Source organism: Fringilla coelebs, assembly GCF_963513975.1.
Source record: "Fringilla coelebs genome assembly, chromosome: 4".
NCBI classification, from domain to species: Eukaryota; Metazoa; Chordata; class Aves; order Passeriformes; family Fringillidae; genus Fringilla; species Fringilla coelebs.
The window spans coordinates 70,419,480-70,491,568 of NC_140032.1; the positions used below are offsets into that span (position 1 = coordinate 70,419,480).

General features: G+C 45.4%; 1 protein-coding gene across 1 annotated transcript; it reads left to right on the forward strand.

Moving 5' to 3' along the window:
* Positions 1–1,787: 1,787 nt before the first annotated feature.
* Positions 1,788–52,034, forward strand: LOC311153138 (bifunctional heparan sulfate N-deacetylase/N-sulfotransferase 4; the record flags this gene model as incomplete). Its single annotated transcript, XM_084204747.1, has 13 exons — positions 1,788–2,768; positions 21,772–21,859; positions 26,146–26,300; positions 32,151–32,336; positions 33,250–33,378; positions 44,082–44,264; positions 45,162–45,258; positions 45,360–45,483; positions 46,358–46,532; positions 47,457–47,627; positions 48,684–48,793; positions 51,573–51,675; positions 51,915–52,034. The coding sequence occupies 13 exons, from the start codon at positions 1,788–1,790 to the stop codon at positions 52,032–52,034; spliced, it is 2,622 nt and encodes an 873-aa protein (XP_084060873.1).
* Positions 52,035–72,089: the final 20,055 nt, after the last annotated feature.

Sequence of the window (72,089 nt, forward strand, 5' to 3'; positions counted from 1 at the left end):
CTTAATTGGAGGTTTAAAAAGAGGTGAAATCCCAGCAAGCAGACAATTGTAGAACAAGGGAAGCACCAAAGCAGAGCAAATACTCTTAAGATTATCAGGATGACTTCAATTTCCTGGTGGTAGCTGCGATTTCTCTAACATTTGTTCTGTCACATGAGAAATGAGTAAATGCAGATGAGGTTTCCTATTTCTGTCCCTACCTCGCTTCCCTCTTGGCCAGTTGTGTGACACAGCAGACTCATTATTGCAACAGCCCACAATCCAGGGGTATCAATATCTCCTTCCAAGCTTCCAACTGAGGAAAGCAAATCAGAGAAGAGCTTGAACCTGCCAGAGTCACAAATGGTCTCAGAAAACAACTCGTTCTTTCTAAATGCTTTTTACAAGCATTTTCCACTTTTAGGTGCAAACCTTAAGATGAAAGAATAGTTTTCAGAACACAAGTCAAAAGTGTAATCTGAGTTAATGGAAGAGGACACGTCAACTGGGAAGGATCTGCCTGGAAAAAGCCTTTCTTCCCTGCAGTTCCAAAATCATTCATTGTTTACTGTCTCACATTGTTCCAATAGACAAACAATATCAATAATTCACAAAGATGTTAATTCCTGCTTAAGTCCATAGAGCAGCACGGGCTATTTATTTACTTAGCTTTGACTGTCTCTGAATCATAGGGTTTACTGTTATCAATGGCAATTTCTCCTGAACTCAGGCAGAACTGCCAGGAATTGCACAAGGGCTTCAGAGCAGTGAGGTTTAAGCACCTCGTACTTCATCCATACAGGGGCAGAGCAGAGGCGAGGGCTTCAGCCAGAGGTGTCATGGACCAGCACACACACCATCTACTTGCCCACCTAGCACTAAAACAGCTTCCTTGAAGTGCTTCTCCTTCTACACAGCACCTGCCATTGATCCCTGATGGAGGCAGAGCCAAGCACAGCAGCACTCTGGCGTTGCAGCAGCCTGCTCATTGACTTGGAAAATCCCCACAGAATCTTTATTGTTCCTAAACTGGACCATGAACTCTGATCACTCCAAGTGCAGAATGGAAACTGGAGAGAAAGCTCTACAAATCACTCCTCAAACTCCTGTCGTGTGTCTCACTTTGGTCACATGAGTTTTCCAACCCAACAGAGAATTTAACCCTTATGCAGTTTGAATTTGATGTAGAATATGGTCCCAGATTTATCAAAGATTCACTTTGTCCAATTTTTGCCCCTACAATCTTCCATTGCTCCCAGCTGCAATAGCAACGACGCATCTTAGATCCGAAAAGCAGATAAGGAGATGCACATCCTCAACAAGTTTTCTTCAGAGTTCATTTCTGTATCCTAAGAACACGGGGGAGCTGTTTAATGCAGCTTATCTTAATGCACCAAGAAAGCAAGTGACACTGAGTGCTCCTTGAACTACTCAGAAACTTCCCTCTTTACTCACATTACCAGTACCAATCACCAGCCTTATTAATGTGTGGTTTTAATTGCTTTATGGATTTTGTTTTACTTACTGTTCTTTTACTTCTTGTTGCAGATAATGTTAAGAGTCCTCTTCATTGATTATTGGCAGCTGCTGCTTTCTGAGAAAACCTCTTCCAATTTGTCTCTCCGGATCCTTTGACTTCCCGCTCCGACAGCCTTACAGCCTCCCCGAACGCCTCATAAATGCACTGCAATGGTCACATGAACACCTTGGAAGGGGAACCTCTGCAACTCCTCATTCCCATGGCACATTAGGAGGAGCACCTGGAAGAGTCCAGCTAAGTCCAGCAGGAGCTGGAAGCCCCGCCAAAGATGAATCTCATCGGGAAGCTCCGCAGGAGCTTCCGAACGCTGGTCATTCTCCTGGCCACCTTCTGCTTGGCAAGTATTGTCATCTCTGCCTATTTCCTCTACACTGGCTACAAGCAGGAAATGGCCCTCGTGGAAAGCACAGGGCAAGCAGAGTGCGAGGACCTCAAACTTCTGCCCTACAGGTCTGCGGAGCTGAGAACGCCTAAGCCGATTGATCCCTCTAGGACTGATCCCACTGTGCTCCTGTTTGTGGAAAGCCAGTACTCCCAGCTGGGGCAAGAAATCATTGCCATCCTCGAGTCCAGCAAGTTTCAGTACCACATGGTCATTGCACCGGCCAAGGGGGACATTCCCCCTCTCACAGACAACGGGAGAGGGAAGTACACCATCGTTATATACGAGAACATTTTAAAGTACGTGTCCATGGACTCGTGGAATAGAGAGCTTCTGGAAAAATACTGTGTGGAATACAGTGTTAGCATAATTGGTTTTCATAAAGCCAACGAGAACAGCTCCCCCAGCAGCAGACTGAAAGGGCTGCCGTTGCAGCTGTACAACAACGTGGCCCTCCGAGACTGCGTGGTGAACCCTCGCTCGCCCCTGCTGCGCATCACCAAAGCGCCCAGGGTGGAGCAGGGCCCCTTGCCCGGCCAGGACTGGACAGTGTTCCAGTTCAACCACTCCACCTACCAGCCCGTGCTGCTGAGCGAGCTGCAGCCCGCCAGGCCCACCCCCGCCACGCTGCCCCGCGCTGCTCTCTATGCAACCGTCATCCAGGACCTGGGCCTGCACGACGGCATCCAGAGAGTCCTCTTTGGGAACAACCTGACCTTCTGGCTCCACAAGCTCATCTTCATCGACGCCATCTCCTTCCTGTCGGGAAAGAAGCTGACGCTCTCCTTGGAGAGGTACATCCTGGTGGACATCGACGACATCTTCGTGGGGAAGGAGGGCACGAGGATGAACGTCAACGATGTGAAGGTAAGGCAAGAACTGGGGGATACCATTGCAGACATGTGCGTGTGCTAGTGGGTGTTTAAAAGCACACAAAGCTTGAAAAAGCTGCGCGGCTCTTTTTCCTGGTAAGGGCTGGAAGTGCGCAAGTGCAGCCAGCAGATACATAAACCACAACCTGAGATTAAAAGCTATTTTCCTCACATACATGCAGAGATGCACTTATGGATGTGTGTATGTAGGGGCATACACATGTATGTTGCACATATATAGTATCTTCTAGAGGCCCGTTCTCTAGTATTTCTCTCACTATTGCTGTAAAGTAGTAGCCAGAACAGTACAAGACAGTTGCCTTTTTAAACCTCACCATCACTGAATTTTAAAAAGTCCAAAAAGAGCAAAAGGAAAAAAAGAGCCTGAAGAAGTCACAGCCCCAGCATGACTTCTAAGAGTTAGCAAGATAATTTTCATTACTAGACTAGCAGGTAAGCATTTAAAGTTACCAGTTACAGGGTGGAAGCACAGCATGCACTTGAGCAAGTGACATAGCCATCTGACAGAGTGAAAGGCCCACAGACTACTCACTGGGGGCTCTTCTACACTTATTTTCCTGATTTGTTGTATCCAGGGACACCATTAAATTTGTTCAGAGTAATTCTCAAAGATGTGTGCGACTTGGAAAGAATAGACAGAGCTCAACGGCATGACAGTTATTTCTTGTCATTTTTCACATGTGGGAATCATAGTCAGAGATTAATTGAATCCCTGAGCATGCAATATCACATTCTCCAGCCTTTATTCTGGAGGGTTTTTCCTGTAAATACCCAATGCTTTCAGGAACAATAAGCAAGCCTTTTGTTTTTAAAAGCAGATTTCTATTTAATTTCTAAACCCTTATTTCCATTTCTACAATTTCTATATTCATCTGCCTCCTCTCCAGACAACTGGGGTATCCAAATACCCAGCAAGAGCAGTAGTCTCACATACAATTGAAACAATTTTGCACATCAGAACACTTGGGCTAATTCCATTAGCCAGACCAGGTGTATGAATGCTCATCAGGGCTGATTCTGAGCACCGAGCACTTGGAGTGCCTGGTGCCTTTGAGATCCGAGCACTGCACACAAGCCCAGCAATCAAGTGCTCTCTCTGGAAATACGTGGGGAAATGCTCTGAGCAAGGGCTCGTATACAAGGGGAAATTCACTCCAAAAGCACTTGTGAAACAAGTTTTTCAGCAATAGCTTCCTGCCTGCACCTTTTTGAGAGTGTCTTTCTGACATGGTTTGCTGCACTTAGGAAGCCTGTTACTGTTCCACAGTTTTTAAAGAGCCCACACTGCCAGCAGAGCAGTGTCCACACAGGGACACTTGGAGATTCAGAGCTGAGCTCTCACTGTAATCACCTCATTATGCAGGAAAAAGCCCAAGTCACCCCCATTACTATCCAGCAGTCAACAACAGTGCCAGTCAAACCTTTCTAGCTGTGCTTGGCACAGCAGCCATGCTTCTGTGCTCATTATAGGAGACACAGCAGAGAACTCCACATCCAGGGGCTGCAGTAAGAGCTGGATGCTGTTAAAAACATTCAGAATTATATTTATGTGCTGCTTGTCTTTATCCATCTGAAAACCAACCAGTCCACACTGCTGAATATCTAGACAATAACAAGAAAAAACATCTCCTGGTATTCAGACCTTTTTAATTCTTTTTTTTTTTCAAGCAATGCATGGTGAGCCTTCTTCCATTCATTATGTTTAAGTCAGGGTACAAAGGGAAGCTCTCCTTTTTCCCACATTTCTCCGGTGCCAAATTAGCAGCCCACTTTCCTCACAAAAACACCAGAAGTGCCACTCACAGGATAAATCCCCTCCTCACCTCACACAAGTCATCACACCACAAACACCAACCACAGGGAGAAATCTTCTGCAGGCACTGGCTCTGAACCAGCCTTCCCCTCAAGCTCTCTTTTGGGGACAATGAAAAGTTTATCTCCCCTTTTTAGGTGAATGTTTCACACATAAATCCACCCTGCAACTTGAGCACCCACAGACACTCTGCCCTCAGCATTATGGATTTCATTTCAAACCTGGCAGAGATTTGTTCCTCAAGGTGTCTCACAAACGCTTGCTACACAAATCAATCTGTTCCTACAGACTGGACATTCCCAGCATACATTAACCCACAGAACAGAATCCTATTAATGAGCATAACACTGAAAGCAGAGTGCACTTTGGTTAGTTTACAGAAAAGGGTAATTACAGCCAGTTAGAGAACAATCTCCCAAGTCACTGGGGAAGGAGGCAATTAAGAACCAGCAGACCTGCCTTCACCCTGCACTGCACAGCAGCTTTGCTTGAGAGGCAAAAATAACTACTTAGGAGGCTGATATTTCAGTGATGGCAAAGCCTTGCCCTGCCTTTGGGAGGAGGAGCTGCGGCTGCTCACAGAGAGCAGAGATTTAGGGACTCTCTGCTAGGCTCTCTAAAGGTGCCATGCCCACCCAAATCCCTCAGGAATGCTTTAATGGCCAGCCAGTCTCCTGATAACAATATTGGCATGTAGCAGTAATCAAACAAGTCAACCTGTGTCTGTGTAATTACTTCCTGCAACCCAAATGTTCTTATTCCCTCACAAAGCCATTTCTCAATTAGCTGCCTCAGGGAGAGAGATAGATATATATAGACACACACACTCACTTTTACAAAAGGTGGCATCAGCTACAGAAACAGAGATTAGAGAACAGGGTTATTATGGGCTCTGTTTACCACAGAAGATTTCCTAGTCCCTGGTGTTGAAGAAGTTGTGCAAGGTCATGTCTGGCTAAGTAATTAACAGGAACTCAGCAGAGCCACAGAAAGCTGTTTTTCCCAGCTTTGTGGAGTTCTATCTTGAGCCTAGCCAGCCTCTGCAAATGAATTTCTCCCTTTCCTGCCTGCCAATATATTATCTCAGTGCTTGATTTTCAAAGGCAAAAGAATTCTTCGGTTAATTTGCAGAAACAGTGAATTTGTGTTCTTGTAAATGATACTGGTTTCTCAGCCACATGAGTCCAGTATCACTGCCATCAGTGATTAGGCAAAAAAACCCTGGAAATGTCTTTTTATCTGGGAGAGCCACACAGAAAAAACACAAAGCTTTCACCTTTAAAGTTTGTTTTTAACTGAGCACAAAGAGGTCTGCATTACCCAAACAAGGAGTAAGAACTTGCTGAAGTATTGCTGTTTTTTCTGTTGCCACAGTATGAGGCAGTACAGTATTTACTCACCCAGGAAGAGCTCCATGCAGCACCAGGGCTTTTCCAGCACCTTTCACAAATACACCTCCTATTGTTAACTCAAAAGCCCGGCAAGAGTGCTGTGAAAGCTAAGGCATTTACCCTTTAACAAAAAAAAACAAATAAAAAACTACCTCAAATGACACAAAAATCCATAGCTTTTCACTTTGTACCCTCCTCTCAGTTCTAGGATTTAGACTGCAACACAACTTCTTCTGTGTGAAGTCAGGAAGTACCTGTTCCCCTCTCTTCTCCCACTCTCCCAGCTGGAGCTGATGAGATAATCAAGGAGAAATTGCCTGTCCCAGCACCACCATATCCCAGAGCACCCTTCTCTAAAAGCTCCATTTCCCCTTTCTGTAACCCCTCTAATTGTCACTATAGGGATGGAAGGATCCTGGGACTTTCTGGGCTGCAATAAAATGATGGAGCCATGCCTGGCAATGCCCTTTGTGTTAGTGCTGACTGCAGGCCTCCCTTCTCTCCCTGCAGCCCATCTGCCTTCTCCTGCTGCCTCCCCCTCCGAGCTCCAGTCCACTTCCTTCAGTGGAAATAATAGCTTGTATCTGACACCCCCTCACTGCCACAGTCTGCACTTTGTCTTTGACCTTCACCATCATTAAAATGCCTGGAACACTTAAAGCCTGTGATTTCTGGCTCACTTTAGTGTTTTCAAGACAAAAACCATCTTGGAGTTGCATCTTTCCTGGCAATTCCAAATTAAAAAGTACTGGCACAGCAGGGAGCTGAGCTCCACCACTCCATCTCCCCAGCATATGATTATCTCTGATTTTTGTGCAAGGACAGCTGCTTTCAGGTGCAACTACTGGAAATGCCTGGGCTGCAGCACCAGGCATGGCAGAATGGTCAGTTCTGAGATAAAACAGTCACCCTCAAAACCTTTCAATAATAATAAGCCCCTTCCAGTAAAGTAACCATGGCCACGGCCAGCCCAGGGAGAAGCTGAGCACAGGAACCCAGAGCAGAGCCAAGCGTTAGTCCCTGAGGCTGCATGGCACTTCTGTCACCTTCTGAAGCACAGGAGAGTGACACTGAAGAACACAATGGAGTCTGCAGCTCCCACTTTTGGACAGTCTTAAAGTCCTTAAAAATGAATTCAAAAAGCAGCTGAGAGGCATTACATGAAAACTTTAATTTTTTTTTTTTTAATGGGAGTGCCTGCTCCATTCTGCTTCATCAGAGATGACAGTTAATTCAATATTTTCCTTGTTCAGGTCTCTTGAATCACCCAATTCTTTCTATAATAATTTGAGTGTTGAACACCGCTCAAGTGCCTTGTCAAGACACATCAGAATGTTTCATACTTCTTTTGTTTCAACAGGGCCTGTTCTTTCATTCAGAAATTCAGTAGCAGTGTAGTTAAAAACCACAATTCCCTTGCCACCAGCAGAACCTGTATTCTTCTCCTTGGCAGCCTGATGGATCGACTGTCTATCCAAGGAGCCTCCCCGAATTCTAATAGATTTGGGGTTCTCTCATCTGCCAGCTTCCCACTCAAAATTAGGTGGTCTTCACAGTGTTTTATAGAGTCTTGCCAGAAAACACATCCTGGTGGCTCAAATTTTCTACCTCTTGAATTTATTGAACAATTATCTCCCTAGCAAGATTTTCCTATGTTGGAAAACTCACTTGGTATTCTTCTGTCCCGGAGAGCACACTGGTTTTTGTCCTTCATTCTGGCTACAAGAGCTCAAGAGAACTTCTTTTTGAAAAACATTTTAAAATTTGATGTTTTAAAAAACGTCACAATACATTTTTTTATATAGATATAGCAGGTCTTCCAGGTCAAATTCAGATTTCTGGTGCTCACATCTTGTGCCTAGCTGACTTGTGTCACTGACTGGTGGCACATTCCTCTTCTACACTTGCACTGATTTCCTGGATTTGTACTTATTTCTTGAATTCTTTCTCCAAAATAATTCTGAAGTCATAGGTTATGTCAAAATGGAATATATTTCCAGGATACACGTGGTACACTCTTTAATTTAGCCTCACTTAGGGAATCCATAGGAGCCAAAAAACACATCTGCTTAATGTCAACCCCTCAAGAGACCTGCATTAACCTGAGCTTTAAAACAACACATATTAGTTAAAAAGGAGCCCCAGCAGTTGTTTCCTGCACAGAAAACAACACTCAGAAATGATGGAATGGCCCTGTAGAAGGGCCAGGCAGTGCAGACTGCAAGAGCAGTCATAATTATTGCCTTAAAAGCACTTGAAGCAGCAATAAACACATTAGCAGGAGCCCATCCGTAATGCAGCTCCTTCAGGAGCAGCGTTACTTAAGTGACTTTAAATAAGCCTTTGTCATCCAAATGGGAGCAGGAGGAACACTTAGAGCAAAAGCTCAATTTAGCCCTCTTGGCATTATTCAAATGATGTGCAAGTGGCAGTGCCCAGGAAAAGGGTGGGTACAGGGAGGGATGGACAAACTGGTGAGGAACTGAGAAAATCCCCAAGAGAAAAGGAGAAATTTGAGACTTCAATTGCTTAGCAATAATTAACCAAGCGTTTTCTGTCAACCTCTGTGTCACAATGAAGTATAATACCAAATATTTGACTATGGCTGGCTTCAAATCCTTAGACATATCCATCCACCCCTATAGCATTGTATACATATCCTCACAGAAATCACATCTTGTGGTCTTTGTCTTTTCCATGAATATGGCCAAAGATCCCTTCAGTTACTGCTTTTACTTCCAGTGTTCTACACCTCCACCTGTCTTCTTTCCATCCAGGCAGAAAAAAACCCAACGAAGTATTACTGAGTTTTTTCACCCCAGGGGAAATTCTAATATAAGACTATTTAGTAATTTAACTTTGTCATTTTGTGTCAACAAAATTCCTCATGTTAAATAGGGTAACTTATAACTTAAATAGTCGCACCCATTTTAGACATAATATCTTAAGATATTAAGTCAAGAATTCCTCTCCAGAAGTGTCAGGGAAAAAACAAAACCATTTTTATTTCATTTCATTAAGAATTTAATTTTCAATATTTGCCAGAAAATTAAAGGACAAGCTAATAACAATTTCCTACAAGCCAGTGTATTAGTTAAAACACTTCATGGCCTTCTTTAGGAAATAAAGCCATGGATCAAGTATTTTTTTCCCCTTGAGAAGCCCAAATTTTAAATGTCCTTTACCAAGCCATGACAATTTCTCTAAATGTTTGTAAGCCTTACTCTTTGCTGTGTTTCTGTTCTTTCTGCTAATTACCAGCACTCTTAGTCTGCTGTTCCCATTTTTCCTCCAGACAACACCCAAACACAAGTGGGATCTGTGGTGTGGCACACACTCCGCTCCTCTGGCACATCACATCCCTGCTATTTTTAAGATTTCTGATAGGAAAAGACTGAAACCCTTACCTCAGTGTTTAATTTTTTAATTGATGGTGTTATTTAATTGGTATTTGAGCATCCAGTTTTAAAAAACCACAAATGATACCTATTAAAACTAATACCACCTTCCTAATACTCTCTGACCAAGGTATGGAAAAACTCAGAGTGTTAGAGGTTAGGATTTTAATTTTCCTTCCATCGTACTTGTTTAGCCATTTATTCTTATACTTATAAAATGGGAGGAAAACCCTGCCAAAATGGCAAAGTGACAAGGCAGAGGAAAAGGAAGTTTATATTCCTGTTACTTGATCAACCTGGATTGCTCCACTAAAACAGCTTTCGGTGGCAAAATGTTGATTTATGAAAGGCAGAATGTTTCACTGGAATGTGATTCAAACAAAATTGTGTTCTGCCAGCTCATCTGCTCTGGCAGACTAAAGGAAAAGGGGGCAGTTTGTAGAATATTAAAAAAAATTAAATTCCAAAGATCATAATTAAATGTAGCTTTGGAATTGCTGATCTTCCAGAAATTAAAAAATGCAAGTAATTCACACTTTGCTGAGACACTCCTTTAATACAAGAATTTCCCAGGAAATGGATATTTCAGGTTTTGGCTGCCTCTTCATTACACTTAAAAGACAGAATTATTAATGTAGCTTTTACATTACATATTAAATCTAAAATACCAACTCTGAGGCAATTCATAAAAATTGTCTCAGTATTCCACTTGAACTGCTGGGATTGAATCAGACTCAATTAAAACCATGGGCTTCAGGACCTGTGTGTTTTTCACCCCAAAACATCAGCCCTTCAAGTGAAAAATGGTATAAAAAATGATGGAATTCACATTTTTGACAGTAGACTCTATTTGCCTGCCTGGCCCAAACCTCATGAAATATTGGCTCTTCAAGCTGTCAGTGATTCTTGATAGCACAAGTGCTTTTCTTGCTGGAGACCCAATTGTTTTTAGAGGGCAGCAGGTTGTACCTGGGGAAAAGCAGCCTGGTGAAGAGCAGGACAAGGGAGCCAGGCTCCGGGGATGAGGATCAAAGTGTTTTGTGCATTTTCCAGTAATATTTAATCCCTGAGGGCCACAAGACTGGAGACCTCCTTTGGAATAACATTTACTGTAGGTTTTTCAACAAATTAACACAAATGCTTGGGAATTAATTGAATATACATGCATAAATAAGCATTAATCTGTATGAATCTATAATTAATAGAAATTAAATACTCTATAATCTTATTAATTGAGGAGTTGCAGGGACAAGTGTGAACTGCTGAGGCTATGCTCTGCGTGGGTAATAGTAAGAATAATAACAACAATAATGCATTACATTTAAAAAAATAGGTTCAGCTGCAGAATGTGAATTCTTTAATAAAAAAGCTCTGCATGTCTCTTCCTAGTAACATATCCCAAGATTTATGTGCATCATAAACAAACATGTCTGTGGTACTATAAAGTGTAATTCCTCTGTATTTGTTATTAGCAAAGGGAATATGGTTTCCCATATGCTTTCCCTCTTATTTCTGCTGTAACTGGGCACAGGCTGCCAGTACATTATCAGGAAACAAAACCCACCCATCCCTGCTGTAAATATTTCAAGGTGAGTGTTAAAGACCAGGGGGAATTTTGGGCAGGAAACCTGTGCCTGGAAAAACCTGTAGGATGCTTAAAGCCACCCTTCTGCTCTTCAACTGCTCAAAGCCAGCTGAGATTCCACCTACAGAAATATTCTGGATTATTCATTTCACTGGTGACCTAACACATGCTGAGCCCCAGCAGAGCAGAGAGGGGGCAAACAAGGGGGAATGCACAACTCAAAGGAGAGCATGAGGTGTAAAGGAGGTTTTCCACAACGGAAAAAGAGCGCCCAGTTTTTAGCTCTTTCTCATCTTACAGCTGCAAATTATTTCCAGGATCTGGATGTACACCTTGCCAAACAGCCCTGTTTGGCTAGCAGAGCATTACCCAAGCAAAGCCTGCTGCAGCAATTCAGTATTTGTGATTTCTAAACAGGTATTCCCATCTAAAATAAAATTATGGCATTATCCTTCAGCTATGAGAGTAATAGAATCTTTCACTTCAGAAATGAGTGGAAATTTAGTGTAACAACTATAATTAAAAGCTTGATAGTTTGCTGAACATATTTTTCCCAGTTTAATGATCCTGTGTTACATGAATTCATACTATACACTGCAAGTAGCTACAGTTTTCAACGGGAATATTTAGAGGGAAAAGTGCTGCCTTTAATGATTAAGATCAAAAGCAAGTAGATTTAAAAGTTAACAGCCTCAGTAATGCCACTTTCTGGCTGCCACCAAAATGCATATGAATGGCTCTGAACTAACAATCTGTTCCAAGCAAAAACCAAACCTTCCCAACTTTTCCATGCTGCTTTTGTTTTTAAGACAATGCTATGCAAGTATTCCATGTGCTGGTGAGATCAGCTCTCCTCCCTGTTCCCAAGTGCTGGAGACTATCACCACAAGGGTTCCCAACCAGCGTGCTCCTGTATGTGAGAACAGAGAAAAGCCACAAGCTTCTGCTGTTAGGAGACTTAGAAAAAGATCCCAAACCCTGGTTTTTCACTGGATTATCATTGCCACCCACCATTATTACTCCTGGGAGACATACTGCTCCTCTAGGGTCTGCTCAGGGAGCTTGGGAGCAGCTGGCTTGCTGTGGGCACTTACACAGAAGCACAGAATCATGAGGTTTGAAGAGACCTCTAAGATCATCGAGTCCAACATATGCCCTCACACCTCAACTAGACTGTAGCACCAAGGGCCATGTCCAGTCTGTTTTTAAAGACACCCAGAGATGGTGATTGTACCAGCACCCTGGGAAGGGCATTCCAGTACACAAGGCTAGGCTGGAAAAGCCATGTAGAAGGGCTTCCTGTTAGCACAAGTTTCCTTCCTAGGAAGTTACTGCAAGGACTGAAAGATTTCATCACTTTTCCACAATTACATTGCACCACTTGAATTTCTCAAGGGTGCAGGTTTGAGGTTTTTTTTGCCTGGTTCTATTCCAGAGTGATCTGAGGAACAGCAGTACTTCAGTTTGCTCTGAGTGCAATTTTCCCACTTATGAGAAAGGTGTGGTGATACCTTTGAACCTGAAACATTTCCTTCAACTGTTAAAGAGATTTCTTCTCAATTTTACCTGAAATCACCTAGCTTTATGAAGTAGCCTACTGGAACTTCTGAAATGGTTCATTTCAAATGTGCCAGCCACAGCTGGTGGTCTGGATTGATTTTGTTGGACAACATACTGGCCTTTCATGTTTCTGTTCAAGAGAACTGAGTAGAAATGTAAGATGGGCATTGCCACTTAACTTTGGATCTTCCAGCCTCCTCCTCTGGACAGCTCACTGTGCTGTCTTCATGCTGGGAAGGATAATAAAGCAGTGGTAAGCAGGAGGATTTTCTGGGATGGAGGGATTTTAAACCTGTCCTGGAGGACAATAAAGGCTTTAGCTCCCTCTGCTCTGAACCTGAAGGAGCAGGGGGTGGCAGAAGCTCTGTGATCTCTGGTAAAAGAGATGCAGTGTAAAGCAAGAACATTTGCCTTGAAATTCCCTTTTCATTGCACAGAAACATCCAATTCTAGTTATCAAAACCCTGAAGCCAGCTCCCTGGATAATGGAAGGCAGCATCACAAAGAAGGAAGAAAGGTCAGAGAAGTTAAGCTCTGCCAGACAAGTATCAAACATCTCAAAAATATTAAAAAGCAATACTTAATCCTAGTGGTCTTTAAAGCACACCCTTACTCATCAAGATTCTGCAAAATGAAAGTTTCACAATAACCAAGGAAACCAGTTCTCCAGACTTTCCTGGCTTCTGGTTTTTATGGAGAGGGTGGGCAATGGGCAGACTCACATAGGGAAAAGCCCCAAACACAAGGAGGCACTCTCTTAGAGCCACAGGACAGATCCATCCTTGTGCCAACATGCCCATCCTGAGACCTGAAGGACACAACTCAGTTCAGGATGTATCACCTGCTCCAATCTGTGATCGAATGTGAGCTGAAAAAAACCCCTTAATTCCCCACCACAAAGCATATACAGCAGGTAGTTTTTGAGCAGTAAATTTAAAGCAGGGATTTGACACTGCTGGCAGGTGCTCAGAATTTTGAGATAAATGTACATGATGAGAACTTGAAGGAAGTTTTATTTTTGTGACAAGTTATCCAAGTGAATGATTTCCAAGGGCAGTGGAGGAACAGAAAACCACTCTGATTAAACCTTAGTGGATCCAAGTCCATAAATTAAAGAAGATAAATAAGGTAGTCTCCATTAGTCTAGCCTTTAAATAATTTATAGCAACTGAGTACCCACCTGTAACAGGTTGTAGAGTTTATTTGTAATTCTTTTTTTTTTTTTGCTTAAGAAAACAAGTCTGGATTCTGGCACCAAAACACAAGAAAAAACAAATAGACAACTCCACCAAAGTGCAGTTGTTGGTGTTACTTTTCTTTTACCCTATACTTGCATTGTGCCAAAGAGAGACTTTGATCCTTTTTTTTTTGGGCATGGCCTAAGCATGACCTGAGCTAACTAATGACCAGTCTGGGTTTTACGTGGGTGACATGCAGCACAGTGACTGACACCAGCACAGTTTGCTGCCACAAGACCACTATGGCTCAACATGCATTTTTTTATTATTATGCTACTTTAGACCTTGATGCTGTCCCTGCAAAGCCTTGAGATTGTTTTGCCATTCAATTTGTATTTTAGGGATTCATTTCCTGATTGGTCAGAGCTGACATGAGGGCTCTGTCCCTGCCTTTTGGGCCTCTTTCTTGGGAGCTCTACAGTGGAATTAGAGAGAGACAAATCCCACCTGCCTTGTGCAGATTGGATATGGGGAAATAGAGCATCTCTTCTTTATTTCATGGGGCTGTTATGCTGGCCAGGCTGAACTGCAGCCACAGGGAGCAGAGCCACTGAAATTAAAACAAGCATTCCTGATCATGTTGTTTCAAAAACCAGACCAATAATCCTTCATCTCCCACTGGCAGATTGCCTTCCCCTGATTCCCCTGCCTGAAGAGCCTTTCTTCAAGAGATTTCTTTTGCTGGAAATGCTTAAGCTTCTGAAAAGTCAGAAATGATAAGAAATAATCTCTAAGCCCTTCGCTGCTCTGCTCCAAGTGCCACCAGCTCCTGTGCCTGCCGCACGGACCTGCAGGGAGGGATCCTGCTCAGCCCTGGGCTTGTGCCAGCAGGCTCCCCACAGCCCAGGGGATTGCCACCTGCTCTCTGCTTGGACACAGGCTGGCTTTTCCCCTCCCAGGACTTGTCAGCACATTTGGTTAGTATTCCTAGAAAATCCTTCAGCATCAGCGGTGATTGATACTGGAGACCCTCAGCGCTCTCCCAAACACACTGTAAATCTTCTCAGCGGGTAGGGCTGACACAGAGCAGCAATCACTGCTGGCAGGGAGCCACTGCAGCCCACTCCGTGCTCCTGCAGCTCCAGCAGCAGCTCCTGTGCGTGCTCCCAGCCGGGGCTAATGCCTTTGATCCTCCCCAGAATGGGAGCAATTGCCTTAACTCATCTGTGTGGCCCCAGTTAAAATAAACCCTGCTTCCTATTTATGGTCCCTGTTCTCCATTCATACTTTCTGCCCTGTTAGACTGTCCCCTTGCTGCTCATTTGAGCTTTTTGCTGCTAGATGCTTTTAACAAGGCCAGGAATTGCTTTTTCCAAGAAGAGAGACCGGATGATCACCATGGATATTTTTATGTATCTGTGCACCCACACTTGTGCCGTTGGTCAAGGTGCTCTCTGCCAGGCTATCTGTGTCACACTCAGCATCATCTCTCTTCTAATACTAAATGAAGAGCCACCTCCTGAGTTCTCAGGGATGTTATTCACCACTTAGTCATGAGTGAGTGGTAAATTTGCTGCAGTGTCCTCCAATTCATCTCCTTCAGCCGGAACTGGCCGAACCTCTACTGGGACACATGCACTCCTCTGGGTCAAATTAAATGCAGGGAGGCCCCTGACAGTTTTCTGACTTTAGGACAGAGTTACAACACAGGAGCAGAAATAGATCTGATAAACTGGGTATTCCATTCAAGAAGTAAAAAACTTTTTTTTTCTGTTTCCAATAAATATACTACAGAATTATGTGCAAATCATCACCTTTTTCTTGCTTCAAAAAACCCACCTATCCTGTCAGACCTCACACAAAGGCAGCCAACTCCAGGGAAATGCTGAACAGGCTCAAGTAATAGCTCTACAATAAAAAATAGATCTGCAGCCAGAGCTGGCTGTGTTCAGCCCCAGCTGAGAGCTCCCTGTTAATTATTTATATGGCACTATGGATTAGCAGGCTGCTTCACAGAAATAAAAGCACGAGGAAATGCAGTCCCAGCCCAGGAGAAGGCAGGGCCAAAGCCCTGGCTGTGCCCAGTGCTCTGCAGCCAGCACTGGGAGTGGCACCATTTGCAGGAAGGACTGGGTGAGAAGTGTCTCCAGCTCTATGAGGTTTGGCAGTTTCCCTCTGATCCAGGCCCTGCTATTCCAGTCAAGTTTGGCATAGGGTATAGGGCAAGTGATTTCAAAATCCCATTAAAGATTTTACTAACACCAACCCCTAAACTGCTTTCAAACTCTAGCCACTAAGTCAATAATGTGGATTCTTGCTAATTCCTACACTCTGGTATTATCTGCTGTAAGCATGGGAAGTGGGCTAAAATCCTCACCACACAGAAATCATCAACTCAGCTCTCCTGGGCTTATAAATTCCTCACCAAGTTGAGTTTTAACAAGTGCAGATACAGCCGAGTTGATTGTCCCCCTTATGACAGAAATTTATGCTCCAATCTGAAAGCTGAAAATAAGGAACTTAAAATCCCAGTATTACAGTGACCCCATCAGTAATGTCAGGCTAGACATCACTTTTTTACTGACAGCTTTCCTGTCAGAAAATAGCAGTGGCTAGTTATTTCACACCTTCCTTACAGTCATTACTATGATTTTAACTGCTTTGTGGTATTCCTATCAATTCCAATTCCACCGGCTTTGAAAATTGCCAAGACCACAGCAGGCTTAGTCAGATTTTTTTATCCTAGCATAGATTTCAGGGAGGAAGCAAGAGCAGGAAGAGGCAATCAAAAAATCACACCCTGACAGCAGCTGCTTGCAGCGCAGAGAAACATTGTTGAAAGTAGTCTTTGCTTTTTCTTTTTTCCTTCCAAAAAATTTCAGCTGGAAATTTAGAGTAAAAACTATTACTTGGTAGCCCAGACCAGCAGCAAATTGCAGCACAGAACAGCTTGGGAATAACCCTCAGGGCTGTGTAGCTGCACAAGCATTAAGGACAGATGTTCGGGACAAAAAAGAATAAATGCATTCAAAGACTTCTTGGTATTAATAACAAGTACGTGCCATAGAAGCCTGAGAAAACTGTCTGGAAGTGAAAAACAATTTTGGTTGGAAGGAATTTCTGGAGGTGATCTAATCTAAGCCCCAGCTCAAAGCAGAGGTAAATGTTCAAGTTATATATGTGCAAATACTTGCACGTATTTTCTGTCCACAGTACAGATAAATAAAAAGTATTGTGTATACAGTGAGCATATCCATATTTTATACACATACCAAAGAGCAGAAACCTGCAGCAGTGCAATCACTATCCAGCACTAGGATCTGCTCCCAAATGAATAATGACTTGGAGTACTGGCAGATAAGCCCATTTTTGACAAGATTCTCAGTCATATCCCTAAAAGATGATGGGACAGTGTAACCTTGGCCAGGCTCCCCTGGGAAGCCAGGCACTGGCACATCCTCCCGTGCCAGAAGCACTTCCTCAAACCAGTCTGTGCGAGTCACATAACTCAAGATGACAGCAAGTGACAGATACACTGCAAAGCAGGGATACCAGCTCCCCCTCCTTGCCTAGATCTCCTTCCAGACTGAGTGAGGAACTTGCTCCCCTGCCCTTCCCATTGTGCATCCTCACCAACAGCCTCTGCAGTAAATTGGGCTGGTGTTTCCTTGGCAGCTCTCCCTCATGGCATGCCCCAGAGCACCACAACCACACAGATCATGCCACGGACCTCCAAGATCTGGAGGTTTTGCTGCTTCCCAAAATTCACATTCATAGCATTGCCTCTGAGCAGGAGTCCTGACCAAATGCCAGGCTGTCTGCTCCACACTGGGGAAATATTCAGTCCTGCAAATCTTGCGCCCCTCCTGCGCTTTTCCTGCTGCTCTCAGTTTCTGGCAATGTCCCTGAGACACCCCTGAGTGTCAGGAGTTTGGTTCTGCTTTGCAGAAATAATGTTTAGAGGTGTCATAAAGACATTCTGACAGCTGCAGTTTTCAAGCTAAACAATGTCTACATCTCAGAGAATTTTGGGATTTTTCCTCCAAAACTAGACTAAGTTTTCACCAGCTGATCTCACAGACACTGATCCCTTCTCTCCCAAGAGTCCTTGTCTCTAATGCTGGTACCTGCTGTAGGAACAGAATGAAAGGCACATCAAACAATACTGGCTAATAGAATACTAGAAAAAGGACAAGGATCTGTGCATCAATTCCCATAATCAATCTTTTTTTGGTTTAACTGAAGTTTCAGGGATCACCAGTCCCTGTCTGTGCACTTGCACACACAAACCCACAGCTGCATGTACATCTCTCTCCCTAAAACAGCCCCAATACAGAGCCCCAAGACTTGCCTCACTTTCCCCAACAAAAAGATGAGATTCCATTGTGTTGGCTCAATCCATGTGGCATCTGCCCTCCTCACCCCAAACACTGCTGCCCATGCAAGGAAGAGCTCGTGCTTTAGCAGCTCTGTTGATCCACACAGACCTTGGGGTGGGGAGGAAAGCCTCTTTAATTACTTTGGCTGACTGTCAGGCTCTGCTTTGCCTTAACAATGTCTTCAGAAATCCAGTACTGCATTTTAGCACTGTTATCACTCAACTTAGATTTGGAGTTTTGCTCCCCAGAGAGGCACCTTCTACCTCAGCCTGGTCAGCCCATGCTTGGCATCAAAATCAGGCAAAGTCATTCATTTGCCTGCTCTTAGGATTTGATAACCTCTACACTTGCCTCAGCCAGAGGTGTTTTGACCTTTAATTAAAAGGAAAATTTGTTGTCTTCCACTCAGAAGGCAGCAAATAATGAACTCATTAAAATGAGGTTAGTGTTCAGGCCTTAGAGCAAAAAGTGCCAAAGTCTCATTAGCAGCTAACAATCCAGAACATAGCACATAAATAAACCTAATATGGCAGAGCAAAATGCCTTGGTGCATTAAATTTGAGCAGAATCAAATGTTTACAGTCAATGATGTCTGGGGCATGAAGTTTTAATGTACTTAATGAAGGAAAGCAAATTGCTTCTTATTAGGCATGAAATGTTCCTGCAGAAATCGCCCCAAAAAGTTTATTATGTAAATGAGGGATAGAGTTATAATTAACAAGGACATAGCAGGGAAATATCAACTTCTTCCTAATAGATGCACCAATTATGAAGAATAAAGACAAAGCAACTTGAAATCTACAAAAGGTAATTATATGGATTAATGTAAAAAGCTACTGAATGCAATATAATGAAGAAACTGTATCTTGTGAGTGTCAGAGAGAAGCTTCACTGACAAAGCAAAGAATCAATTAATAAAGTTAAATCCATGAGTTTTGAGAGATTCCAGGCAATTAAGGGCCTCTATTTGAAAGAACAACTTAGACTACCTGAAAAAAAAGCCCCTGTCTTTGCTTAGTCAGGCACTGTTTGTCCCTGCACAGTGTGCTCCACGGCTCTTTCCTTGGAAAGTGATAATTAGTAAGCATGATCTATTCAGTGTCCAAAAATATCCACCCGTGGGTTCAACAAGGAGTGCTGGTTGCACTTCCACAGGCATGCAGTGGGGACAGGGGTGGGATGGAGATCACTGAGCCCCCAGGGAAGGGGAGATACCTGTGAAGCCAGGGACAGCAGGCAGAGTGGGAATAGCTGTGTGGCACCTGGCCTTGGGAAGGGATCAGCTTTCCAGCTGTTAAAATTCAATAGCCCTCCTCCACCCTGCAGAGCACTCATAATCAAATGAAATAAATACCTTCTGCCTCCCGTGGAGCCCGTGCAATCCCAGGAAGGTTTCTGGCCCTGGGTGCCAGGGATGTGCAGCCTCTGAGTTTTTCATTAAAGATATGGAAGACAGACCCTAACCACCTAAAAACTTGTTCCTTATTAAGGGTGGGAAAGACATGAGTGCCCTTCCTCCAAAGAGGCAAGCAGTGACAAAATAAGTTTGGACTGTCTTAGCTGACAATATCTTCTTAGCATTAAAAAGAGGGGAGGTCATGACAACAACATTGAGCTGCATATTATATAAATTAATATGCATATATGGAAATTGAAATGGCAAGAAAAAAGCCTTCAGGGCCAAGCCAAAGCCAGTTTGAGTGACAGATTTGCCCTTTAGACAGAGGAAAATGCTTGACACACTGCAGGTTGCAGGATTTACATCTTAATCCTCGCTCTGCGTTTTTAATGAGCCTGGCTGGGCTGGAAGGCTCTGCCTATCCTGCAGCTCTGTCATCTTGCTGAGATGTGAGGGGAGCAGGAGAGGAGCCCAGGTGATGAAATGATGTTTGTTCCCTGCCCCTTCTCCTACTGCACGTTAAGTGATGATAATTTCTCAAGATGTTCTTCCCTCAAAGGAAAATTAAATTGATTTTGCTCAGCCCATCAGTCTTTCTCAACATATCTAAAATGCTCTAGATAGCTTGGGAAATTATCTTCTAAAATATAACGACTCCAATTCTATGCTTCTGACTTTAATGGTGTCAATTTAGTGGCAGCTTTTACCAGCTGGGGATTTTCCTCAATGTCTCAGCTAACAGTGGTGTTCATCTCTGAGGTTTTACATTTTAGTGAACATTTACTTGTTATATATTATGTAAATATAGTCCCACATGTGAAATTGTCACAGGATTGAAATAATCAACTTACTAAATGTCTGGCAAGATAGGCTGGAAACCATACAACTACCTTAATATTTAATGCTAAAGCACAAGATTTACTGTCATAAAATTGCTTTATTTCCTTCAGCAAGGAGAGGAATTTGCTTGGTGACTGTTGCAGCTGATAAACACTATCTCAATTTTACATCTTCCTTGCCACCCTAAGTACGTTTCTATTTTAAAAAAAACAAGGCAGATGCACCCTGCCTGGAAGTGCCTTGTACTACACTCACACACCTCAGCTGCTTAAACCCTGCTTTCATGGTTTATCCTGCACTGGAGATACTTTTGGTTTCTGGTCCCAAGTAGGGGTGCTGGTACTTAATTAAATTAGACTAAAAAAACTATTTTCCTGCAAATCTAAGTGAAATTATAACCATACAGAAAGTAATTTTTTCAAATGAGGGACGACATTAGCTGGGCTGGGGTAGGGTGCAAACCACTGCAATCATTTTATCTTTGAACTCTGCAAGAACATCAAGGTCCAATCAATAGAAGTGTTATTAATAGATAATAGGAAAAGTTCTCAAGGGCCACATAATGGAGGCACAGAAAACTGATGAAAACAGAGTTTATAACCTACTCAGCATAGGCAAGGCCAATAGGGAGAGAAATGCGCTCCCCATCTCACATGCAGCACCCCCAAATTCCAGGGACTGGGGACCCAAAGCAGATCTGTGCACAAGGACCAGCTCCAGGAGCAGCACAGAGCTAACAACCAGTAATAAACATCAAGAGAAGTTCACACAGGCTTAAGCATCTTCTCTCTTTCCCTAGTAGCTGGAAATGTCCAAAACAAAAACTGGACAAGTGGCCTACCTATTTCTTCCATAAGCAGCACCCTTTCCTTCCATTTCATTTCCAGTGGGCTTATCTTAGCTTGGAGGAGAGACTAAAAATAAACATTAATTAAATTAAAAATGCATTTATGACATGAACACAGCTTCTACCACAGGTCAAACCTGAAGCTTTGTTCATTCACACTTAAGCCTGAATTTGCTATTCAGACACAGCCAAAATGGTCCCGCAGGTAAGTAAATCCCAACGCCTTCTTGCCTAGATGATGCGTAGTATTCCTAATTTTATTTTGGGAATTAAGCCCATTTTCTCAAGCCTCACTAATGACCCAGAGCATGGGTGACCCAGTATATTGCTGCCTCTGAGTGGCTGCATTTGAGTCCCGCCATGGATCACTGCCCCAAGGGGTAATATCCTGGGCCAAGCCGCAGAACCATCACTTCCTCTGACACTCAGGCACTCCCACTACCTTTTCCAGCCCATCAAACTCTCATGGAGCAGATTAAGCTCTCTGTAATAGTCCTATAAAAAAAAAAAAAAAAAAAAGATGAGCCCAAAATAATATTAACTTTTCTAACTTTTCTAAATCCATGTTAATTTCTTATTTATTTCAGGCTTTACTAGAGACTCAAAATTTACTGCGCACTCAGGTTGCAAATTTTACCTTCAACCTCGGATTTTCAGGAAAATTTTACCACACAGGTAAGAAGGAACTTCGTGCAGTTAAATAGGTGACAGAATTTTAAATCTAGCTTTAAACATTCCCTTTCTAAATAATCAGTGACTCACAGGGAAAGATGTGTTCCACCATTTCAGTGTCCAAAGAAGTAAAGACACAGTATAGATGAGCTGCTCAGGTATACAAGGAGGCCCTTGGTGTTTTCCTGAAAGATGTGTGGTGGTAAATTTTAGTGTTATAAAGGAGGCAAAGTGGTTGCAGGGATTTGTCTAATTCCTCAGGAGACAGAGTAAGGTTTTTCAGGTGTGACAGGCATGATGAAATATAAAAGATTGGGAAAATCATGTCTCAGTACCTCTGAGGAGGCAGAAGTGTTTCAATGAGATGCACCAGATTTTGTTATGCCTGTGAAGGAAATCTGTCTGAGTAATCTGCAAATCAGGAGGAATAATAAAGGAAAACATGATGAAAAGAAATGTGGATTGAAACCTGTGATTCTGTAGAAGCACCTCCTCATCCTTGTGACTTTTTCCTTTTTGCTCCATTTCTTCACAGGACAATACCTCCTTTTTAAAAATGTTATTTCTTTTCCTCCTCTTTTGCCTTCCCCTTTGCTGCACTGAGCTGTGCTGCTCCCTAGTGCTGCTGAGGCAAGAAGACACTCCCTGCAAGGGAGAACCTCCTGTCCTTCCCAAAACCTATAACCCTTCCCACCTCTGGAGACCAGCTCCAAAATCCTCAGCTGTCAGCCCATCCAGCCACACTCACTAGTGGTGCCAGTGAAACTTATCTGGAGCTTGAGAGAAAGCAGCAAGAGGATGGGAGGGCGAGTTTAAAACCTAGAATGAGGCCCTGCTTTCCTAGACTGTGAGGCAGCTGGATGAGTAGAGAGAAGGCAAAAAGATGTGTTTGTATCACTGTCACTAAGTCCAGGCTGTTCTCCCCTTGTGCAAGCCCTTCATGCTGAGCCACTGCTGCCCAGGAAACAACCTGGACCAAAGATACAAGCTGGAGAGCCTGGGAAAAATGAGAGGCAGACAGAGATGGAATTCCTTGTCCGCAGTCATTTAACAAGGCAGCGGCAGACCTGTGGTCAGAGTGCAGCTCTGGAGCCAGAACTACACACACAGCACTGCACACTGACCTGCCTGTGCAGCTCCTGCTGGGGATGAGCTGGGCACACCTGCAAGGCAGCAAAACAAACAAAAGCAGCCTGAGGCTCTGAGCTGCTCTAAAACAGAGAGCTGCTGGGCCCTGGTCATCTCCAGAGCACAGCTGGTATCAAACATTCATGTCCACTGTGGAGAAAGGTGATCCATGGTGGGAGCAGATGGAGGAAGAGATGGTATTACTGACAATAACATGACAGTGGGCAGGGGCTGGCAGAGAATATACAGCCTTTGTAAAAACACCACTCCCTGACCTGCCTTTCCCTTCTTTCCTTCATCCCCACACCCTCCACGTTGTCACAGGTTTTCTGCTGCAATGCTGAGCAGTTTCAAGAGTTGCTACTGCTGTAGAGAGAAAAGAGGAGGATGTGCCTGTGTGCCCATGCTCCTCAGGCTCTCCAGGCTCCCCAGAATAGCACAGAAGTACTTCCCCAGCTGAAGCATGTCCGTGGCTCCATGAAGAGGCCTGGATAGAGCTGGGTTTTTAACAGAGCACTCCATTTACAGGGTGGGGATGGTCATTTCTCATCTCAGCTGACTGAAAAACCTGCAGCACATTCTCCATGCAATATGCTCTTTATTGACTCATTATAAATAAAACCTGCAAAGATGTTCTTTAATTACTGGGCACATGGCTTGCTGACCCACAGAGGCTTTTACTAGCAGGTACTCAACTTCATTAGTGTGGCATGGTGCTCTCCTTTCAAAACTTGGATCACTGTAAAACTACGGGGGGGGAGATGAGTGTGGGGATGTGTTAGCAGATTCAACTGTTACATATTTTCATATGGTAACAGTTACCTGGTGAACTCTGCACTGCATGAACACCATTAACCAAGAGAATGAGCAGCCCCTGTTAGTCCTGCAGCTTCTACAAACACTCTACACTTGTTGGTGCTGCAGCAGTTGAAATTAACATATTCTCAGGATTTGCATTGTAGATGTACAAGATTATTGGTAGCAGCCTCCAACCATATTACTACAGTTATAGTTTCAAAATAGAGGGTTAAATAATACGCAGAAACCAACTTCGAATTACTACCTGTGTGAAGTGCACTCAAAGTAGACACACGTTCACCCTGTTCATAGTTTTATGCATTTTCCAGATTTGACATTTAAATGAAAGACAGTTGCAGAAAGGATGTTGATTGTACAAGAAATTAAAACTTCAAGATCCCTTGTTTAGCCTCTAATACTCAGAATAAGGTGTTGGGCAGAAATATTTAAACAATGTAAGCACCCACCAAATGCTCCATTCAAACTTTGCAGGAGATTTCTTTGGGAATAATACAACCTAAGAATTCATAAAATCAAACAACTTTCTTTTCTAAGGTTTGCAAGAATATTTAACCTCATAAGCAATGCCACTGAGGTTAAACTCCCAACTGTTCTGCCTCACCTCTGGCATTACAGGATGGGGTTATTCTTTCAAGTGCAAAGCACTGTGCTTCATCTTGTTTTTTGTTATAGTAAAAGAAGCGTGAGGTTTTATTAGGTGTGTATCTAAATTTACAAAGAAATTAATGGGCAAAAGTGGGGTTTATTTCAAGAACCAAACTCTACTTCAGAAGTAAATAAGGCACTAAATTATACTTTGACCTAAATCTACCATCTCTGACTGTAGTTCCTTATGTATTTCAAATACCCACTTGTTTCCTCTCCATCCCTAATTTGGGATTATCAAAGAGATCCTCAGCTGCCTCACAAACTCCATTTTCTCCCTGCTCTGTCCCATTTTGAAAGCCTGGGTGAAGTTTCTTCTCTTGCCCATTCCTGAGTGACTGCACAGGAAGCACATGCCCCAGAGCCAGCCAGCAGTCCCTCCCAAAATGCAGGGCACAGAGGGAGCAGCCATCAGACCTTTCTTTTCAGTATGGCATTCTCCAGTAAACAAGTTTGTTTTCTTTTTCCAGCAGCACTCCTATCAGCGGGAGCAGCTTCCTTAGAACTTGCAGAGTGCTGCAAAGAGGGGAGCAAAGGGATTCAGTGACTCAGGGAGAAAGTTTCAAAGTACTGCTCTCCTTGTGTAGTGGGATGCTTCAAAACCCACTGCAGAAATGGAAAATAAAAGCCAAGAGCTGAAGTGCAGGCACTGAACAGGCATCTCTGGATGTTCCTGCCAAGTAAACAGTGACATCCGTGGAGCATTTGCTTCCAATGAGTTTTGCAAAACATTTAAGGGCCTGTAAGAAGACAGGATTTCTGTGTTTGCATCAAGAGACTGATTTTGGCAATTATTTCTTAGACTGAAGCAAAATGAAAGCATTCAAATGGCAAAGAACACAAACAGATTGTTGGGTAGTTTGAAGGTGAAGCTACTAGAATGTCACTACAGCTTTCCAGGCTGGAAAAGCAGGGCAGATGTGCCTGCATATGGGGGAACAGCACAGTGCCCTCTCTCAAATGGAAGGTTTTCTTCATTACAGCCACATATCCTCACTTCTGTCTGAAGAAGATACCCTTCACTAACACAGGAGGTTTTATTGGGTTTCCTTCAAGATTAAATCTGGCCAAAATTGAATTCTGAACCCTAAGAAATATTTGGAAGCCTTTTGCCATGACAGCTTCATGGTCTCCACCTAATTGTATTTTAAAACTTTTTTCACACTTTAAGAGAAATTATCAGATTTCAATTAACCAAGACTAATAAAGTGGTAGTTACAAGGAGAAAAGAGGGACAGCATTGATAAGATTTCATTTTCATCCATATGTTGCCTTTTATGGAGAGTATTTTGTATCTAATAGTGGCATTATCATCAAGACAAATGGAAAATAACTGATACCTTTTCTTTAATACCAAACATCATCATTTGTCCAGCTTTCAAAAGACCTGGAAAACAGCATTAATGTTCCTGACACTATTTTGTCATGTTAAATCCAAGCTGCTGGGTTATGGGGATGAAAAGACAGTGCGGCATTAAAATAAAGCAAATAGAGAAAATGGGGAGGGGGTGGTTTTTTAAAACGAAAAAAGTCCTACTGTTTATATTTAATATTCCCATAGTTTATAAACATTACAGTAACACAGTGAGACAAGCCAAGGACACCAGGGTTTTTGGCAGACTCCTCTGTGTTTAAAAAGCAATTATGGGCCTTTTTTGCTTTTTAATATCTTTTTTGTCCCTTTCTTCCCTCTGCAGGGACTGAGGAGGAGGATGAGGGAGATGACCTCCTGCTGAGATCTGTGGACGAGTTCTGGTGGTTTCCCCACATGTGGAGTCACATGCAGCCACACCTCTTCCACAACGAGTCCTCGCTGGTGGAACAGATGATCCTCAACAAAGAGTTTGCAATGGTGAGTGAGAGTTCCCAAGAGATTTACTGGGATGCCTTCACTGCCCTGGCCATGCCTTCCCCACTTTCCTGCTCCTCTATCCAAAACCTGGCTATTTACTCAGCCATGCAAACAGAGGCAGTGAGGTTACAAACTCATCCCAAACCCATCCTGTTTGTGACTCAACCTGAATTTTGTCTTGGCCTTTTCCACTGACACAGCTCCCTGCAGAGGGAGCAGCCCTGCCCCGAGTATCCTGGCAGGATCATAGGGATCAGAGTCAGTGAACACACAGCACACAGCAGCTGGCCTTCCAAACTTCAGGCAGCAGTTTGTACACAGGTTATCAGCTTGGTAAGCTCTGCTGCAAACATCCTCAGTGAGGCAGGGAGGAAGCTGCCGTGAACCCTAAACCTGGTGTGTGGTTTGGGAGAAATCTTGATGCTGACAGAGCCAACAAGTGAAGCTGCTGGGTTTGACTATGCCTTTTTCATGACCTGCTTGAAAAATGCTCTTTGTACAGCAAACCTTTTGCTAACATTGACAGATACTTGTGCTTCCCTTTTCCTCATTTGTGCTCTGAACTTCCATGAGCCACCCTCCCCCTTGCCCAGACCTCACAGTACTCTAAATAGATACTATTTACAGGCTTGTCAGGATAATTCTGCTGGCTTATTGCACATGCCAAAGACAACCTGAAACCCATAAATGCTGGCTTTGGAAAGACACTGCGTGGTCCTTGGCCAGGCACAGAAATGCCAAGCAACCAGAGCTGCTCTCAGGAGCTGAGGGACACAGGGGGCCTTTCTCAGCTGCTTTGGGAACAGCTTCCTCCCGTCCCTCACATGAGCCAAGGCACATCAGGAAAAAGAGGCAAATGCCTGAACAAGCAGTTGGGAGCAATTTATTCCCTTGTTTCTGGAAATATTTTCCTACCAACCTTTAAAGAAAATTAATTAGAAATGGCTTAACTGTTTACTCGTTATGCCAGACTTGCCCCCCTTCCCATCTCCTGCTTGGCAAGATGGCTTCTTTTCCTCTCTACACTCCTGCTTCCCTGTCAGCCTCATCCCTGGCACAGCCTGTTCATGCCTTTCGTGCAGCCTGGCCCAGAGACCCAAACAGAGCTGAGACGTTAAATGCAAGAGTAATTTCTTAAACAATCCATATCTCAAAAATACACAGCCCCTTCATCTTTAAACCTCTGGGGAAATTCTCCTAGTATTTTCAGGAAGCAAGGAGTCACCCAGGTCAAGCCACCTTTGGGAGTAAAATCTATAGCATGGCCTGAAGAGAGCTGGTAATGGAATCTGTAGCTTCCACTCCAGAAAGATAAAGCCTGTGTCCTGAAGGGTAGAGACTCCTTAGGGTTCCTATAAATAAGGAGCTGATGTCAGTGAAAAGCTGCTGTTATTACACTTTTATTTCCTGCTAACATTTCAACAGGGGTTGTATCAACCCCTTGACCTTGAATCTATATGAGCTGTACCATTTACTTATGAGAACATTTCTTTTCAAAAGGCTTCCTCTGAAATTCTCTCTTGTGGGAGAAATTCATCTTCCCTCTATGACAGCCTCCCTGATAGCTATCAGAGAGGTCCCAGCCATGACTTCAGAGTGGTTTCATTCCTCCCTGGCTGCCTCATCCCCAGCATTGTGTCTTCTCTGAGAAACAAACTCCCTGTTCTGCAGCTGCATTTCTCTAAGCCCTCCAAGTAAAAGCAAACCTCTTCCCGTTATTCTTTCATGTCACAAGGTGGATCCAAATTGAAATTAGACATCTGGAACAACACATGGAACATTTGCTTGATGTTACACATGTTTTGTTTGTTGTCCACTATCTTTATTTAATATTATACTCAGGAGAACACAGCTTGATGCTGGTGCCATTTTCTCCTGCATTTCTCATTTACTGGCCACATCTCCCCACCTCCTGTTTTGGCTGCACATAAAAGTGACACTTTGTGTCAGCTTCTGCAAGGAAAGCTGCAGTAATTATTTGGAAGTGTGATCACATTAATTCCTCACCTAATGTGCTATTCCTTTGTTCACTTTTTTAAACATGGTTAAGGAGGTAACAGGGTTTTCAGCAAGGGAGAGCACACCATTATATCCAAGAACAATACTCAAGGTTGCTGAAGATGCCAAATAGCACCCAAAAGTTCTGTTTATTAACACCTTTTGTCTTCTCTGGCTGGCAGAGAAAAGCCTTGGCTCTGTTTCACATGGCTTTATCCACACCTCCTAACAAGGCTCTGTAAAATGGGAGCTTACAATTGCAGCCTGCCTCAAACAGCTCTGTGACAGCACACAGATAGAAATCAGGTACCTAAAGAGTTCTGTGCACACAGAACTAATTGCTAATTATGTATCTAATTGCCTTGATCTCAGTGCAGATATGGACACCTCTGTGCATCTGCCTTCAAGGATTCCCTTCCACGTACATGGCTTTGAACCAGGAGGCTGCCTTCACCCAGAGTCCTCCCAATTGTTCCATGCATGCCTGACATAGTTATCATTTCCACTGCCTACATGGGGAGAGGGAGAAACTTTCTCACACCTTGCAATAAATGTCATTGTCCCATTGCTCTGGATCTGGCAGGCAGCAGGGAAAGTTTTGCCTGGCAAAATCCTTATCCATGTGTACCTGAGTGACGGCCCCACAGCTGCACCATGCATAGCCCCATTCCCAAAGTCCTCACTGTCAACTCTCTCATCAAGCACAAGATCCTCAGCCCCAGAGGAAGAAGAGACAGAAGTTTTAACTGTGTTAAAGTCACAGCTACCCAAAGCTTTGCTATCCCAATGTCATCCTTTTTATGGAAATATGCATGGTGTGTTCTAGGGCCTGCCTAAGGAAGTGGAAAACTAGAGTTATTTGGTTTGAGTTGATCATGTTTTGTGGTTTGGGTTTTCTTCCTCTATCAGAGGGTCCCAAAATCCTTTAAAAACACTAATGAACAAAATCCCAGAATAAATTTTACAAACTGATAATTCCTCAAGTATTATTCTCCTTGTTTATAGGCAATGCAATGGATACACAGAGAGTCAAAAAATTGCTCAAGGGGAAGTGTCCGATAGCATATATTCCAAAAATAAAGCAAACCAAGCTTTCCCTGCCATCAAAAACAAGATATTCCTCCCCCCCACTTTGTACATCCTTATCTGACAAAAACAAGTAGAATGTATCTAATCCAAAGCCTGTAGCTCTTTATTCCATCCCCTGGTTTGTTTGCTCAGTGATTATCTTCTGTGCTCATTTGTGAGTACAAAGCCCAGAGCACAGCAGAGACAGGGCAAAAACTGTCACTGGCTGTACGAGGCAGCTGTGAGCTGACAGGAAGGAGAGACAAAGATGTGGAACCAAACAAATCAATTGAGAACCTGTCTAGCAGCACTCCTTGGCTCCCACCTCCTGCTTACAACCAACTGCAGATGCACATTAGCACTTCCTCTGCCTGCACCTCTTGAGCTGCTCAAACCACAAGTACACCAGGAGCTTTTAATACACCAATTAAATCCCAACAACGTGAGGGCCCAGTGACCACACAACCAAGGCAAAGCATCTACATGTGATCAGAAGAGCCTCATTTGTCCCTTTATTAGTAGCTGTACTTCATGTGGGGAAGGAGAGCTGCCCACTGCCTCTAAAAATGGGCTGTGAATATAGGATAACATCATCCTGTGCAACAGGATGAGATGTATTCTGCCTCACCTTATTTTCTCCTGAAATACTCATTTGCTGCATGACCTGCTATCAGACAAAGCCAAAAGGTTGGGCAAACTTAGCTGAGGTTCTATTTAGCTTTTTCATCTAATAAAAGCCTTCACACCTGCCCCTTGACTGACTGTGTACAAAGACCTTCAGTAGACATAAAATTTATTAAATTAAAAGTTTGCATTCTTATTTTCTCTGACAGTGGCAAATCATATATACATTCCAAACTAAACCAACAAGCACAAATTTTGAAATTAAAAAAAAACAACATACATTTTCAATGTAAAAATCCGGAAATTGCTCCTTAGAATACACAAGAAAAATGCTCAGTACAGGTATTTCTTGTATCTTGATACACCAGTATACTCCTCCTTTACCACATGAGTTTTCACTCCCAAAGTAAGTTTAATAACAAAATGAGAGAAAAAGAGGAAAAGTGCAAGAGAAAAATCACTAAAAGGGGACACACAGTATTTAATCTTCCCAGGTAAACTGCAAATAGAACTGCCCAAAGAAAACAGAATTATTTGATAGTTTTTTCTTCTTACCTCCATATTGGCTATCGGGGTACCTGATGTATTTCTGTGATGAGCTGTGTAGTGAGCAGGTTTTATTCAGAGGCTTACTTGTGTTTTATGTTGAGAACTCCTGAAAAACTGCCAGATTTTATTTGTGAATGGCAGATCACCATTTCAGCATTCTGTCGCTATGGCAATGCCAGCATCAAACAGTCAGGAGATAAACAGGATCTTACACATATTCATCCAGATCCATACTTTGGGATAAGTCATCCCAGGCAGTGTTCATTGTCAACTCCAGGACACATTTGCCTTAATTCTCTGTTTCTGGGAACGTTTCTGTGTACTCCCTACCCCACATTTGGTGAAGGTTTGCACGTAAAAGCTGAGACAGCACATTCAGGTTAACAGTTTGACAGTCTGAGCATCACAGACCTCCCAGGCATGGCAATAAATGGCCGGATCCAAAGAAATCTTTTAATACAGCTTTTTCCTTCTTACATTTCCATGGCAAAAAAAAAAAAAATTATATATATATATATAGAGAGAGAGAGAACATGGTGATTTACCATCTGTCATTATAGAGCTATCCTTCATTCCACCCTTAAACTGATTCATGCCTCTCAAGTAGGTAACAGCACTAACAAACTGAAATTACATTTTGTTCTCAGTAAATTACAAATCAGAGAGTTTGGGTTTCTCTTTTACAGGCTTGGTCTGTAACCAGAGGTCTTTACTATAAGGAGTGGATCATTTAAAGTGGTTGCATTATGTGATGTAGGAGTGAGTGTTCCCTACAGATTTAACCTAATTTTTGCCAATGAATCAAAACCCTTTCTTTATAAAGTACTTGAGGATGCCCAGCAGAACCTGCTGTTCCTGGAATTAAAGTAATCAATGGATAATGTGAGCAAAAGGAAGGATAAAAGTAACCCATAAAATAATCATCTCATATTTTAGCCATTTCCCTCTGCAGATCAGTTTTAAAGGAGTAGAAAAGAGCTGACGCATCTGGTAGTACTGGGAGCAAGATGAATTAGTGTCTTTGGAAGAAATTTGCAAGATAACCTAGAGATTATATGATGAGCACGCACATATTTCCACTAGAAACAGAGTTAAATATAAATATTGATAAAATGTAAAAGTAGTTCAAGCTATTTTTTGCTATACCCTAATACCATGGAAAAAAAATAAGGAGGTTTAGAAGATATGAGGAATATTTATTTATTAAACTAGGAAGGAATCTGTCTCCTATGCCAGAACTAGCAAACAGAACCCCATGTATGTCACTACAACATTTTTTTCCATCTGTTTACTAGCTTAGTAAATAAGCAGCATTGGTTCACTAGATGAACCAGACAGGTAGGATGCTTATTAAAATACATGCAATACATAACAGAACAAGAGGCAAATCTATTCCATGCAACAGCAATGGAACACAATCCAGGAGGATTACTCCTCACTGCAGTCACCCAACTGTAATTCCAGCTGCCTCCAGCTCGTGCTACAGTAGGTACAAGTCTGTGTAGGGACAGCAGCTTCTCCAGTGCCGCTGTGACTAAAGCTTTGGATGACGACACGGGGGGTTTCTGCGTGTCCCTAACCTGTCCATCCCTGTGGTGCCCCACCCTGCAGGAGCACGGCATCCCCACGGGCATGGGCTACGCGGTGGCTCCGCACCACTCGGGGGTGTACCCGGTGCACGTGCAGCTCTACGAGGCCTGGAAGAAGGTGTGGCACATCCGTGTGACCAGCACAGAGGAGTACCCGCACCTGAAGCCTGCACGGTACAGACGGGGCTTCATCCACAATGGCATCATGGTACACTGCATTTCCATGTTCATAGCAATACTACTGCAGGGACTCCAGAGGGGGCTGCTTTACCCGCAGGCCTGACGTTTGCCAGCATCCTTAAAATTCCCTGGGATCCAGCAGCTCTAAGGACGCCCAAAGAGTGTGTTAGGCAGTTTAAAAGAGGGGGACAAAAGTCACACAGACTCAGGCAACTGCAGAAGTATTCCTCAGAAATTGAATGTGCTCGTGGCACATCGACTGCCAAGCAAGTCATGGCTGCACTCTGGGAAATCGTTAAACTGCCTAAGACCTCTGTTCCCAGCTCTGCTTCATCTTTATGCATGAAAGGATTAGAAAGCCAGCACCTGGGAAGGTGAACAGGTGTAAGTAATCTCCTCCAGCACTTCTGCAAGGCTGAAGTTTCAGCTCTGCTCCTGAAATTCCCAGAGGCAGGACTGGGACACCTGCCTGATTCTTATACCCCTCACCCAGGGGACAGAAGGCTCCCCCCATGCACTTAAAAGTGCAGAGGACAGGAAAACTTAGTAAGCCCTTTGCCTTGTCCTACCAGGCAGCTGCAAACCTCTAGGCTGGATGTGCTAAAGTGAACTGACAAATATTCCAGGGGAGGGTTTCAAGTCTCAAAAGCTGCTCTGAATATTGCCTGTGCATACCAAGTGCAAATTGTGATCCCCTAAACACGGCAGAGGGACTGTCTGAAAATCAAATTCCTGCAGAGCCCGATTATTGCCGGAGCAGACTCAAAATCAGCAGTATTTTTACACGTGTACCCAAATACACTACAAATGCAGGTTTTGGTGGTTGCTTAACTGAGTAAAAAAATATAAAATACTGAATTGAATTAAGGGAAACAAAAGTCCTTCCCCAGGTCGATTATGGCACTGCAACACCTGTGTAAGCTGCTGTTCTCTGTTCCCAGGTGCTCCCTCGACAGACCTGTGGCCTTTTCACTCACACTATTTTTTACAAGGAATATCCTGGTGGTCCTCAGGAGCTGGACAAAAGCATCCGAGGAGGGGAACTGTTCCTGACCATTCTCCTGAACCCCGTAGGTACCTTCTTTTCTGGTTTGGGATGTGCTGGCTGACAAGGAGGAGGGAGGGAGGAAGGGAAGGAGATGAAGTTGGGAAATCAAAACCAGGACCACTTACTCAGGCATAACAAGCAGTTTAAAAAGAAGGGAGAAAAATGTCTTCTGCCAATTTCCGGCTACAACTGTACCTGCAACGATTTCCTGGGAAATGTATTAATTCCAACTCCTTATTGTTTCCCAGCCTGAAGCCAGGTCCCCCTGAGAGACATGTCTGAAGCTGAAACTAACCTGTGAGGGCAGAAATAACGGATCTCGTTCATTTTTTTTCTTTTTTCCGTGAGCTTGGCTCGTCAGATACTCCTCATACAGCTCAATGGAAACCCCAGGGCTCAGACCTGATATCATTCCTCCATCACCAGCTCCTAAAAACAGGTTTTGAGCTGCTAAAAAACTGCCTGGTACCATTTAAGACAGGAGCCTAGAGATGCAAGGAGCAAGGGGATGCAAGGAGCAAGAGCTAAACCCCCCCATATATCGATTATTTTTTCTTGACATTGTCCTCCCTCTTTCCCATTGCACCCAAAGATGCAGCAGGCACAAGATAAATGTCCCTTGTCTTGCCAGGTGGCCTCATTTTCAGTGAGTTTAAGCTCCAGTACTCATTGACTCCTCTGCAGAGCTAAAGAAACTTCAGGTGGAGCTGACTCTTAAATCCAGGTCACTTTTATTTAGACACCTAAATATAGATTTTTGGTGCTATACAGTTAGGCGCTGGTGAGTGAAGATTTGGCTGGGTAAGTAAGTTGGTGCCCGAGTCAGATTCAGTGGTATTAAAGAAATGGAACATTTCCATGAGGAATTTTCTACACTGTACACATGACACCTCACTTGAGAATAAAACAGATCCTTCTCCTTTATCCTGTCTCCCCATTACCTGCAGCTCTCTCAGGCTGGCTTTTCTTCCCATGCTTTCCTGAAGTGTAGCTTGGAATTCACACTGAGCCTTATCATACTTGGATGAATACCTGTGCATTTCTCACTTATGCGAAGATCTCCTCAGATTTGGGCAGTGCAGCAGCCTGCAGCAGAGCATGTAGAGCTCCTAACCCCGCAAGCAATGCTTAGAACAGCCCAAATTCCTCAGCCAATCTGTGTCCCAATAAATTGAGAGTGCCCTAGATATTGGTGGTGGTATTAGAAAAAGCTGCAATGATCAACTTTTGATTAAAAAGTTTTTCAAGAGGTTTATAGAAACTCTGTCCCTTCCTCAGGTCGTGGTTACCAATTTCAGCAAATGTATTACAAATACCTATTAAGCTCAAATACCAAAAATGTTTGTGCTTCCATGAAGCAGTATCACACAGATGGTTAAATTAGAAAGTGCCCAAGGGACACTGCATTGGAATAAAGTTTGCAGAGAGATTGTCAAGGGGATCTTCTGATGGAATTTTTTTTAAATGGCTTCTACTGAATACTCTGTGGCTCAGAGAGATATTTTCACTTGCTAATTTATGAATCCTAAAGATGAGTCATGTCTGGCAGAGATGATTTAGTAGTAGGCAGAGGAGAGATAAATTCCACCAAGACAGACAGAAATCAAACCAACTTCCTTGGAGTTTTAATGAGGGTTGCAAGAATCCCAGGCAGACCTTTCCAGAATCCAGCTAAGGCAGCAGGCTGCTCAAGTCTGCAGTTTGGGGTGCTTACTCTTTGCATAAACACTTCAAAGCAAAGCTCATTACAGCTAGTGTGGAAGGCTCAGCAAACAGACTGGGCTTGAAATAAACCCAAATAGCTAAACTCTTTCAAAGGTATCAATCCAGCTCCCCTCTGAAGAGTTTCCTTCATTTGGAGGCTAAGAGCAATAACAAAGAGCTTCAGATGTATGTACAAATAGGAGATACAAATACAGTTTGGGGCAGAAAATGAAATAGTATCTTCTTGGACTTCTGCTTTTCTATTTGATACAAGTAAGAAAAATTTCAGTTTAAAGTTTATCTCCCTTGCCAGACCAAAGCTGGATGTTCCATCAGAGTTCAGTTATAATCATCTTTGATGTTATTTACTATGTGGTTTGACAAACATCAAAACCCAGTTAGTCACTAAATCTTAATTAGGACAGACCTCCCAAAAGCCATAGCATCAGCACTTGCCCAGCAGCAGTGAAAAGAGAGCAGCAAAACCACCACACTCACTTGAAAGAAGGGAAGAGGAAAAAATGACATCTAAAACTGCAACCAACCAAAATGTCAAAAAGCTTTACAAAACTGGTTTTGTGCCCAATCTAATTTTGATAGCAAAATAAAACTTGTCCCAACACTATGATTCTTGTGACAGCATAAGTATTTCTCTTAAGTATAGTTAGATCTTAAGCCAAGAAAACACATTAATACTCAAAGAAGCACATTGCTACTCATAACGTATCCTCAAAGACAGGAGTGCATCAGACAAGAAAATCACCATGTCCTTAATACGAATGTAACACTACCCAGCTATGTAAATATATTAGAAAATTCTCTGGTTCTGACCAGCATTGTGAAAAATATTTACATTTTCTGCAGGTATGTGTAGCATTCCACAGCTCCAGCAGCAGAGGCAAAGGCAGCCTGAAACTCGTAAAAATTTCTGTTTAAAACCATGTTGAATGGCATCATGTCATTTTTTCTCCTCTTAAACCTTCCCAATTCTTTACAACTTTTTCAGTGCTTTGAGATATCTTTTTAACTATTGCTTCATTGAGTTATATGGGATGAAAAAAAAAGCTTATGGCATTTGAAAGGAGGTGAACATTTCAGTTATTTTCAGTCTTTTCAAAATTCTACCTCTCATCATTTGCTTAGCTTAATTGTGCTCTAGAATAACTTTTTCTTCTCACAGTTCTTAAAATCTCCCTCCCTCATTGTTTATTTCACCAGTGCCATATTGGTTTCCTTTTAAACCTCTTCCCATCGACTCTCCAGGCACTTCTGGTTTTGCCACATCTGTAGAGAAAGGCAAGGTAACCAGCAGTAAAACCAGCCTCCTTTAGGGTGCCTGCATTTTTTTTGGAGAGGGAATTTGGTGTGGAAGCTGTGCTATTTTCCCAGGCTCCCATCACCTGCTATCATGACAAAACACGGAGCAGGAGGTGGAGAGAGCAAATGGGATGAACAGAGCAAATCCTGCCTGCTTCCAAATGTAACCCAGGAAAATTCAGAACTAAAGACAACCACTTGTAACAAAGTCCCCAAAGCTGAAATGCTTTCAGCAGCAGGAAAAAAAAAAAAAAACCCAAACAGGTTTCTCATAGGCAAAGTTAGAGAACTCCCTTGGCTTTGAAGTTTTCAGGGAGATTTTGCACATCCAAATGTCAGGCTCAAAACCGCGTGGGTTTTCTGACCGCTGCACTTCATTCAGTCTCCCGGGAGGAGCCTGACATGTTTAATGCTTTTACAAACTGTCCTATTTATCACCTCTTGAGCATCCACAGGGTCTCCCACTATCTGTTTGATGGCTCCTTTCCTTTCCTCCCCTGCTCCACAGGCCATAAACAACGGCAGTAAACGTTTAACAGTCAAGATAAGCTAATAAATACGGCCCTAAATATTATTGCCTCTACAAACAACAGCGAGAGAGTCATTTCTCCTAAAAAAAACACCTCTTTAAACCAGAGAGCTTTTTATTAAGCCAGCAAGTGACAGCACAAAAGGTGCCTCAGTTGAACACTACAGCAAAAATGAGTGCACGGGGCTTTGAGGAGAAGCAGCAACACCCACTGGCCTGCCTGAGCAGCCACTGAATTGGATTTATTTGCCAATGTTGTACACATCTTCCCATTACCTGTTGACCTTGAAAAGCTTTTGAATAACCCAGAATCCTGGCACCCCTTTCTTGCAGCACCCTTCCTACTCTTCCTTTCTCTCCCCGTTACACAGGAATTCACCTGGGCTGACTCTTTCTTTTCCCTTCCTCTCACAGAGATTTTACTCTGTCTCCCACTGACTCCTTTCCATAGTTCCACCATAAATATGGGCACAAGTCATTTTTCTCCCTATTTTTATATATAACCCTCCCTACTCTAGGTTTACACCTGCCTCAGCACATAGGATCTAGAATCAGGCATATCCTGCGCTGCATTTGGCCCACAAAGCCACCAAAGGATCACGTATTTGCAACTGACAGATCAGGTTAAAAATGGAAAAGCAGCAGAAAAAGGAGAAGTTAAACACTTCTTCAGGCTTCTCTTCCCACTTCAATCAAACACCCCTAAGAAGCTTTAAGCAGAGGTGAAACGTGGCAGATGAATTTCAGGAAGATTAGCTTTTCTTCGCAGGAATTTGGTTGTCGAGAGCAAAATCAGACCTGTGATTGAAAGGTAACTTTGAACTCCCCTCAGCAGAAGCTACAGGCAGCCCATAATAATGCACATTATTATTCCAGCTCCCTGGGAAGTGGCATGGGACGCTTTTAATTCTGAGGGCCACTTAAAGGCATTTCCATTTTTAAACTCTCCCCGTGACTAAAGGGCTCTTGCTCATTCCCAGCCTGTTGGATCTGCATTCTCCACGTCCCGCATGTGCCACACTCGGAAGGTTTTGTTCGTGTTCCCTGCTCTCTCTCATCACAGACAGAGGAGAATCACACATTATTGCTTTGGCATATTAAAAGCAAATGCAGAGAGGGGTTAATTTATACCTTCCACAAGAGATTTGGGAATGTTATTATGGAACATCTTGAGTGCTGGTAATGTTTTTCTTTTTATTTGCTTTGTTTCTCTGAGCATAGTTATAGAAAGAATAAAAAATAACCTTGGGCATTGTAGGAAATGTGCTGCAATCCAAAAGTAATTCACAGCGCAGTTCTGTTGAGGGCCCTGTGAGCTGAGCATCTCAGCACATTTTGGGGACAGAAAAAAGCAGGCAGGCAACCTCCCAATAAAAAATGTCAATATTTGTGGAGCTGCAGTTACCAGGGTGCAGCCCACAGGGACACACGTTTCCCTCTCCAACCTGACAAGAGGGAAAGGTTCATTGGACCAAATTAAAAGGGAGCTTTATTAACAAGTTACATCAGAATTTATCTTAATGGTCATAAACAAGCAAATCAACTCTGACCTTCCTCATGTTCCGGAATATTTTTCCCTCCTTGCTAAATCATTATTTTTCCCCCTCATCCCACATGGCTGCACAGAGCTACTACAGGGAAATATTATCCCATGGAAACTCAAGCCTTCAGCAGCACATTTAGAAACTAATTAGCTTGAAACCCAGAGCATCACGAAAACATTTCAAGGATAGCACATCTCCTTTCCTTCTTTCATGACATTTTCCTGTTTTATGAAAGCTGCTGCTCCACTCCACACATTTTGATATTTCACCAGAATGCCTTCCCAGCAAGTTGGGTGATGGCAGAAAGAGCAGTAAACGACTGTGTGTCAGCAAGGGGGTACCGGGGAGAGAGGGAAAGAATCTGATACCTTCATGCACACACCATGCAATTATTTATTCAAGTGTCAGGAGCAAGCCTTCCAGGTGAAAACAAGCTGACTCAAAACTCCCTGATTATTGAAAATGAATCCTTAATAGAAGTAAATGGCCAAGAACTAAATTTCCTCGCTGCATTCGCCATTCAGATTAATTGGAAACTGGCTGATTTGAGAATATTATATCCTCTAGTGAACTGAAAATGCTGCCTTTTTTTTTTTAGCTCTGAAACCAAGAGTGGAGAATTAAATTAACTCTGAGGTTTGTTTGCTCAGAGTAGGCCACCAAACTGGATTAATTAATCATCATTTATGAACATTCTATAACCCAGAGCAGTCAGAAAACTGCTAAGATAGCAACATGACAGTAGAACTGTTATAAAAACAAATGATAAATTTCCCGCATCTCCAGCCTGTAGCAACTTGCCAGGCATTTCTTTGCAGTTCAAAAGAAAATATCCTGGTGAAAACTCTTTCTTGGTGTTTATAGGAGTGCTCAGAATAAACAGAATGATTTAGACTTGTTCTGTAACTTGGGGTGCTGTGCAGGGTCCTGGGCAGTCATTTCCATAGGGAATGCCAGGGAATGTTTCCTTCCTCCACCTGGAGATTACAGAGTGTCACGTCAGGGATAAAAGACATATTTCATCCCATCATTCCAAGCCCAGGTAGAAGCAGGTCTTAATTTACTACATCTCTAAGGAGAAATGGCAGAGAAACTGTCATTTATGGGCACTCAGCCAAACTCATCATCACTTGGGCTTCTTTTTGCCTGCACGTCCCTTGTCCTCCACAGCTCTGCCTCACGTTCAGCCTGATCTAAACCAACAGTACCCAAAACCCTGCAATCTGCTTTATTTCCTTAATTTGAACTTGGGTTTGTTCTTAAGTCTGAACTGAGTAGATTCATTTCTTTTTTTTAAGAGAGAGTTTATAGTCTAAGGAAGTCTTTTCAGTGAGAAAACACAGATGGCAAGAAAACAAATTCCTGTATCATCAATTTCACTAGAAAATGGAAATAACAAGAGAATTGAATTGCTGTAGACTTCTGCAAAGGCTTCCTGGGGCCCACAGATGTGAGTGGCAGCAGCTTTGGCCACAATTAGCTGTGCTGCTGGTCATTTACACGAGTGGGACAAATGAACAGCCATAAAACTTCCCTTCAGATCTTCTACCCTCACACAGCTACAAACCGATTGCACAAATTCATCAGAAACAGCAGTTTTTTTCACAGCCTCTCAATGCATGTGCTGAGGAGGGAAAAAAAAAAAGATATATTTAACTAATATATATAACTAATGGATTAGAACCTCCCAACCAGTTTTCTCTGTCTGGGACCCCACGCACCTTGTGGTGTCACAAATGCGTATGACCTGGGGAGCAGTGGCTGTGTCGGAATGTGCTCATGATTTAGCCTTTACTTTAGAAGCAGAACTTGGAGAGATAACAGAAAAAAAAAAATATCAAACCTAGCAACTGTATTCTCAGAAGGAAAGGAACAAGGCACAAGATTGCTTTGTCAATACTGAGGAATTCATTTAATCCTGCCAACTAAACAACGGAAAAGCAGAAAGCGTTCCTGGGTAAATGAGAACCAATTTTGCTCTTCCAGTAGGGAATTTTAAAACAGCATAGAGGCCCTGCAACATTTGTACAGCTGTCCCAAGGCCATTCCCACCACTGCTGGACAGCAGCTTCTACTCCCATCCTGGGAGCACTGGAGGTGGAGAGCAGACACAGTAATGAATATGGGCACAGGACATAAAATACCATACAGTAGTTTTGATTCCCCTCCAATCAAAGACAAAAATGTTGCTGTCCAAACACTGACTTTGTTGCTTTCTTTAGAGATATTATATTTGGAAAATATTTGCTTGTCCTGTCAAGAGCATTGAAGTATAAACAGATGTGCAGAGTGGAAAGAGAGCAAAAGTAAAAAAAAAAAAGAAAAAAAGCACAATTTTCAGGCATATAAATGATTTTGCTTCAACAGCAGAAGGGTCATGAATATGAATAGTGCTGAATTCTAGAGAAGCCATTTGTCATTATTAAAATTAGTGCTTTGTCAACACAAAAATCTCCCTCCCAGCTTCCCCCCAGCCGCACAAGCAGCTGCGTGAGGGGATTAATTATCCGGAGCGGGGCTCTGCCTCGGGAGGGATGAGCTGTAATCCAGACCGGGAGGCTCTGGGCTGGGACAGGGACGAGCTGCCACAGACTGACAGAGGCTGTGCCACCAGGGATGGGCACAGGAATCCGGGCAGCTCTGCGCTTCTCAGCCTGCCCTCCCACTGCCACAGGCAGAAACCCAAGGGGCTGCCGCCCTCCTGGTCCCCTGCCGGGGCTCGGCACTGCGAGCGCGATGGAATGGCAGAGTGCCCTCGGCTGGGAGAGGAGCCCGGCAGTACCTGCGCTTCCCCGGGAAAGGCAGAAATGCCCTTCCACGGGAAGTGCACATCCACATCCCTGCAAGAACACCAGGGATCGCCCTCCACGGCTCTGCTATGCACAAGGCCGAGCTACGCCGCATTCATTCCCCCCTTCCGGCAAACCTTATTTTAAAAAGCTGCTCAAGACAGCAAACATCCATTTCCTCTCAGAGGAGCGGAATTCCCACATGACACCCAACTCCGGCTCCTGGGCCCTGCAGCAATGGGCCAAGCAGCAGGAGGAAAGGACCTAAAGGGGAGCATTGATCCTATTTAATTGTGGAATGGCTGAGAGGATGAGGTGGAACACATTTATACCTAAGTTTGCTAATGGGTTTTTTCATTGCAAGTGCTTGATCGATGGATAGGGGAGTTTCAGATACCAACAGAAAGGAATCAGCCAATCTTTTATTCCCAACACGGGATTGCCATCCTTGAGATTGTGTTGCACTCCAGCTGTGCCCTCCAGAGGCAGGTGGCTAATCTTTGTCCAAAGCCAAGTGCTTTTTAGCTAAAGCTGTGCTAAGTTTGGCAGCTACAGAAGGAAAAAAGCTCTTTAATCTGCATTAATAGGGCTGTGCATTCAGAGCAAGCATTCTGAGTACAGAATGCAGTTTCAAGGCACTGGTTTATATTCAAATATTTTTTTTAAAAAGCCCTTAGTTTCTATCTGCTAGCTACTGTAGGTTTCACTTTCTATAACACAAGCCTGCACATACAAACATTCCATACAGAGAAAGCACTGTGTACCCAAATTCTAGATGTAAGTGATGTGAAATAGCCCTAGAGACAAAAACCACACAGTGAAATGGTGTGATGGTCCTGCCATTAGTTTGCAAACAATCTGATGTCATCGTGACCAGTTAAAACCCATCACCTTTCATCCCCAGTGATTTGGAGGTAGATGGCAAAGAATTAAATCCCATTTTTCTCCATGAATAATGCATCATATCTGGGGCTTTTTCACTTCCACTGGAACAAAAGAAGTCAAAAGAGGTGTCCAAGATCATTCAACTCCATGAAGAGTGATTAACTGGATCTTTTGAATTGGTTTGCACCATAATTAAACTCCTAGAATAAGCTAATACTCATCTCCTACAGGTACATTTTAACGTTAAAAACAATCTCATCCATTTTCAAGTGTAAACAAAGCACAAAGAGCAACAGATTTACTTGCATACTTCATTTGGTGTAATAACATTAAACGTCATTGGCAGACCCTTTAGCACTCATCAAACAAACACTCCAGAAACACGGTGATATTCTCCAGCAACATTTCCTACAAGTGTTCTCCTTTTCAGCACTTAAAAGCAGTTTGCAGGAAGAACTTTTCACATTTGCAGGAGTTGAACTAGCAAGGATCTGTTTGTGCTGGCTGGGGTTTGTTTTGTGAGGAGAGGATGATTTATTCGCTTCCTTATGGTTCTGGGGTAGTACTCAGTGACATGCACCAAGTTCAGGGTAATTTTAAGATTCACTCTGTTTATGTCAAATACTTGGGGTCATAAAACACACAGGCACTGGAATCCACCAAATCAATGCACAGAAAAAAACAACTTGTGCAGCTTCCAAGCTCAGCTTAGGCCAGGCCCAGAGCAGAAAAAAAGGGAAGAATAAATTACCTTTTGTGGCATAAAGTGTGCAGAATGCAATCCCACTGCAGAAGGGCCATGAGGGACACTTTCTCCTGAGCTCCATCTGTCTCCCCCTTGGAGGAGCACTAAAAGCCTTGTTAATAATTTAACAAACTAATGGACACATTTCCAAGCACTGGGGGCTGGTGGTTAAAGAAGCACCACCTTGGCACAGCAAGAGGGTGAGAGTGGGAAGCTGGTAACTTCTCATCCCCTGATGTGCTAGGGACAAGCCTGGGACAGCAGGGCAGGAACCTGCAGGAAAGAAAGCTTTCTCTGCAGGTGGATCACTGCTAAAAACCTTCCTGAGACACACAAAGAGGTATTTGAGAGCCTATCTCCAGCATATCTGACCCCCAGCCCAGGCTCCAAAGGACTGCTGCATAAACACTGTCCCCCAGGCCTGGGTTGTGCAAGTCATCACTCAAAACCCAGCCAGCAGCCCTCCAGCACAGCAATTCAATTCATCTTGAATTAAAAAACTCAAAATGCACTGACCTGAACACAACTCCTGTAGCAGCTTTGAAAGGAGGAAGGAACAGAAGCTCTCCTAGAACCGCTGCCCAGTTGTCTTGCACATGACTTTATAAACTCCTCCCATTCCTAATCATCCCAGACGAGGCTCACCTGGACACAATTATCTCTTTGCAAAGCAAACCAGGTGTTCCCACTGTTGACAGCTAATTTCTTCAGAATGAGGGTGCTTCAGTCCCCCAAATCTGCCTGCAGCTGTAATGCAATTTCACTGTCAGTCCATCCCAGCTCAGGCCACTGCACTGACTAAAACAGCCAGGTGACAACATTCAGTTTGGTGCCATCTTCATAAAAGTAAATAATGACAGTCTACAGGCAAAACATCCACAAAACTGAGTTTAATCACCTCATGGAAAGAAAATGCTGGGAAATACATTTGTCACATTGTTCTTAGAAACTCTCTTTATCCCTCTGAAATAAATCATGAGATCTACAAGACAGTGGCCATGTAAAGGCTGATAAAAAGAAGTTATATCAGCTTTAAGGAGAAAATAAAGTCAGAGATACTCAGCTGAGATACCATCCTTCACAAAGCCCGGGAGTGTTTCTGCGTCAGAATTTATTCCCCTGCTTACAGCCATGCTATTCTAGGCAAACCAGGGGGGGACAGCAAATTGGATTTTTGGTGTGCCATGCCTGAAAGGCTCCTCTCGCCCCCAGATCAGCATTTTCATGACCCACCTGTCCAACTACGGCAACGACCGCCTGGGCCTCTACACCTTTGCCAACCTTGCCAGCTTTGTCAGGAGCTCCACAAACCTGAGGCTGCAGACGCTGCCCCCCGTGCAGCTGGCCCAGAAGTACTTCCAGCTCTTCCCCGAGCAGACTGACCCCCTGTGGCAGGTAAAGTCACCTCCTCTTCCTCCTCCAGCTGCAATCCCCTCCTTGGAACGAGCATCTTTGCCTCTAAAAAACCTTTTTTGAGCGTGGGAATGTCAGCTCAACACTGTTATTTGATGGTTACCTGTACCTGCCTCTGCTCCCACCCAGAATACCGTGAGCCACGCTGAGCTTGTGGTTACACAGGCTTGAATCCAGAGGGACACCAAGGAAACCTGTGCAGTTATTTAGGGCTTACACTGGCAAAAAGGTGCAGAAAATTTCCCCTATGATTTTTGGCCCAGCTACAAAGGAAGTATAAATCTATAATATTTCCACCGGGCTGCAGCAATTCCGTTCAGCTGATGATTTTCTCGGTCACATTTTGTTAATTTTATTCACCAGCAAAGTGCATCCTCTGTTACCTCTGCAAAAACAGCATCTCTATGATAGCTGCTTTGAAGAGCAGCCAGTCCCAACCTCTTCTGTGGCGCCTTTTGTTCCCAGGTTTTTATTTTGCATTCATAGGTAGGAGAAAGATAAGGAGATGAATAATATCCCACAATTCTATTTTGTCCTTCCCTTTCGCATTCTCACGTAAATTAAAATTGGCACTAAGCCCCATGCACCCAAACCCACTCTGACAGCTCAAAAAGTCACGCCTCAAAGCCATCCAGAGGCTTCCCCTCTGAACCTCAGATGGAAACGGGATGAAATCAATGTTCCCATCTTTTTCTTTTCCCCTTCTTCTTCTTTTCTGCTAATGGCTGCACCTTGTCCTCGGCCATTCAAAGCCATTGTAGATACCCTGTGGGATGCTGCTGCTCAGGGTAGGGCTCTGGCCTTAGTGCAGAACTCTGGGACCCTGCAGAGGTTTCAGATGCCCCGGTGTGATGGTCACCACCGCCTTCTGTCCTTCAGAACCCGTGTGACGATAAGCGACACAGGGACATTTGGTCCAGAGACAAAACTTGCGACCACCTGCCCAAATTCCTGGTGATAGGACCCCAGAAAACGGGTAAGGAGCACAAGGAGAGCTTTTAAAAAGTTTCTACAAAGTCAAAGGTGCTTTTTTTATTTTTTAATATTTCCTAATGGCATCTGTTTTCGTTGTCATAGGAACGACAGCCCTTTATTTATTCCTTCTGATGCACCCTTCCATTATCAGCAATCTCCCCAGCCCAAAAACTTTTGAGGAAGTTCAATTCTTCAATGGTAACAACTACCACAAGGGAATTGACTGGTAAGAAGAATGACAAAAAAGAGGTGTTCATTCTTAATAGATGGAAAATCACAGTGGAACAATTCCAGGAGCGGGTGTGACATGGTCTTAATTACTGGATGAATTCGTTATGCTGGGAATTATCAGATGGAAAGAGAATCTAATTGGTAATGATGGGGCATTTAATCAAGCCCCTAATTCTGTTTAGACATTGCAGTAAGAATTTTCTGAGTTTTCACACAAATGAATGCAAGAGGCAGTTCTGTCATGAGTTCTGTCTTCATGCTGAATAACATCTCTGTCTTGTCATAGCTGTAGCTGCACTGACTTACACCCTGTTCCTTCCAAAGTGGCTTTTCATGAAGTGAGGTTCCATTTATCTCTTCACGAGGATCCATCCAATCAATTTTAAATGGAAAAGACCATTCAAAGCCAAAATTCAAATCTTGCATTCTGAAAGCGTCCAAAAGCAAAGATATGTCAGTTCCAAAATGAAGTACTTCAACAATGTTAAAATTAAACAGTTTGACATTTAAATGTTGACATTAAATGTTGACATTTTGAAGCTTTTCCCATTTTTTTCTGCAGCTAAAACTGAACTCACTCCACACTGGTGAAAGATATCCCATTGACACTGAAGTTATTAGCAAAAATCCCATCCATCACAGGAAAAACCTAATTACCAGACTTCATGAGGGCTTTAGCTATTACCAGCACCACCTAAGAGCCAAGATGCATTCCCATTACTCCAGTCTGGGCTGAGTTGAAAAATTCAATTTTGCTTCTTGAGAATTATGTCTGAAAATTCACCTTCTCACCCACCATGAAATGGGAAGCAGGGGGCCGTGACCCCGTTGTGCTGCTGCTAATTCTGACAAGTCTCTTCCCCTCCAAGGTACATGGAATTCTTCCCCACTCCTTCCAACACCACCACCGACCTCCTGTTTGAGAAAAGTGCCAACTATTTCCATTCTGAGGAAGCTCCGAGGAGAGCTGCTTCCCTCATCCCCAAGGCCAAGATCATCACCATCCTCATCGACCCGTCTGACCGCGCGTACTCCTGGTACCAGGTAGGGAATTCTTTGCACCGGGGAATTCTTTGCACCGAGCCACTGGCAGGGGATGATGGCTGGCATCAGTGGGAATCTGTGTCCTTGAGCAAGCCATGGGACTTGTGGCACAGCCTTGGCACCCTGTGGGAGCAGGAGGCTGCTGGATGCCAGCTTTTGCAGCTGGCACCTGCGACGCCGGCGTCAGGAATGATGGAAGTTCCCAGCGCAGAGCTGCCACCAGCTGGAAGCAAACAGTCTAATCTCAATTACAGCTGGCAGGGCAGAGGGGGAGAGCAGTGCCCTCTGCCCAGGGAGATGCACAGGGAAGAGGGGCGTGGCCCAGGCAGGGAATCAGAGCTCTTGATACTGAGGGTCTGGCCCCACTTCCCTTCCCCCAGCATGTAAGCTCAGCAGTGTGCAGCAGTGCTCGGATGGACCCAGCGTCTCCTGAAGTTTCCAGGGAGGTAAAAAGAGCTGTGACTGGAGACACTGGCTGTTTTCTCTCCTTGAAAGCAAAAGCAAGCCTGTTGTTTTCCCCAGGAAACTCCAGGATGCTCTTCCTTGCCTTCTACTGAGCTCACACCCTCCCATAACTGTTTAAAAATTCTGCACTGTTTAAAAATTCTATTTTTAGGGAAATGTATAAGCATTCTTGTGAAAAATGGCGTAGGCAAACACATAAAGGAAACACTAAATGCAGTGTTAAAATAGACTCAGATTAATAATGCTGGGATAGCATGAAATACACCATTTCTGATCCTGCCGGCAAGTTCTGCAAGGAGCAAAGCACGGCCGGGGCTGCAGTTTGCACCCGGGTCGTATCTCATTGGCACCTTTCCAGCTGCCGGGGCAAAGCAGTAAAACGGTGATTTCTGAGATTTTTAAGACTTCGGGCTCCATCTCCGGCACGCCTGTGGCACGTACTTCCCTATCTCCCCGCAGCACCAGCGCTCCCACGAGGACCCCGCTGCCCTGAGGTTCAACTTCTACGAGGTGATCACGGGCGGGCCCTGGGCGCCGCCGGAGCTGCGGGCGCTGCAGCGGCGCTGCCTGACGCCCGGCTGGTACGCGCTGCACATCCACAGGTGGCTCTCGCACTTCCCGCCCTCCCAGGTAAGCGCCGGGCCGCGCCCGCCCAGCGCAGCGAGCCTCGGCACGGCCCGAAGCGGCCCATTCACCGAAATGCATAGATGTAAAGAATATTTCCCTTGTTGAAGTAATAGTAATAAAATAACCTAAAGCAAACATTTTAGTGCTGCAATGCACACGCATGGGCACTCTTTATCCAAGGACACGGTCACATGGCAGTTCATGTCTGTACCTCCTGTCAGACACAGCTGTAAAAGGATCCCCAGAGACTGCTCTGGGTGGGACAGAATGTGCTGAAAGGAGGCAGAGCTGAGCATTGCCTACTTTGTCAGGGACCTGGGGAAAAAAACCAATCCAAACAGCAAAAAGAATTAGAAGCTCTGCCTCCTTGCAATCCTCATTTTCCTTTTTATCCAGCCTCAGCTGTACTACAGAGAGGAGAAGCAGGTGAATCCCATTTCCAGGAGAAGGGAGGAAATCTCAGTCATTTCCTTCCTTCTTTCCTCTCTGGCCTTTCAACCCTTTCATAAGTGGGGAGGGAGTCCTGCCCAGAGCTGCTGAGCTGGCAGCAAGGGCACCATTGCCCTGGGAGCAAACAGGCCACATCTCCTCCTTGCCCACCTCATCCCAACTTATTCCTCCAAAGGAGAGGGGGATGTCCTGGCAAACTCTGAGCATGCAGAGGGTGCTGAGCATCCCATGCCCTGTTCCGTGGGCTCCCCCTCTGCCCTCACCTGGAGCTGCTGCCTTCTCTCCTCAAGATTTCCCACAGACACATCATAAACCCCAACAATATTTAACACCCTTTCCTCATCTCTTCTTCTCAGAATTGTCTGAGTGTCAGGTTTGGCTTGGGAGGCTTACCTCCTGCATTTGAACAAGATGCCCATCTATGTAAATCCAACTCATTAAAGTAAAAAATAAACCTAAACAGGAGCTCATCCACATGAATGCTTTTAGCACTGTACAAAGTCATTTAAAGCTAATTGAAATCTAGGTTTTGTCGCAGAAGTGAAATAATGCCATTTTTTGGTTACCCTGAGTCCTGTTTCCAAATCAGTGCCATATTTACCCCTGCAGTTGCTCATTATTGATGGACAGCAGCTGAGAAGTGACCCTGCTACTGTGATGGATGAAGTGCAGAAGTTTCTGGGAGTCTCTCCTCACTACAATTACTCCGAAGCCCTAACGTGAGTGTATTCCTTTTCTTACCTGCCCTGTTGTGTCCCAGGGCACATCCCCTCCCAGCAGGATCCCTTCATTATGAATTACCAATAGACAACACGTCAGGATAACAGCAACTTTGACAGGCTTGGGGTTCTCTTCCATCAGTCTCCAGGAGCTGAAGCCTAGAGTGTCAGGTGTGGAAAGTTTGGATTTATCATTCCAAAGGAGCCTGATGGCAGAGGCTGGGTGAGAAGCACTCGTTCCCTAATCCCATTTTCCTGTCTGGATTTCCACATACAGCTGAGACTCCTGCAGGGGTGGGAATGGGGTTCATTCCCCTCTCCCCTCTTAGTCCAGCAGAAAATTGTAAGAAGCTTTTGCTCTGAGCCTCCCTGTGTGAGGAGAATCGTCTCCTTACAGCCCCAGCCCTGGGATATCTGCGGCCTGGGAAGCCTGGCACTGCTTTTCCAAGCCCCTGAGCCAGCACATGGAGTGGGAAGCAGCAAAGCCTCTGCTTCACCTTCCCTGCAGGCTGGTCCTGAGGGAAACACAACCACAGACTTTGCAGCTGCCCAACACTGCTCCTCTCTGCTTACAATTACCATTTAATGTTTCCTCCCCTGGCAGGGTTCAGCTTATTTATATCATAGGTTCAAAGTAAGACTTCAGCGCTTAAGGAAGCTGCTCTGCCAAAACCTTTTTCTAGAGGAAGAATTTTGGATTTCAGACTGCAATTTTTTAAGTTACTGGTTTCCAAAGAGGGTGGAGGGGAGGAGGAGTCTGATCACAGAGCTGAGCTATTGATGCTTGAACAACTCACAACTGCACATCTGCAGTGCCTTCTGCTGGGTTTTTAAAATCCACACCCACAGACATACATCTTCCTTGCTGGAACTAAATTAAAGTCAGTGGAGTCGCACAGCAGGAAGAAATTTGGCCTCTCATACTGGTTTGGACAGGAAAAACGGATTGTAAACAGATCCATAAAATTATGCACTCCCTGTTTAGAGGCATCAAGAATGCAAATGTTCTGTGGAAGGCCTCACTTATGCACGGATTTGGGATGGAAGGGGAAAATGCATTAAAGTGTGTAGCTGCTTTCTGGCAGGGCTTGTCAAAGGGGAAAAGATTGCACAGGATTGTTCCTAGTCATTACTGCCTAACAACTGCACAGCACACATCCTTAAAGGTGTCAGGAAGCAGCCTAAGGAGCCAGTCCTGTGAACAGCACTGAGCAACAAGTCCATCACCCTGAGTAATTGTGTGAAAGTCTTGCAGGACAGCGAAATCAACCCAGGCAGAAGGGAGCCGTGGGAGGGGAGCAGAGGGGACACAGAGGCAGGGCGGGAGGAAAACACAAGATGACAGAAGTGTGCTTAGGAAAATGTTCTCCCTTGGAGGGCTGCTACATTCTGTCAGAGAGTGAAAGATCCTCATTGAGGCATTGCTTGGCTCTGCCCTCACGGGCATTCCCTGCCTCTGGCATCAGGTACTGCCTTCCCAAAACCCTGCCTCTCCCCCAGGCTTCCTCTGCAGGGAAGGGAAGATAACCAGGCCTCCAAGGATTTCTGCTGACAGCTCTAAAATGCTCCCCTGTAGCTTTAGCCTTAGGGCTATCACTATTTTTAAATAAATACCTCCACTGTGCCCAATTACATTTACAGAAGCCCTGGGAGTTCTGTGATTTCTGAACACAGAGGGTTGAATTCAGCCCGAACTGTTTCACCCTCTTTTCCCCTTCCCAAATTTGCACATCCTTTTCATAATGTTCAATGAGCTCCTTCTGAGGCAGAAAGATTGTTTGGGGCATAGTTTTGCGGTTTCCCTTTTACCCAGCACACAAGATGTTGCTGCTCCTCTTGGGAAATTAATGAGAGGCAACCAAAGCACTTCACCATGCAAGGAGCAGATGGGAAAGGCCAAAGCAGAGATGAATCTATCATCAATATACCCATTTAATCAATGATTTATTTGTTTTTAATTGATACAGCTACAGAGACAATTTAGGAAACAAAGGTCAGGCTGCATTAATAGGCTAGGCAAGAAAAAACCCGTGGAGAAGGTTCACCCTTCTCCTGAAATCCACTCACTTCTGCCTGGCAGCAAATTGCAGGTGCCTCCATGTCGGAGGAACAGAGCAGGGGCAGAAAGGTGGTGTGTAGCTAATTAACTCTGTGTTCCAGCCAATTATCCTTCATCCCTCTCAAGCATCTGCTGAGCAGCAGGAATGGGCAGCGCTCGGATGCTTTATGGCTGCTGCAAGTCCCAGAGCAGTAAATTCCAAACTCAACGCCACGTGCCGCTCGCTCCTCAGCGAGCGCGTGTTTCCAATCCCTCACCTCAACCTCTTCTATCTCTGCATTTCAGACACCACAATCAAATGGCACGGTTCAGATAAGGCTGCTAAGACAGTGTTTATGCTACAATGCCATCCTAGGAAGGAAAATGGTATTTAGATCCAGTGATAGGGAGAGCCGGCTTCCTCCTCAGGCAGGTTAAATCATCAGCACCCAACGAGCGCTTCCCCAGGAGGCCTGCACATAACCCTGTGTGCTGGACAAGGACAACAAAAATTACCCAGGTAGAGCACAGTGGGAAAAACTTCCTGCCTTTAGGTGTTTCCAAGGCAGATTTGTGGGAAAAAATGAATCCCCAGAGTTTACACAGGTTGCCCTCTCTGTCCTCAGAATTCCAGTCATCTACAGAGATGTGTGCAGCACTAATTGTGGGCTAACACTGATGTCTCAGTAGCCAGGAGATGTTTCTGTAGCAAGGTCTTTTAAAAAATATGATCCTCCACAGGTTTGACCCTCAGAAAGGTTTCTGGTGCCAGTTATTGGAAGGAGGGAAAACAAAGTGCCTGGGGAAAAGCAAAGGTCGGAAATACCCACCAATGGACCAAGAGGTAAGGGCTTCTCAGAAATTTATGGGAGCAGTTTTAATGCTGACCTTAAATAAACACACTGATTATTTTCTCTTTGTTGCATTTTCACTGGGTTGATGTTTTTAAAAATCAGAAACTCGAGCTTTGAAAGAGAGAGCACTGAGTTGCCCCTGTGGGAGCCCTCGGTGGGATCAGAGCACATTTGCCTGCGGGCTGAGTTTCCTTTAACCTGATCTTGGCTTGTTTCTCCCCGCTCCCAGTCCCGAGCGTTTCTGTCGAGCTACTACCGAGAGCACAACGTGGAGCTGTCCAAGCTGCTGCACAGGCTGGGCCAGCCCCTGCCCTCCTGGCTGCGGCAGGAGCTGCAGAAGGTCAGGTAGCGCCGGGGGCACCCGGCCAGGCGCATCCCTGCCTGCTCAGACCCGCCCGCTCCTCCGGCTCACTCGGCATCGTCAGGACAGGACCTCACGGACCCCGCTCTTCCCAGCGAAACCAGACACACCACAGGAGAACAGATAAAAAGCCCCAAACCCAAGCCCGACAAGTGTTGGAATGCCCGTGCTGCCGGAGGAGCGGCCCCGAGCCCTTCTGCCAGCCGCCAGGAGAGCGCACGGCGCCAGCGGCACCCCCGCATCCCGGCCGGAGCCGCGCTCCTCCCTTCTCCGGGAGGACCAGGAACTCTGTGTGGGACGGACGGACACCGCGCGGACAAACTGCAGTCTGTCAGGACACGGGCAAAGGATGGGAACGTCTCTCGCTGGACTGCGAGGTTGGTCACGCGCTGGGCTTTTCCCGCTTTTGGTTGCAAATCCTTTCACATTCCCAGGCGGCCGCGCAGCGGTGCGCGGCCAGCAGCGCGATATTGACAGCTCGGCTTCTGCCTGCGCAGCAGCGCTGTGCCTCTGAAACCTCAGACACCGGGTGAGTCATTTAGGGTCTCAGTCTGCTAGTTGGCGCAGAAAAATAACTTTCATTACCTTTTTCAATGTTCTGGACCCAGGCTTGGATGGAGTTGAAAGGACAAACACGGCCAGTGTATATCACATATCCACGTATGACATACATATCTTCATTCCTGAATATCGGCCTTGTGTATCTCTAGATCAGACACACGCTTAGTTGTAAATATCTGCTTTTGGTGCCCACAGGGAAATGAAAGGGTGGTTTACCAAAAATTTGACATGAACTCTGCTTGGTTCTCAGAGCTGTGGGGGCAAGGTGAGCAAGGCAGGGCAGAAACTCCCTACTTGTCCTGGATGGAGGTCATTCCTCAGATCTGGAAGTGGTAAACACAAGTATTTGTATGTAACATAGAAACTCACACTCCCTTATCTTAGAACACTGGCAACACCGGAGATGACTGCAGTAATGAGATCTTTGGGTAAGTGAGGCTTGGTCAGAGAAGAGTCTGTAAATGGAGCATTTGATAGAATTATAGCTGTTAAAATGCATTAAAATTGGCTCAGCTTTAATTAAAAGAGGACTGCCTCACTCTTGATTAAAAGCTGAATAAACATGACACTGGTTTCAGGAGCTTTTCAAGGAAATGATGCAAACACTAGAGAATCCAGAAAATTATTTCTCGTTCATAGCTTTTTATTTAGAAAGAGTCTGTCCCTCCAACTCTCAGCTGTGTAATGGCACCGGATATTTTTATACGTCACTCTTATTTTTTAGGTTTGAATGGGCCTCACATTTCTGAGAGATCTCGTGTTCCATTGAGAACTGACATTTGAATTGATTTCTTTATGTGTCACAAAGATGAAATAACATTATTTCCAGGTTTCACTCCCTCCACTCCTAACAGGACCCACCGGCACAGGATTTCTCTGCACCCCCATGTGACAGAGGAGCCTTTGTGAACTGTCTGGAAATATCTCCTTTGCTTTTTTATGCCTTTTTATGTCACTGACCACATCATTGTTGGGATTCTTACAGACCAGCAAAGCAAAGGCAGCAAAAATGAAACAATTATGGATGGTGAGAGGGCTGTGGCTGGGAAAGACCGTGCTGGTCCTTCTTTCCTGTCTGTAAGCCCCAGGATTCCCATGCTGCAGGCTGTAATGCGGTCAGTGTCACACACTGCTGCAGGGGGGCTGCAGTTTGCTCCCATTCCCCTGGCAATGAGGGGAGCAGGAAGTGACCCTGCGGGCCAGGCACGGGAGTCAGGGCCCATGGCAGCAGAGCTGATGATGAAAGCAGAGCTCTGGCCCTGGGAAAGCTGAGCTGGTATCACTGAGGTTGTCTTTGAGCCAGAAGCAATCAGAACGGAATCCAAACCCCTCTAAATTATGCATTGACCTCTCAAGGTCGAAAGTAAAGTTGCAGGATTAACTGCTCCGAGATGTTGTCTAATAAAGCAAATTTCCTCTCTGATAGGGGAGCAGGCTGCCTAGAGTCCCCAAAACAAATTAAAATGGCGGAATTAGAAATTCTTGGGGGAGGAAGTGGTTGTGGAATGAAAGCGCTGATGGGTCCGGGCTCTCTGATGTGATAATAAGGCAGTGGGGATGTGCCCTGAATACAGAATCAGGAGCTGACTGTTTGCTCCTCTTCCTTCCCCCCCTCCCCACTTGGAGGCAGGGAGATGAGGGATCTTTCATCCCCTGAACGATCAGAGTGTGGGATGCTCATTTCCTCTCTGCTGGGCCACCCAAAAGGCAGCCATCAACCACTCACTTAGCTCCCACCAGTAATGAATTATGTCCATAACAGGCTTCAAATTGATGTTTCTAACAGGAATGTGAGGGTGTGACATCCCTGTCAAACAGGTACAGCACAGGGACATAAATCAGCAGTGACCACATGGCTGATTTTATTGTACTGGAATAAGGCTAAGATTGGGGTTTCTTTTACATAACTCTGTGTTCATGGGACAGGAATTTCCCTGTCAGACAACATTTCTTACACTGTCTGTATTTCTCTTTTTGTGCTTCCAGTTCATCCTTTTAGTGTGACTGCAAAGGTGTGGACCTGCCCACGGACTCGATTCCTCCATCACTCTCCTATCCAGAAAAGCTGCCAAAAAGAAATCAGGATTTGCAAGCGACACAGATTCTGAAGTGTTCAGTGCTCCAGTGACTGGATAACTTTTATAAGACTCACTATGGTTTCCGTAGTATTTCAGAACAAAGGACATCCTGTTGATAGAGCTGAGGAAAAACTTCACTGTCTTGCCCAAGCTTTTTTTTTTTTTTAGATTTTTCTTTCCCCTCCTATGTGACGACAGCAAATCCAGTTGAACAAATACTTGGTGTTGAAGCAGAAGGAATTAAAATAAATTTTGATCGCTCAAAGTATTTTTGTTGGGGGGGGTGGGGATGGTGAGGGAGGTCAAAGGCTGTACTTGCTGGAATTGTTTTAAATAATTGATGTGCACACAGCTGGTTATCAGTTCTTCTCACTGCCACAGAATAAACATTTCTGCTGGTGTATTACAGAGAGAGCTTTGCTTCTTCCCTTAAACCCTCCTTCCCATTTCCTGAGCCAAAATCTGCTCTTCCACAGCCTCTGCCATGTATTTCAAACCGTGCACCTTCCCAGCTCCTCCTGCCTCAGCATCTCCCCGAGGCTGCCACCTGCCCTCAGCACAGTGGCCCCAAAAATGTGAGATTTCCTGGCAGGGCCACTGACCTCCTCCTCCTCTTCCTCCCAGCAGGGCACATGGATCCAGGCACATCTGACCCTTCAGTATTTGTTACACACATTTCTGGGTCTGCCCTCCCAAAGTCTGGCCTCCCTGCACCCCACAGGAGAGGGACATGCAGCCCCAAGCAAGCTCCTGCCGTAATTAAAAGTAATTTCCTTCTGCTCTGTTCGAGGAATCTTAAAAGGCCCTGATTCCAGCTGTTGCAAATTCCTCAAACTGTGCACTCAGAAGTAGGAGACAGCTTTTTTTCCCTCCCTAAAATCTCGTAATGCTTCTATTTTTTATTATAAAATATTCATTTGTATTACTGATCTGTGTCAGAACGAGGTTAAATCATATTAGAGTCGAGGATTCTTTCTACAAACCTTCCAGAATAGCAAATTCCACCTCCCAAGAGCTTCTACCATTGAGCAAAGTAGAATTGACATTACAGATATCTCACCACAAGTTTTGCCTTTTTTTTTCCAGGTCTGCCTGGTGCTAGCAGACAAATTTTCAAAGGCTGCTAAATTTTCCAAGTATTTTAGGAGTCTTAGTCTGTTAAAAAACCAAAAAAACCCAAACTTGTGGGCCCCTATACTTGTAGATCGTACAAATCAGCTGGCTTTCCGTCGGGCTTTCCAGGCCCAGGCAAGTTCCCTGCCTCAGTCTTATTTAATAAAACAACAGCAGAATCCTTCCAAAAGTTTACTACTTCCAGAAAATTCATGAATCAGACTATTCCTTCCCAGAACCTGGAAACCTGAACTAACTTGTGAGGTGATCTGTTTGTGTAAAGAGCTTTTCCTATGTGCAGTGGGAGAGGAGAGGAGAGGAGAGGAGAGGAGAGGAGAGGAGAGGAGAGGAGAGGAGAGGAGAGGAGAGGAGAGGAGAGGAGAGGAGAGGAGAGGAGAGGAGAGGAGAGGAGAGGAGAGGAGAGGAGAGGAGAGGAGAGGAGAGGAGCTCTTTGTCAGGCCTGTAGATATCCAAGTCCCAGTCAGCAACTGATTTACAGAATGGCAGAAATGAATCCTGCATGTAATTTAGACCCCTATTTCCGCTCATGAGGAATTAAAGACTTCCCAGGAAGCAGATTGATATTTGCATTTCAGTCAGCTGCAGCTGCTGGGTGGGGAGAAAAACATTTAAAACATCTCAATAAACCCAGATCTGCCACTTTGGGTTTGCAAAGCTGTTTGTCCTGCTGCAGCTCCCTCCAACCAGACCTGGGCCAGTTTTATAGTGCTCCTATTTCTTTGGGAATGGGAATGTGACATGTTAATACACAAATCTGTCTCCATCACAGAAGGTTAGGGGGGTTTATGGGCTGACAGTTGGAGTCATCCTGGGGTTTTCTCAGAGGTTATTTTCAGCCAGGAGGAGGTCAGCAGCGGGTGGAGTGGGATTTCTCAGTCTAAGCTGCAATTCCATAAAATGCTGTGGGGGCTGAAAAGTGTGGTTCATAATTTGGGAGATAATTGCATGCCATTCAATTGACTTTGTACTTGCCACTTCTCAGAGTCTGGTGGTTGCTCTGCTGCCTTGCAGAACTTATCTGTAACATACATCCCCTGTTGGCAATTTAGTTTCCCTTCAGAGGAGGAGCTGAGCTACAAGGAAGAGCTGGATGTTGGAGGAGATGAGTTTTTTCAGACCTGGCTCTGAGGCAGATATTTATTTACAGTTTTTCTTTAACCCTGTGTGTGTGTATGTTTCACTGTGTTTGCCTTGGCTGGGGAATCATCTCCACATTAAATCTGCACGTCCTCCAAAGGCACACAATTCCCATCAGCATGGGTGACAATTAAATATTCTGGTGAAGGAGAGAATAAACCCACCAAGAGAAAACGTTATTTAATGACATTGTAGCTGCAGCACATCTTCCTGCAGAGCTTTGTGTAATCACACCAAGTAAGCAAAGAGAAATTGTTCTGCAACGTGAAGCGTTTAAAATTTCATAAGCAATCTGATCTTAAAAAAAAAAATCACAAAAACACCTTTTGGGTATCTTTTTATCCTAGGAGAAAGTTTTGTCTTGGATTTTGGGGTTTCTGCCTTCCAAAAGGAAGTACTGTAGCCTGATCCCCTTTGTGCTTTCCTACTCACCCCCACTCCTTGGGGCTCCTTCTCCTCACCTTTCATTTCCCAGACCATACACAGACCATACAGGCTTCAATAACTTTTAGGCTATCCCAGTTAATTAAAGACAAGGTGTTCCAGGAGAGTGTTGAGGATCTCTCTGATGTGGTTTTCCTGCATCATTGGCACAGTTTTCCCTCTGTTCCAATGCAGGGAAGCTCCTTGGTTGTAAAGCACAGCAGAGCTGGATGGCACTGCGTGTAAATCTGCCATCATTAGGCTGGGAGCTGCAGCTAAATTATAAATTGTCATCCTAAGTAGGAAGAACATTTTTATGGATCCTGGCTCACCCTCTGCAGACTTCAGCTATTTCCAGTAACTGCCACACAGAACACACTACAATTTGTCAGCTGCTTGGAAAAGGAGAGTTGAGCCTGGGGACTTAATTCCCTTCAATCTTCTTAAAAGATATGATCCCATACCTGGGGATGAAAGCTTAGGAAGGTACAGGAAGGCAATCCAAAGCAGCCAGGACAATCAGAAGGGACAAGCACCTCAGCACAACACTAAAACTCATTTCTCCAAAGGTCAGATGCACAGCCAGGAAGCCTCTTTTATTTCCCTCTGCGCTAGAAAAGTGGCAGAATAAGAAGCATTTGGAGGCTTGCCTGGATTGCTGTGGGAAGGTGTCGTGTCAGGGCTTTAACACAGACCACGTTGTCACATTCTTTCTAAGGCCCAACTCATGACAAGCCATTTTCCCCCCCTCCCACGTGGGACAAGCCAAGATATAAAATTTTGACAGACATGTTTTATATTGGTGACATCCTGTGACAGTGTTTTGGCTCTGGTGTGCAAAACATCTGTAGAACAGAGGATTTTTATTGCCACGGGAGTCTGCTCAGCAGCTGAAGGTTTTAGTGTGGATCCTAAATCACCGTTCCTGTAGTGCTGCAGATCCTGTTTTCCAAAATAGCTCCATATTTTCATATTCCCCAAGTGCTTTCACTTAGGGCTTGGCACACTCACAGAACGGAGCCAAGCACTAATCAGGGGACGAGGGGAATGGGGCAGGATGAGCCCTTGAGTGGGCCTAGAACAGAGGCAGGAATCAGGAAAATACTGTAAATCAGGATGCCTGTTCATAGGGAAATCCCCAAGGAAGAGAACTGCGAGTCCTCTTGGAAAGCTCAGCTGCGTTTAGAAAATTTACACAAAGACTTCAGTGCTTTTACAGCTCTGACAGTCTGACAGCTCCAGCTTCCAGAAATTGTCAGGAAAGCACAGGCTGGGCAATTCCACACCCTTCCCTCCACAGGCAGGTGCTGACACACCTGCACATGGACCTGTCCAGGCTGCTTCCACCCACGGTCCTTTAGAAATGAGAAACTCTTTTTTATCCCCCTTGACAAAGACCACCCTGGGGAATTAAGGGAAGGGAAGGGAAGGGAAGGGAAGGGAAGGGAAGGGAAGGGAAGGGAAGGGAAGGGAAGGGAAGGGAAGGGAAGGGAAGGGAAGGGAAGGGAAGGGAAGGGAAGGGAAGGGAAGGGAAGGGAAGGGAAGGGAAGGGAAGGGAAGGGAAGGGAAGGGAAGGGAAGGGAAGGGAAGGGAAGGGAAGGGAAGGGAAGGACTTCCCAGCAGCCCACTCAGTGTGGGATTTTTTCATAGAACATTCTTTGACAAAATACTGAGTGCTAAAGGAGAAATATCCCTCGCAGACTTGACTTTGCCATGGACCTATTTAATACTGGCACATTAAACACACTTTTATTTTACACATTAAAGATTATTAATTCTGGACACTAAACAGTGACACAATGAAGACATTATAAAATTTGGTAATGTGCAATAAAACTACCTTCATAAGTGCCCAACCATAAGTACATCCATTTTCTGGTTTCCTTCCAGTGTTAAGTTTTGCACTCTTGCACCTTCAATTACAGAGCTTAGTGCCCATTTAAAATGACTCTATTTTGCCCACAGATAATTCCCTTTCACTTTGGCTGCCTTTTCCATTTGCCACCTGTTGGTTAATGGCCTCAATAATTTATTCCTTGGCAACTTTGGTGTTTTTCCAATGGAAGAGCTGAATTGTGGGGCAGACACCCACCCTCCGGTGTAATAAAGGGGCAGAGGAAAACTCTGCAGCTCCTTGTGCTGGGATTACAGAGGGCTTTCCCATAAGGCAGGGGCTGGGCACTACTGGGAAGTGTCTGCTGGCACTGAGGGGAAAGCTTGGAGATGCAGTTTGCTGCACTGCTGAGAGCCATCACTGCACTCAGATGTGTGGATGGAGAGGAGACTGTAAGGCCAAGGAGAAATCATTGAAAGCAGGGAGTAGGAAATGAGTAACTCATCCCTGAAGGAGAAAGCACTTCTTTGGAGACAGCTGAAGGTTTTAGTGTGGATCTGTGGAAAACAAAGACGGAGTTCCTAGCAAACCACCTCAGGAAAAACCAAGCCCACAAGCTGCTCTGTAGGGTCCCTTCCAAATCAAACCCGTCCATGATGCTATGAGTTGCCATGCAGAATCCAGCTGAGTGACCTGGCAACTGTGGCATTTCCCAAATTAAGAAGCATATTCCAGTCTCTCCTCACAGCACACAGGTTTCATGAACTCTGTCACAGGGTTAAGCTTGTGTCTAATTTAAGAGGTGACTGCAATGCATTATTTTAGCAGCGAGAGTAGGAGAAAATTGGCAGTGGCGCAAAGAGTGAGTCCTCATCCAAGGGAATTCAGTGGCGCAGGGATTGGACATCCTGCCTCAAGAGGTGCTTCTGCAGGGCCTGGAGCACAGGAGCAATTACCAGGTTTAAATATTCTGTGTTACTAAATGTTGGAGGAGTGCTGGAGGTGCTTTCAGACACGAGCCAGCTGCTGGAAGCCAAACCTTCCTGCTGGAAGCCAAACCTTCCTAGCACGCCTTCACCAGGAATTCCCAGCACCGTGGGAGCTCCTGGGGGCCACCGCAGCATCACCCAGGGACAGGGACAACCCTGGAGGTGCTGAGCCCCCTGACAGCTCACAGAGGGGTTTTTTTGGCTGCAGACTCCCTGGGAAAGCCAAAGCTCCCCCCTTCCGGGCGCGGGGCCTGCGCCGCGTGCGCCTCACCGCAATTAGCGCGGCGAATCGCAGCCTCGCTCCCCAGCTTCCCAAAATAATCAAAAGCCGTGGGAATCCAAACCTGATCTCAAAATGCTGCTCTGGAAGTGGAATCATGGAGGGTTTAAAAGCATAATCCTGTTATGGTGACAGAGTTTAAACACTTTCTTTATCCGCTCGAGCAAAGATGACAGCCAGCACCGCGACCGCACCCCCAGACAGGGCTGGGAACGCTCAGGAGGAGTCTCTGGAAAATCGAGCCCCATGGCTGTAGGGACAGCCAGGGCAGAGGAGGCTCATGGGCAGATCTGCACTTGCAGCACCTCAGGAAGGAGAAAATAGGCACTGAAGGAGAAAACAGGGATCAAAGGGAAAAGCCGCGTTAATCTCAAAAATCCCAAATCGCCGCTTCAGGAATAAGAAGCATAATGCCCTAAAATCCTTTGGCTGATCCCAAGAAGCCAGGATGACTCAAGGGTCCTGAGTCATAGACCACGCAGGAAAAGCTGCTCTGCTGAGGGGAGCTGCACAGAGCAGAGCTGAAACAAGGCCATTAGGGCTGGAAATAAGAGCAGGTGCTCAGAAAAATCCAACAAATTTTCCCAACTGTTGGAGCCGAAAGAAAAGTTAGAGATGAATAACACAGACCTCAAAATCAGGCATTGTGCCTCAAAGCAGCTGCCAACTCAAAATTTAATAATCACATCTATAGTGCCAAAAGCACATTTGCTTTATTTGTCTCCTGCCAGCATTTCCTGTCAATGGGTAAAAATCCCAAATTCATTGCTACCATAAAATCATGGAATCAGAGAATCCTTAAGGTTGGAAGAGACCTTTAAGATTGTCAAGTCCAAACACTGCTATTAAAAGCAAAAGGGGAGGTGGGGAAAGCTCTGCCAAGAAATTAGCTAAGGTTTAGCCAAATTTAGCTGGAAATTAGCACGGTATTCAACTTCTCCTTTCCTCACACCTCCGAATATCTTGCAAATGTTTAACAGCGAATTCACAAAGTAACCTTTCGTTTTCCTGGACTGGAGATGAGTATTTCTTTAGGCAAGGGGAGACTGAGAAGTGGGATAAATATATGTCTATAGGTGCAGAGTATGGCAGGTTAAAAATAAGATCTCTCCAGTGCAAAGTTCCCCTGTGTGTCAGCCTTCATCTCCCTACCAGCCCAGCAGGGAAGGAGGCACTTTTAATTAAGTGCAAGATAAGTATGGAAAACTGAGTTGGAGAAACAAGAAGGAATAGGATTATTCTAATCCAATGTGACATAATTAAATGCAGGAATCAAAGGCTCTTAGTGGCACAGACCTTGTTAGAGCCTTGAAGTGGGTATTTGCACTCTATTCTGACATGCTGCAGCCTCTTCACAGAAACAAAGCCTTTTCAGAAGGGATGAAAGGGTGACAGAGATGTTCACAAATCGCTTGGAAAAAAGAAAATAAGGGAAAAAAAACCTTAAAACAACATGACAGCAAAAGGCTGTTCCTCAAAAACACCCAGCAAAACAAAAGCAAAAAAAACCCTGGCAGCACTGATGATGACATTATTTTGAGATGTTTTTTTCCCAATTGTATCTTAATAGTAATCATCTCCCAAGCTACCAGTATCAGTTACCAGAAGGAAATTTGCCCTCTGCACAGGTGATTCCAGGGAATGCCTGGAGAACAGAGAATTTAAGGCAGAAATGAACTCGTGAACTAGCAGGTGTGTTTTGTGTCTGAGCACCAGTTTTTGTCGGGTTAGTTTTGGTGGGCTTGGAAGAGGGGGATGGAACGATCTTACATCATCCTGCAGTGACTGGTGTGGCTGGCTGCAGCTCAGGGATCTGCCCTTCCCAGGGGATGATGTCCTGGAGCTCACTAACTTTCCCATGTTTTCCAGCCCCACACCTCCCCACACTGGCTGCAATAACCACATTTAACTGCAGGTATCAAGCTGGAGTATTCCACTTGTGTCACTCACATCCTTCACTTCTCATGGAGCTTCCCCAGACCACGAGAGGTGCCTGCTGCTGACGGAGACAATTCCAGCTTCTGCAGGAACTCAGGAGATCAGCAGAGATGGGTGTCCTTGAGGGACAGCCTTCCTGCCCAGAAGGAACTCTGCTAATTCCAGAATATGCTGAGCACACCTGGAACTGGGAGTGGGAGAAGTTGTGCCAAGGCAAGGTCTCCAGTGCTCGCAGTATCAGGTCAAATCCCCCCCCGTGGAACACAGCTCCCACTTCCCATACCAATGAAAAGTAATCAGATTCCTTTTTTCAGTAATTCAATACTAAACCAAATTCTCATTAGATTAATAGGAGGATGTCAGTTGTTGTCTTTTCAGGGTTGGGTTTTTTTTCGTGTTTTGGCATTCTTTCCCTTTTAGCTGTCATCCTTGTTTTCTCTGTTCCCAAGATAGGAAAAGAGGACAAAAGGGCAAAAAACAAATATATTAGATTTCCCCACTGTCTAAAAAAAAAAAAAGACTCATCATCCCCAAGCTTTTGCCATGTTGTTTTGGGGTTTTTTCCAGCTTCTCAGAAGAGAGAAATAGAGAAGCAAACCAGGCCATTTCTTCCCTTTTAACAGGCTCGGAGACAGAGTGAGCACAGAGAAAAATTTATCCTCATCCCTTTCTGGATAATCAATACACCTGAAGAAGTGTTTGCTATCGATCCCCCAGCTCCTGTACCCCTGTGCTGGCATCAACACCACATGCCAGGGTCCTGGGTGGTGCATAAACAGCAAATAAAAGGCAACATGTCTGTTGTGATGTATTGATTACCTGGCTGTAAAACCATTGGGAAGAGTTATCCGTGGGTGCCTGTCTTTTATTGCTGTCAGAGCCACAGTGCTTTGGTTGGAAGCCCCTTTGATACTCACATAGATCTGATGTTTAGGGCAGACAGAGCTCTGGGAATAAATACTATGGCTCATTTTAGCTGCCTGAGCATCAAACACATTTTTTTCTGGCAGGCTTTGTTTGGAGCGTGAGGAATCGTCTGTCTCCTGCTGTGGAAAATCTCCTCTCCCCACACAGGAACAGTGACAGGACTGCTGAGGCACTTGGCTGATCAGTGATGGGCTCATCACTGGATGATGTGCCCAGGGTGACAATCCAGCCTGACAATCCCCCAGCGCTGGAGAGGAAGCCCCTCTCCCACTGCATCCCCACTAAAATAAATGTGGAGGTGACTCCCAGGCTGCCTGGACACGTGGATGTGGGAAAAGGAGGGACCATGCCTGAACTCGGGTATTGAAAACTGCCCTCCCTCCTCCGAGCTGGCCCCAGGCAGGAGAAACCAGCAGGAATGTACCCATGACTGTTAGGAAAAAAGAGGGCAAGAATGTTCTCAAAAAGAGGACTTTTCCTCCACTCCCCTCCCCTGGGTTCCTCTCCTGGCAAAGTCAGTTCAGCTCTCCAGGAAGGCAGATGCAAAACTCTTGTCTCCCACCTTGCAGAGCCTAAATACTCTCAGTGGCAAGGAGCTGTGTCTTCTCCCATAACTGAATTTATTCCGGTTCAAATGCACTTTTTTTCCCCCCTAATGAACGGAGCGTTTGAACTCCATCTCGTGTAAGACGAGAGAGGCAGCAGCACGCAGGGCAGAGAAGCAGAGCGGGGAGCGCCGTGCACCGCCGGGCAGCCCGGCTGAGCAGCCCCACAGTGCCACCTGCCTCACTCCTGCGGCAGCATCGATCATTTCCCTCCTGACTCACACACACACCGCTCCCCGCAGCGCATAAATGCATTAAAAGACCCCAAAACCAGAAAACAAACCCACCCCACTCCCCTCAAAAGACACTTTCCCACTGTCCAGCCCTGGTGCAGACAAACTTCCCCAGCCCAGGGAATTGGATTCCTGGGTAGCATTCCCAGGACTATAAAGCTCTCTGGTGCTGCCATCCACCAGCTTTCCCCCTGCTGACCTGTGAGAGGAGAGAGCTAAAAGTACCCAGGGGACTCTCAGAGAGTTCTTGGGAGTAGCATTTCTACACTCCTAAAATAAAATAATGTTCCAGGGCAGCAGGGCAGGGCTGCCAGGGGCACTTTATGCCCTAAAATCTTACCAGGAGCGGGCTCTGTGCCTTCACCAGGTGGGAAATGTGCTTGTCCATGGACTTGCAGCTCCCTCCAGCCTGGGAAACCTCCTGCCACCCTGCCCAAAAAGCCAGCAGCAGGCAGGGAGAGGTGCCACCCCTGGGGACAAACCTCACAGGAATGACTGAAGGCTGCTCACACAGATATTGGCAGCCAGGCCATCCTGACGTTACCTGCAACAATCTGTTCCTGCTCTGGAGCCCTGTGGATGCACTCAGCACAACCAACATGAGGGGCACAAAAGATGTGCCCAAATGTTTCCTGATGAAAGATTGCTCCTGGTGGGAATGCCAGTTCTCCAGGGCAGTGCTAGAGAAGAGAGAGAACTTTTTCATGCCCTTAAGAAAAAATTCCACGAGCAGGAAAGCCATAAAATCCTGAAACTTGCTTAACAAAAGGCTGTTCCTGGATGACACAGCATTAAATTGGTGAACTTTAGGATGGTTAAAGAATATAAATCTACAACCTGAGGATCACAAATTTATCTAATGCACTCCTTACCTGCCCACAAATAAAGCAGCAAAGCTTGGGGAAAAAAAATCCGGAAGAAATCCAGAGCAATGCTGTGGCTATGAGCTGCAATCCAAAGAGGATTCTAGGATAATGAATTAATTAGAATTAAATTACCGAATTTAGGTTTTTATTTTTTTTTTTTAATTCCTTAAGCTCAAAGCTGTCATAAAGCCTCTGACACTGCAATGCCTGGAATACTTATAAGCTGCCAAGGAGAGAACCTGCCTTTATTTTTTATGGATTAATTACGTGGTGCTGGGTAGGAGGCTTTGCTCTTGTAGGGCCACCTGCTAATCTCATTATAAAATGTCTTGTACCGAGTCAGGAACTGTGATAAACCACCCAGTGATGCTGCTCAGGTACAGGGAGTGTTTGCAGAGCTGGTGTCAGACCTGGTGACCCTCGTTCTGCTCCCTTTCCTCACCTCCTGACAGGCAGTGATGGGCACTTGCTCAGTGTGAGGAAAACAGGGCCCCCACAGAGCCCCCTGAAAGCCTCTTCACACTCACAAATATCCACAAAACTGCATTTTTTTATGGGGACCCTGCAGAGCCTTGTGACGCTGGCGCTGGAGCGAGCTGGGGCGGTGCTGGGATGGCTCCGGCCCCGCTCTGGGGAGGGGTTTGCCCGAACCTCATCCATGCCAGGAGCCTGGAGCAGCGCTGCTGGAGCACACTGAGCCTCTGAGCCTGCCTGCCTCGGCTCCTGCAGGCTGAGCAGACCCAGAACCTGCTCTTCCATCTCCCCTTTGGTCCTCCAGCAGTTACCAGAACCAAACCCAGCGTTTAGCACACTCCTCCTCTCCCTGCACCGGCCCAGCGAGAACTTCCCTGGGTTTTGTTTGCTCTCTGATCCGGCCGAAACTGAAGAGGGGCTCTGAAAACAAAGCCACCTTTGTGGCAGCTGTCAGCAGAGTTTTATTATTGTTTCCACCCTGATGGCTGTTGAGATAAAAGGAGGAACTCTTTCAGATCACACAATGGATGTAATTTAAGAAGTGATGAACACAGTGCTGCTGGGCAAAGAACACGTTCTGTTCTTTCTCCTCCCTTCCCTTTGCAGTCAAGCCATTTGTCTCTCATCCCTCACAATTCCCAGTGCTAATTCCTGCCTGGCCAGGGAGCAAACGGGAGGAGCTGGGCAGAGCCATGTCCCCCACTGCAGGTGGTTTAATGCCTACCTGAATCAGGAGCTCTTCTGGAAAACAAAGATGATTTTCTGAAAAAAACAACGGAGGTTTGCACACTTCCAATTAGTTACTGTACCCCCTCCTCTATGTATCTGTGCAATACAAAACTGCAGTATCTGGCCTCCTCCTGTGAGGAGGATGTCATGACCTGGATTTTTAGCATCACCAAGACCCTTCACCCTCAGAAAGGAACCAATAAACCCCATTTCAGCCTCCTTACAGAGGGAAACCAAGTGCTGACAGTTCAGCTGTGCCTGTGAATTATAGGAGCACTGGGATGGAGACAAGCAGCAGATTTACAGCTGGAGCAGCAGCATCCAGGGCTCCTGTTCTCCACCCCCATCCAAACCCCATCTGCCTTTGCCAGAGCCTGGGAGAGCAGGGTGGGACCAGATGGGTTCCTCTGCATCCTGCCACCTCATAAATCACCCCTGAAAAATAGCTCTCTGAATTTCCCACCCAGTCTCCTCATTTTGGGGGTCTCACAACCCAGATTTACCTTACCCAAAAGTGGTTTTTTATCCATCAACAGATTCAGCAGCAGGGAAGCGCTGCTAACATTCCACAGAACGCTTGAGCACTGGGGAGGTCACAAAGGCCCAAACACAGCTGAACTATTGCCCAGCAAACCAGGGACTGCTCCAAAAAGCTGAACTCCTGAGGAGCTGCAAAGGTAGCCAGGACAGAGAGCAGCTGAACACCACCATTCCAAGGCAACACGAAGAGCCTCCCACCCCTGCAGGACAGCTGCTGGATGTGCCAGTATTGTGGGAGTAAACTGTTCCCTGAACAGAACCAGCTACCCTGGCTCCTGCTGAGCAGGCCCTGGGAGGTCCCTTGCTCCCCACAGCCACTGGCTGGGACCAGCTGGGCTTCAGGTGGAAGCTGCTGCCAAACCACAGAGCCCTGGAACGCTTTGGGTTGGGAGGGACTTGAACATCACCCAGCCCCAAGGCCCTGCCACGGGCAGGGACACCACCCGCTGCTGCAGGCTGCTCCAAGCCCTGTCCAACCTGGGACACCTCCAGGGATCCAGGGGCCTCCCCACGCTGACAGGGAGGAATGAAACAGCTCAGGATAGGGCTGGATCTCTTGGCTTCCTTTCCCTCCTGCAGGGCCAGGCACACCCGGGCTCCCCACACGCTGTCCCACGGCTCTGCCACATCCCAAGTGATCCCCTCAGGCTGCAGATGATTCCCATTCACGGCAGTTTGCAGCAGGGCCAATTTTGGAATCATTGTGGGCACTGCACCACTTTGTTCTGTCAGTGTTTACCCAGCAGACATCAGCCTGTCCACTCCCAGCACCCCAGGAGAGCAATCTGCATGGCAATGGAAGGGAAATGGAGACGGGCTCTGCTCTACAGATGCTCACAGAACTGCCAGAGCTTGGGATGCAGACACTCCAAGACATCCCATCGTTCCCCTGATTTATCTCCTGGTGATCCAGCCAGAGAAAATAAAACCTTAAATAATTCCATCACTTTTGATGTCCGGCCTTGTATGAATTCCAAGGGACATTTGTGGGAACGCTTCCCACTCAGCTTCTAATTTGATGGAGGTTATTTGAAACATGCTGAATATTTTTTTTTCCTTCCCTTTCCAGATAAAACAGCCCCTCCAGGAGGACGTGGAAATAAATAGCAAGCGAGGGAGATGAACGGGAACCCTTCACTCACAAGGTAAAGATAGCATGCAAAAATTCCTTTTTTTTTTTTTCCCCTATGGAATACAGGTCTAAGTGCACAAGGAATACTCCTTGTTCGAATCCCTCTGTTAATTGAAGTCTCAGAGCCAAGGGCTGGCAGATGTAACCCGCTCTGCTCCCTCACTCTGCCTGCAGAGACAATCCCTGCAGGGACACCGACAGCGGGCGGCCTTGCCCAGGCTGAGCCTCGCCCCGAGGGTGGGAGGGGGCGGAACAAGGCGGAAGAGCCCCCGAGGAGACCAAGCGCCGCTCTCAGCCCTGAGCACAGAGGTGACTCCAGCCCCTACTCCGGCAGACAGGACTTCTCCCTGGCCACAGGAAGGGAGCTCTGCTCTGCGGGAGACAGACACACCTGGGACCACGGGAACACAGATCCAGGGAGGGACACAGCTCTTCTAAAGTGAGGGAAACGAGGCAGGGAGCAGCAAAGCCTTCTCCACAGAAGAACAAAATAAACAAATTGCTGAAAGGATCCCAATCCCCAATTCCCCAGAATCACTCAGTGGTAAGGGATTTGGTTTCCCTAGGCAGGTCCATTTTCTAGCAACAGTGAGGGCTTTGCAGCCACCCAGGAGGGTCCCGGCCACCACCTCAGCTCCCGTGGCTCCTTCCTGGTTCTGGCTCCAAAGATGAACAAAGCACACTCATGGAACCTCACAGGGAGAATCCAAATACTGCATAAATCCATGGGATTCATATTTAAGCTGCTTCAGACAATGCAACAGCAAGGTTACTTATCCTTTCCACCAAAGTTGAACAATTTGGCCAAAATGTGTGGTTTCAGGCACATTTTCTGTAGCACAGCCCTCAGCACACTCAGTAGGACACTTCCTTGGGATGGAATTCAAATGTAAGGATTGATTCTGCTTTAATCTTCAGGGCACACAGGAAAAGGGGAAAAACAGTAACTTATGTTAAGCCCTCATTATCCCTAGATTTGACTATGTTATTAACATATTTAGAGAGCAATGAAAGAACATTTTAACAGAATTTTTTCCATCTGCTCTACTGGGAAGCAACAGCAATTTATTTTGAAAATATTTATAAATTTTACTTTGCAATTACTCTGTGTTATGGAATTATTTGTAATTGCTATTCATTTCTGTAAATATTTATTCTTCGAGATGGTGATTTGGCTATCCATTAGGAAAGAGTAATTACTTCTCCTCATTTGTGCAGCCACTCTTAAAAAGAACATCTCTTCAGAGAGGGAATTCCAGGATGGTTTGTGTTGGAAGGGACCTTCAACACCAGCCAGTTTCAAGCCCCTGCCATGGGCAGGAACACCTTCCACTATTCCAGGTTACTCCAAGCTCCATTCAACCTGGCCTTGGACACTTCCAAGGATGGGGCACAGAGGGAACAACAGAGGCAGCTGCTTCCCTGTTTTTGCCCTGGGTCTCATCAGGCCCTGTCCTGTCTGCTCAGCTCAGAACCCCCAATTCACAGGCTCACCACACGGCTCCCAGTGCCCTCAGAGACAGGGGAGGGGGGAAAAGCCTAACTCAGAAGTATTTGTCCGCTTCTGGTACCTCCAGTAAAGACATCCAGAATCCAGACAGTGATCTGATGGAGAGTACCCTTGCTGTGTTCAGATGGAAGGGCCCTGATTAAGCAGGCTAACACCCTAGGAAGCAGAGGGATTTCTGTTCACCCTACACCAACACCATGGCTTCACCCCAGGAGATGAAGCCCTGTGGGTGCTGAGTGTTCCCTAAGCCATCCTGGGCACTGCTGGAAGTATCCAGCAGGCTTTCACCGTGGGCACTGACGTTTGCCATCAGGGCAGTCCCGCTCCCATTCCCTTTATTCCAGAGGGATGCTCTGCCAGGGTTTCACTGCCCCCCTGACAAGCAAACAGGCTCTGAAGGGAGAGCAGTGGGAGGCACCCCGCAGCCCGGGCCGCTGGCTCTCTCTGCAATTCCCGTTTCCAGGCAATAAGACAGACTGTCATCTCTGTCATCTTGCTGTCACTGCTCTCTCTGTCAGCTGCCGCCGGGGAACGGGAATCGGCCGGAAAGCGCAGCTCCCACCAGCCGGCACCGGCCCCGCCCTCCTCCTGCCTGACAGCAAATCCCCAGCTCTTCCCTCCGCGGGATTATCCCCATCAGAGGTGTCTCTGTGGCGCAGGCAGCGATCCGGGGAGCAGGAGGGATGCGGTGACACTGCAGAGGGTGGTGGCAGGCTGGGCAATGAGCTGCGGGTCAGCGCACAGGGCACGTTTGTCCTCGTTTGTACACAAGCTTTGACTTTGGGCTTTGGCCACTCAATTTCTCTGCAAATAAAGGCACTGACTGAGGGCACTGTCCTGGTGTCAATCCCGACTGTCCAAAAGCTACTCCACAAAAACAATCCCAGCAGTGACCCCTGCCATGGGCTTCAAGGGCAGGCTGGATGAGGCTTGGAGCAACCTGGCCTATGGAAGGCGTCCCTGACAGTGGCAGGGGTTGGAACAAGACGAGCTTTAAAACCCCTTCTAACCCAGACTATTCCAGGATTTTAGGATTTTACCTAAATAAAAAGCTTTAGATCCTATTCCAGGAAGAATTGCAAATGAGTTCAGGCATTTAAGTATTCCCCACAAAGACACACACCTCATCCATCGGGAAGGCCTTGTCTGCAAGGCAGCACCTGTGGCAGAGAAAAATCCTGTCAGTGCTTTCCTTCCAGAGTGCCATCCATCCTGAGCAAACAGACCTTGTTCCTACAATCCACCTGCTCTGACTCCAGGATGTAGCAGACCACTTTGCAAATGGGGATGTGACCAAAACCACCTCCCACAGCCAAACTCCCCCATTCCCTCAGCCACCAACACCCCCAGGCTCCCCTTCCTGGAGCAGCACGAGATCTGCTTGGATTTATTTGTTTATGTGCCAACTGCCCTTTCTGGTACACCTTGTGGGGGAGGAAGAACAATGGGAATGACTGCTGTAACTGAGGAGCACAGTCCCTACTTCTTTGCTATAATCAGGAATTCTGACAAATCATTGCTCCCCAAGCTTCTGGCTGGTAAAATGATTTAGACATCAGGATTTCAGTCAAGCAGGGTAAGAAAGGCTTTTTTCCCCAGCTCAGAGCAATGGCCAGCACAGCCTCTCTGCATTGCTGTTTATTATGCCTCATTTACTCTGATCTACAGCTAATACTGAACCCAAGTTCCAAATCTGTGAAAGTCACATTTCCCTACATAGGCAAGGCAAATTCGGCTTGTCAGAAGCACATCCTTCATCCCTATCCAGCATCATTCCACCTGGGCTATCCTTGCCTCCCTTCCCTTAAAACTTTCGGTCTGGTGCTATCTCTTCTCCAGCCTACAGACCAAAAAGACTTGGAGCAGGCTATTTCATGTATTTATCCTTCCTGAAGACAAAGCAGTGGCACCAGTCCCTGTGCCACTTGGGTAACACCCGGATTTCTCCTAGGCTTTTCTCCAGCCACACCAGCTGCCGCATTCTTTAACCTCCTTCCTGTAACTTTTCCAAGATTTTTTGTCTGTGCCACAGGGGATTTCTTACCTCTTTGTGCATCTCCATCAACTGGCTGTGCCTGCAGCAGTGGAACTCCAGCAAGCACAGAATGACAAGGCTGCAAATCCACGTGCTGAATTCCACAGTGCAGCTCCCCGACACCGAAGACAGCCCCGTCAGCCTCGTGCATCCTCCAGCCTCACAGGCCTACGGTGCTCAGCAATTTATATTCATCAACCACCTGACACACATTTTTATGGATTACACTTCCAGCCTGGAGCCTATTAAAACATCAACAGACAATGAAGAAGTTATTAAAAGCTCTAAACACCCCCCCCTCTGTCACTGCAGGTAACCAACATCCTCTAGCAGTGCTTTAATACACACACGGAGTACCTGCCCCCAAAACATTTGGGACTCGCTTCACAAGGGTGAGGATTTGGGGAATATCTCCACTGGAAGTAGCTACAGAAGGAGAATCTGCTCCCCTGTGTTTCTGTCCTGTCTCAGATGCCACCACAGACCTACAGCTTCACAGCTCCTGCCTTTGCAGGGCAGTTTTTCTAACAAGCTGAATGCTGCTGTGAGAGGAAGCTAGCCCCTGGAGCTTCAGGCTATCCCCAGGATATGTTTCCATCTCCTTTGCACTAATTTTTG